This window comes from Crocodylus siamensis, chromosome 3 (assembly GCF_052110815.1).
Source record: "Crocodylus siamensis isolate JL-2025a chromosome 3, ASM5211081v1, whole genome shotgun sequence".
In the NCBI taxonomy this organism is placed as follows: Eukaryota; Metazoa; Chordata; order Crocodylia; family Crocodylidae; genus Crocodylus; species Crocodylus siamensis.
In genome coordinates, this window is record NC_143397.1 from 9,914,448 (window position 1) to 9,986,536 (window position 72,089).

Here is a 72,089-nt window from a genome sequence, read left to right on the forward strand (position 1 = left end):
TATCTTCCATTAACATCTCTGCAAAGCCAACACAATATTAGGCTGTACCTAATGTATTCAGCAGATGTGTCCCTCCTGCCTGCAGCTGAAACATGCAGTAGCAGCCCAGCAGCCACGGTAATACAGCATGGCCTGCATAACACAGACAAGGCCAAAGTTTGCTACCCCATAGTTGTGCCTGGGAGCAGGAGTTTCTTAATAATCTTGCACTCCAGATTTCCCTCTCTAGGAAGTCTGCTTGAAAAAAAAATCATCCATTAAGGGGCTCAGAAAAGGATTTAACTCAGATTTTTTTTCAGAAATCAGTCTATATTCACCTGTGACTGCACGTGAAGATGTAGGATGTATATTTGTATTATAGGATGAGGGAAACCATCCAACTTCCTCACCATTTTCTCCTCCTTCCTGCCATTTGTCCTGGCTATTTATCCTTGTCCTACCAGGACAGTGGTTCCCAATCTTTTGAAGCAACGGGCCACTTTCAACTTTCAAAATTTCTCATAGACTACCAAGGACCCCTCTTATTCAATGTTATTGTAACAGCTCTATACAGGGAAGAGATGTCAATTGTGATTAGAAGAACACTTAATAAGACCTTATCCACCACCAGGGCTAGATATAGACATTCAAAAAGCTTGAGGCAGAATCTATCTAAGTTACGTGGTTTTCTGTAAGCAGCATAATTTAGATCAGTAGAGAGCAGAGCACACGTTTGCCATGTAAGGGAGGTGAGGAGCAAATCTTAGACCAGGTGCCACCATTTTTAAACTGATCTACATGTGCCGAGCTTCTGTCCTGTTATGGGTACTGTTATGGGTTTCTTATCACTTATACCAGTAAAAGTGTAATGTCTGTACCTGGCTCAGGGTGCTGTGGATGACAGTTTGGGAAGCACTGTCATAGCCACATTTTGCAACCGCTTCGCCCTACCTCTCCTTCATGCCATAACCATAATCTCTTATATAACCCCTTCCCTAGTTCCAGTCTCCTTATCTTAATACTCATTCCAGCTTCATAAGAAATGACACCAAGATCCAATAGATGCACACGTAGGCTGCATCCGTCCACACGAGTGTGGAGTTTTCGTTTCCCGCACACCTTGTACTGCAGCTAGTTGTCCCCAAGAAACACCTGCAGGTGCAGCAAGTAACCGTGGGTGGGGTAGGGGGGGCTGGGGTCAGCACTGGGACGGCCCCAGCAGCCTTGCCCGGGGTCCTGGGAGCCTTTCCAGGGCAGTGGCAATCCTGCTGTGCAGACTCTGGTTGAAAACTAGTTAGGGTCCAGATGGCCTGGCTCCAGTTTTGAGCTGCGCATGCTGCCCCTATATGTGCCACTCCACTTTTTTTATCTTGGGTTTTTTGACCCCTGGATATCTAGGGGTAAAAAAAACCCCAAAACCCATGCTGCTCCCTTGCAGCATGGAGAACACCTGAACATGTTGTATGTGGCAGTGCAGACATGTCTGCCGCGCCACATACCACACAGTTGCACTCATCTAGACATGGCCATAAGGAACTTAAATAGTCACCCCAAGTTATAATTGTAGCCTCCTCACCTTTCCCTTATTTTAACATTGGGAATATAGTTGCTGGAGAATGTGCCATTCAGAACATTTCAGGTTCAATCTTTTGATTAAGGGTTCCCTGGAGAACTGTCTCAGGGACAGCTACCCTGTATTTTGAAAGTCAGCATCCAGGTGGGCCTGTGTCACAGCCAGGTTTTGCAAGCCCCTAGGTAGGTCTTCCTTGGAACCAGAGATCTTGCAAGCAAGGAGACCCCTTCCCTGGATCAGCAGACCTAGCTTATCTGCATTGGAGCTAGAGACCTTGGACTACCTAACCCTCTGAGTGCTCATCTGGTGGATCTGTCCTGTACCTTGAACTCCTGGGCTGTGTTCACATGAGCATGGACATGTGTTGATCCAGGGACACCTTGTCCCACTGCTACTTGCCCCTAGACAATGCCCATGCCAAGCACCCTCTGGGTGGGGTGAGGGAGGCTGGGGCCAGCAACTGTGCTAGCCTCAGTAGCCTTACCTGGGGTTTGGGGGGCTCAGGGAGCTGCAGCTGTGGTGCTCCTGCAGCAGGGATCCTGGACAGCAGCTGGAGCATGGCTCTAGCCAGCCAGGCTCTGGTTGTGGATGGTGCGCACTTCTACCACATGTGCCTCCCAACTTTTTTTTGGCATGGGTTTTTTTGACCCCAGGATTTACCATGGTCAACTGCCCCCCATGTTGCAAAGTTGCAGTGCAGGGAAACCCTACATGTGTGGTATGTGGTGCTACAAAAGGGTCTGCAGTGCCAGATACCACAAATCTGCACTCGTCTGGACTCAGCGCTGGAGTCCCCATTCAGATTTAATGATTGGCCTTTCCTGAAATTGAAGTCTTAGAAACATGGTGTCTCTACCTTGCAGCAATTCAATAGAAAATTCTGGATTCCCAAATCCAGGGACAGCCTGTTTGGTGGGACACCAGGGTCTGAAGTTCAGTTCAGGCAAAAATCAAATACTCAGGGAAATAAATTACCCTTCAAAGCAGAAACCCTGCTTTTTGGGGTTTACATATTGGTAATCTCATTCAGACACAATATTGCTACAAGGCTGGAGCCTTTTAATGCATCCAGTGAAATGTTATTTCACTCTAATTTGTTTTTACTCTGACATGGTTAATGGTGCTGAGTGTCACTGCAACATGGTACTAAAGGGCAATACTCACAAAACTCAGCATCCAAATATTACCCTAAGTAGTTGTCAGAATTTCCATGGTAGGCACAAAATACTTATTGTATCCGCATGGCTCATGTATTCTGTTCACAACAGCAGCTGTGAGGTAAGGACTCGTGTAGATTGTGGGCTTCATCAAAATCATAGTGAAATGAGTAGAAAGACTCTAGTACTCCAGGGTTTTTCTGTTCTTTTTTTTTTTTTTGGTAGCAGGCTGTAATTCAACCATGCCTGGTTTTGTAATATGTCATCATTTTAGCCTTAAGACGAAATCATTGGTAGCAGTGAGCAAGCGGAGAACCCACCAACCTGTCATTTGCAGTTTTGTAGGGACTGGAGCAGAGTGGAATAATATCACACTTAAGTCTCTAAGCTGACTTGGGCATCTAATGCGTGAAATAGAATCTGGTCCTTTATGCTCTCACAGTGCTCTGTCTCTCAAAAAGCATGCCCTTGTTGCCGAGAAGGCTATCGGCATACTGGGCTGCATTGGTAGGAGTGTTGCCAGTAGGTCAAGGGCAGTGATTCTTCCCATCTACTCAGCACTGGTGAGGCCACATCTGGAATACTGTGTCCAGTTTTGGGCCCCCACTACAGAAAAGATTCATAGATGCATAGGTTCATAGAGTCAGAAGGGACCTCAGTGGGCCATCTAGTCCAACCCCCTGCCCTTGGCAGGCAAGAAAAGAGTCACCATCTCTGGGGTCATGTGATCCCAGCCAGGTGCCCATCCAGTCTCCTCTTGAAGACTCCCAAGGACGTGGCGAGCACCACCTCCCTTGGGAGCCCATTCCAAATTCTAGCAACCCTTTCCATGAAGAACTTTCTCTTAATGTCCAGCCTAAACCTTCTCTCCAGTAGCTTATGGCCATTGTTCCTTGTTGTTCCAGGAGGTGCCCTGGTGAACAGATTGTCACCTACTTCGTGTTGCTCTCCCCTTATGAATTTGTACACCACCACAAGGTCTCCTCTCAGCCTTCTCTTGGAGAGGCTGAAGAGGTTAAGGTCCCTTAGCCTTTCCTCGTAGGGCTTTCCCTGCAGGCCTCCAATCATACGAGTGGATCTTCTTTGGATCCTCTCCATGTTGTACACATCCTGCTTGAACTACGGCATCCAGAACTGGACACAGTTCTCCAGCAGCAGTCTGACTACTGCCACATAGAGGGAGAAAATCACCTCTATGGATGCACGAAAGGTGCGATTGGCTCTGCCAACTGCTTCATCACATTGGTGGCTCATGTTCATCCTGGAGTCAACACTGACTCCAAGATCTTTTTCGGCCTTAGTGGGTCTGAGAAGGTTGCCCCCCAGCCTGTAGGTATTATGGAAGTTCTTCCTCCCTAGATGCAGCACCTTTCACTTGTCCTTATTGAATTGCATCCTGTTGCTCTCTGCCCACTTCCCCAACCTGTTTAGGTTGGCCTGGATCTGGTTCCTCCTCTCCAGAGTGTTAGCTGTACCCCATACTTTTGTGTCATCTGCAAATTTGGACAGGGTGCTTCCCACCTCCTCATCCAGATCTCTGGTGAAGATGTTCAATGGTACCAGTCCCAGAACCGAGCCCTGGGACACTCCATTGCCCACATCTTTCCAGGATGTGGACACAGTGGAGAGAGTCCAGCAAAGGGCAACAAAAATGGTTCAGGGGCTGGGAGGCATGACTTCTGAGGACAGGCCATGGGAACTGGGCTTATTTAGTTGAAAGAAGAGAAGACTGAGAGGAGACATAATAGCAGCCTTCAATTACCTGCAGGGAGGTTACAAAGAGGATGGAGCAGTGTTGGCAGATGACAGGACAAGGAGCAATGGGCTCAAGTTGCAGCAAGGGGAAGTTTAGGTTTCATGTTAAGAAAAACTTTCTCACTAGGAGTGTAGTAAAGCACTGGAACAGGTTACCCAGAGAAGCGGTGCAATATCCACCGTGGGGGACATTTTGAGACTGGGGTAGACAAAGCCTTGGCTGGGATGGTCCTGTTTTGAGCGAGGGGTCGGACTAGATGTGACCTCCTGAGGTCCCTTCCAACCCTCATTTTCTATGATTCCTTCCAACCTTGATAAAAAGGGCCTTGTATAGAGAAGTTCATTTACAGAATCCTGAGGTGTTCAGAGACTAGGAAAAGGATAACAGGAAATATATTTGAAATTAAACATTTGGTCCTCAACTTTTTTAGAAGATGTGGTCCTGGGCATTCAGTTTTCAGCACCAATACCTAGATGCAATCAAATGTTATTCCTTTAATGGACAATACATTGTTATCTACAAGATTCTGCAAAAAGAAAAAAAAAATAGTCCTGTGCATCGAGTCAACAGTCTTGACCCAATGGATGAAAATTAAGACTAAATGATGCTGGTATTAAAAACCCCCACCTTTCTGATATAGCTGAGTTTCATGAGAAATCTAAGCAGAGAGGAGACTCAAGTAATATATTTCTCAGTATTAATAAATGCTTCCTCTGCTTACACTTAACAAAAGAGATTTTAATCACTAGGGTAATCTCTCACTTGGAAATGAATATCTCATATTAATCTTTGGACAAAATTGAAGTAAATGGGGGTAAAATCTAGAATATAAAAGTGCCATCTGGATCCTTATAGAAAACAATAACCCTGACACTGAAATCATTATATTAAAGTTTCCAGTTGTTTATTTATTTCTGCAGGAACCCCTTATTTTATGTCTTGAATAGCATTTCCCTAAATAAAATTGCATGGTATAAAGTGCCATTATGATTTCTAACATTCATTTCCAGTGAAGCTCTTGCTACTCTGTAGCTATAACTATGATGAAAAGGAGCAGCGGACAGCACGTTGCAATAATACCATGCCCTCATCTATCAAGCCAGCAGATTATATGAGAAGCATCTCCTTAGAATAGAAACTCAGAGATATAAAAACCAATGAGGTTTGGCATAAAAAGGGGTGCCCAAAGGAATCTGTCAAGTCCATGGGGTATGTGCAGCATACAGGAAGCCACCAAAAATTGTCATTGCTGTGGTGTAAAATATACAGCTTTATAAAGTTATAGCCAGTGGTACCGCAGTCCATGGTGCACTTTGTCACAGATTCATGGATCCTTTCAGTGACTTCATGGTTGGAGCTCTGCAGATCATTTTGGCCTATGAACAGTACCTTTCCATATGCAACATGCACAGGCTTTGTTCAGTGTTAAGCAAAAAGGAGAGCAAGATCTGCTTTGCCCTTCAGTGTTTTTTTTTCAAAAGGACCCAAGGGAGTTAGGCACCTGGATACTGAAAAAGACATGGGGAGAGATCTAGATTTGTAAAGTAGGCACTGAAAAGCAATCCACAATATCCCTTCTCCAGTGGCCCCAAAACTCAGTAAGCAAGCACCTAAATTCATTCAGCAGCTAGACTTTAAATTGTAAAAGTTGCGGGGTATCTAAAGGTAAGCTGTTGTGGGTGGGCAGAAGAACCCCAGGGTGAGCAGCACAGCTCCGTTGCAATGCAGATCAGAGTCTGAAAGCTGTCTCAACATCGACGTCTCAGAACACATCTAACTGCTGTCAACGACTTTGAATTCAGGGGAAAGCACGGCGGTCATGGTCACTTTTTGCTGAAAACTGTTGTGGGAGTTGGTGGGTCTTGAGGGCACCTTCCTTGGAATACTGCAATCAACAGTTCACTTGCCCAGAAAATGTGTGACCTTGATACGGTTCACCTGTCCTCAAGGAGCATAAGCTATATATGTCAAATATGGACAGTCATGGCCAGTAACCTCCATGGTGCTCTCTGGAAACAGTTCATGCCAGAAAAACGATTTGCTGAAATCAACCTACAGTCCTGCCATGCAGGGGCGTAACCAAACAGCCGACTGTCTGGGGCAGAGAGATGCATGGGGGCAGTGGTGGCTTCTGGGTGCCACTCTGCCACTAGTGTGATTGCAAGGCTGCAGCAGGACCAAATATTTTTTCGATCCTCCCAGCTGCTCTCTGACCAACTTGGCAGGTGAGGCAGCTGACCTGGTCCCTCTGCCCTAGTTTTGCTACCGCCATCCTGTGTTTGTGGTTTTTCTCTGTTTCTGCAGCTCCGCATCAAGAGTCTAACACCAATCAAACTTGATGGTGTTTGTCATATTTCTGTGGAAAATGACAGATTAGTCATTCTCTTCCAGGAAACACATACACAGTCACAACTAGACAGCAGTGCTCTCTCGTGCCTTATTTAAATATTTAATTAGCTCATGTTAAAATGAATCATCTTCATCAGGTGGGACTGAAAGTATGCTACCCTACAGTCCTGTGGCTAGAACCAATCCCTGGGGTGCACGATGTGTGTTTCAGTTCTGTTAGAGGCGGGGACTGAATCTGGGTATTCACGTCCTGGGTGAACGATCTAATAAATTAACTATTATATATAATGGGCCCACCACTTTCTCCTCTAGCTGTATTTTGGGATAAACAGATAAAGGAGGCAACCAAATATGGGAGAAGGTTGTAAAGCTTCATTAGTGACAGCAGTCTCCAAGCAAACCAGAGTAAGGTGTCTAAGCATCTGAGCAAGCTGAAGTTTAAGACGCATCTCAGGTTTTCCTCTTGGCTATCTGGTGACTTCCCAACCAGCGCATTGACTTATGTTGTTCCCATTCTTGGGGCATTTGTAGGCGACACGAAATTTCCCATTTACTCTGACACAATTGCGTTTGTGTTTTCATGATCGGGATTTCCTGTCGCTCTAAAAGTCTTTTCAGAGCGTTAAACTAACACAGCTGGGACATGTTTTCCCAAACTCTCTTCATACACTTATTCCGATAAAATAGCCGGCACCTATGGTAGCACAGGGAATAGCACTGGCGATGCATGCACATCGGTGCACGTGCATCCCCTGAGATTGGCTGTGCACCCCCTGGAAATGCCAGCCAGAAAACCTGAAGTACCAGTGGAAGTGCACTCTTGATTTTGCCACTGGTGATTTCGGGCTCGGCGATCGGCTGCTGGGGGACCCCCATGCCCCGGTCGGTGATCTGGTGCCCCCCAGACTTGGAAGGCACCAGTCACCCATGGGGAATAGGGTGTAGGTTTTCTGCTCCTAAAACACAATCCCCTGAGGATCAGCTTGAAGGAAATGACCATTTGTTGTCAGGAGCAGTACTGAATCTTTCACTAGCTCTTGAAACTTGGCAGCAGGGGGCAATGCAATCACAACCAGTGGAACAAGGCTAACTTCACATCCAGAGAAAACAGTGCCTTCTACTCGCTGATATGTGTACATGCTCACAGTCAGTAGCTGCAGAAAGTGTCAGGCTCTGTTGCCTGGTAAAAAACAAAAAAAAAGCACTCCACTTCTCTTCACATGCACTCACTTATAAGGGTTTCTCTAGCTCTGCTGCTATGTTTTTCAGTGTAAATGGTAAATCAGGGCCTGAGCGTACATTCCCTCAACACCCGCACACCTGCACCTACCCGTGGTTTTTAGGAGACTGCAGGACAGATTCACAACCTTCAGTTTACAAAGTCAAATCGACAGATTTAAGATTGCGCTTCCTAAATGCATCACACAATTTTGTGGCTCCTGCTTTTGATCCACATATAGTTGAGCAGTAACGATTTGCTCCAGGACAAACCATGTTGGCTTTGTGCTAACTGCTAAATTGAGCAGTACAGTTTTAGGGCACGTGGCCTCACCCGCTCCTTATCCCAGTCATAGGATCATAGGAAAATAGGGCTGGAGAGTTATCTAGTCCACCCCCCTGCCTGAGGCAGGATCATCCTTATCTAAACCATCCTGCACAAATCTGTTGTCTGACCTATTTGCAAAACCACACAGTCAACCCTGAAAGGAACCTCCATAAATAGCACCCGAAAGCAGGGGGCCCAAGGCAGCCAATGCCCTGCTATAGCAAAGTTGTTAAAATATGCTTGAGAGGTCCGGGAAGAGGGCCACACTCTCTGCTGCCAAAGAAGGCAAACCCCACCCCACAGTTTGTAGCATGGGGTAAAATTCCTTCCTGACCACAAACATGGCAAAAGGTCTGATACTGAGCAGAGGAACAAGGACTTCTAGGCAGGTACCTCCAGGTTTAGGTTCCAGCAAAAGTTCTGGCACACCCCAGCCAAAACCCCAAGCACCGGCTGCATCCAACACACTTGAAAGGCAAAAAAACCCTGATGCCCAGTCATCTCAGCTCCCTACAGAAATCTGCAGTGACAGACAGTGCCTGCTAATTTCAGAGTTTAGATAAACTATGCAGAGAAATTCCTGTTCCCTTGCATGCCCATCTAGTCCCAGTCGCCATTTAGCTTTTGGACATCAGCTACAATAAAATGTGAAGAGGAGGCCCCCATCTCTGGGTTTGCATTTGAATGCTGCCAGACAACATTAAAATAATAATAAAAAAACCCCATTTGAATAAAAATTGCAGAATTATGCAGCCAAATTTCAATGAACTGGGTAATAACTTTTTATGATAAGGTAAAAACTCATGAAATCTAAAATGATCCTACATGCTGAATTTATCATAGATACAGTCAATGAAAGTGTATTAATATGGTCTTAAAAAGACAATGGCAAGTCTAACCAACATTCAGCTTTCTAAATCAAAGGCTTAAGTAGTAATAGAGGATCCTATGAAATTCTGTAGGGTTACTTTGAATAAGCTTTCAAAGCTTATTAGGAGTCTATTTTACTGTATCCTAACCAATGGTCCTACTGGTATGAAGATGGAAATCTTTGTGGTCCTTTTCCTTTCCACCTTGCAAACTGGCCTGTTTTATCTCTCTTGCCTCCAACTAAACTTTCCCAATCCTATCACTATTTGGCCCATGGTTCTTTCTTGCTAACTCTCAACAAGGCCCATGTTTTTGGTGGGTAAATCCAAGCTTCACATTTATTTATGAACATTGACAGATTGCTCCACCTATATGGCATTTCTTCTGTGTTTTTGCAAATACCCAGAATGAATTACGTCCACCCTCCATTTCTGGGAAATCCCAAAGACACAACAAATTTGAAAAAACTAGCAGCTCATGCAAAGTTAGCTAGGCTCGGTGAGATCCCATACCATACCTTGAAAATTGTAACAGCTTTTGACAAAATATGAGGATTTGGGGAAAAGTTAGTAAGTGAATGGGAATGAAATTATTTGAATGTTTGGAAATTGCACTGAATTTGTGGACTCCTTTTCACATGAATGTCAATATTTTTTTCTCTGAATGGACTGGACTATGCCCAGTTAGCAGCAAGAAATCCACATATGAAGTCAATCTGAAGTAAAGAGAAACAAAAGTGTATATAATATAGCATGTGCAAGAAAAAAAAAAGGAGCACTTTAATGGTGAAGTATTTGTAGACATCTCAAGACTAAAACACCAGGAAGACTGGAATGCATGGCATGTTGGGGGTGGGAATAGATTGCACAGTGGACGAGGCTGTAGGCACGTGTGTATGTGTGTGAAACATGAGAAAGAGTGAAATGAAAGCACAGAATGGACAGGAGATATAGAAGAGATGCTAGAAGAATGGGAAACACTAAGGTGCTCACAGAGGAATAATTAGTATTTCTTCTTGTATTTACTGCCATGTAAATCAGGTTTTTATATTGTAAATGAAAGCTGTTGGAAGACAGGATCACTTTTTCCTACCACTTCCCCATCAATATCAATACCTGGCCTGTGCAGGGACCCAATGCTCCCCTCCACAGCTGCAGTGCCCACTGGGGCTGCCCGAGCTGGGTGCCTGCTGGCGGGTGGTGCCGGGGCAGGGAGGGGCACCAGCCTCCCTCCCCGCCCCAGCTCAGGGACCTCCTGGCCTGCTAGCAGCTCGCTCTCCCCTCCCTGCCACTGGAGAGACAGGTAAGGACATGGATGTACATAACACAGGGATTTGCTTCACCCTAAATTGAAGTGGTGTTTTACAAAAAAAAAAAAAATGTCAATTTAGGGAGAATTATCCCCCTGTGTCATCTACAAGTGCCCATAGAAAGATAGGTATGGAAGGGACCTCAAGGCAGGATCCTACCTGTTTAAACCTTTCCTGACAAGTGTTTGTCTAAACTGCTCTTAAAAAATGTCAAAGGATGGAGATTACAGGAAGTCTCTAAGTAATCAGCTCCAATGCCGAAGCATCCTTAGAGTTAGAAAGTTCTTCCAATATCCAGCCTATGTTAACCTTAAATTTAAGACCACTAACTCTAGTCTTGTGCCCTGCAACCTCAGAGAACAGCCTATCACCAACCTCTCTGCAACCACCCTTCAGGTATACGAAGACTGTCATCAAATGCCCTGAACTCTTCTCTTGTCCAGACTAAGTGATTCTAGCTCTTCCAAAATGTTCTTGTAAATCATGTTCTTTAGACCTCTAATAATCTTTGTTGCTCTCCACTGGACTTGGTCCAACTTCTCTGTATTGTTCTTGAAATGAGATAAAAAGCAGAGCTTGGTCTAACATTGCCAGGAGCAGCCTTTTTTTTTGTCTGGTCTGGTCTTGATCAAGAAACCTTTGTGTGAGAAGTGAACATGAGAACTGCTATTCTACAGAGCCACAATCTTCAAGTGAAAGAATAGTCACAAGGTTGAAAGCCAGATCCCCTGACATGCAAAATGGGCATGCCACCGTGGATGCCACTCTCAGGGGTCCCATCCAGGATGCCTACAGAAGGATGCCATAGCAACTTTGGACATCTTTTCCCCCATTCACATCATCTTTATTCATATCCCAAGATCTTTTGCTATTAGGATGATACATAGTTTTCATGTCAAGTATCTATTTCTAAAGCCTTTTCCTCTTAAAAAGAGAGGAAAAGAGAGGTGCTTGTGCTTCAGAGATGAAGCACAAGCACCAGTGGAACAAGTAATAACCAAAAACAATCAAACAAAAAACTAGATAGTGTTTTAACTGCAAAAAAAAAAGAAAAAAAGGCAGATCCTCTGATTCTCTTGATTGCCCCCACCTATAATCAAGGTAGGGCAATTTGCAAAATCTGGATTAATGTTTGGGTTTAGATTTCATATGTACCCATAGTCCACTACTGTTGTATCCAAAGTATAGTTTTGGAGTCTGCAATCAACACACATCCAAAGCATTTTTTCCTTAATTCTCCTGAATGGCCCCCTTTTATGCCAGCAGAGCAGAATACGGTCTACAGGAAATACAATTATTTTCACTTTCTGCTTATATAGCATAATTAAGGGAGACACTAATTGCCACTCATCTTTGTGCATATCATTTCCATCCGTTTAAAAAAAAGTAAAACAGAGTGCACTGCATATGTTGCGGAATACACTGCAGTGATTGCAGTGATTGCATATTAATTGCAATGATTGTAGTGATTGCCTATTAATGCACTGATCTGGACTTGGCATAGCTATCAGTTTGAGTGGAGTTATAGTGATTTATCCCAACCAAGGACCTTATGCCTCCAGGATTTATCACAGAGGAAACATTGGACCACTGTAAGCATGAGTTGTAGGGCATTAATTAAGTCCTAAATACCCAAAAATGTTACAGTACTCCTCCCACAGTTTGGTTCAAGAACATTTTCCATAGGAAATTCCAGCAATTTGGAGGGTGTATATCTCGTTATTGAAATATACCTCGTTGATAAAACCAAGGGCGAAGTAAATTCCAATGCCAAGAACCAGAGCATAGAATAAATGCCACTTTCAGTTCTTAATCAGATCTTACTCCATTAAAACTTCCACTGAGATAATTTGCTGGAGAAAGAACTTTTGGACGTGGCCCTCGGGCTGAGAGATACTAGAAAATTGTCACAACTTTTTGACGACTCATATTAGTCACCACAATCAAGTATGCAAATCTGAAAAGCAAGTTATTTTCTGTAAATGGTTTTGATAGTGCTGGCTCATGCAGCGACCTGCATCACCCTCTCCAAAGTTGCTCTGTTGTGGAAGGCCTTTCAGCCCTGGATTTACAGTCCAATGCAAGAAAAACTATTTAAAATGCCTAGGAAAGCCTTTGTCCAGATTCTGAGGCTGGGTTTTGAAATCTTTGCAAACTCTATCTCCAGGGAGGCTGCGTACAGAGAGTCATCCTTTCAGCTCACCCTTGAATGCACTTTGAACAAGCAGCTGCTTTTACTGGAAGCATGTTATTAATGGTCTTTTTTCAAAAGCAGAGATAGTACCCTGGAAATTGTTCTATTGATTTTTTTTTTTCCTTCCCTGCCCCTGTTTCAATCATTGCTAGTTTGAATGGCTTTCATTTTTAGCAACAACAAGAGATTCTTCGAAGAAAAGTGACGTATAGGTTCGGCCTTAAATAAAATCACTGCTCAATTTAAGCTCTGAAAAATACTATTGATATTTTAATAGAAGATTGGAGAACCTAGTGCTAGCTCAATAATAGCTACAAAGAGTTTATACATAGGAATCATACTCAAGGATCATTTTATTTTGTCTACTGTACACATTAACAGCAAACAACTGCTTTAATCTTGACTCACTCAACTACCTTACATTGAGGGTCCTGGGAGGAGGAAAACAGTTAACTCTAATTTGCTGAAGAGGAAATACGTGTAGAAATACACTGGCATACAGGCCAAATTTGCTACTGCAATTGGTTTCCCAAGGTGTGTGTGTGTATATATATATGCAGACATGTTAGGATATAAGAAGCTGCACATGCCTTAATATACAAGGCCCTCTTCAGATGTAAGACTATTGCTTAATATTTGCATTCATTTAGTAGCTGGGGCTGCAACCAAAGATTGAATTAACTCAAGGCCAGAATTTCTCCAACTGGGGTACATGTACCCCTAGGGACACGTGACAAACTTCTAGAGTTATGTGAAAGAAAAGCATGGGAGAGCAGAAGAAGGGAAGGGAACTTTAAATGGAGTGAAAGGAAGAAAAAGAAAAAACCAATAAGAACAATATTGCCATGTCTTTTAGGTTACTGGAGAGCTTACCATTTGTTGTAGCGATATGAAGTGCCACTTTTTTTCTTAACCATAACACAGCATTGGACAGGTAAGCATCAGTATAACAGACTTCAAAAGGGGTACGTAACCTCAAAATATTTGACAACCACCACACTAGATGCTGGGCAAACATAAAAGGAGAGAGGCCACATCCAAAAGAGTTTCACATTTAAAAGAGATGACAGACATAAGGCAGGATGCAAATCAGAGTCCCAGACAGGTGACACAAAATACACAGACCTGCACAACACACCCATGATAGAAGTATAAAGAAAATCCCCATCTTTCCTGATGCCTGCCCAGCACATTGCATTATTCTACCCACAGTGCTAAGCAGTCTCCTTGCTGCTCTTTCTTTGACTTGCTAGCTCCCCTCCAGCCCTGAAGACTGAATCATACTCTTGAACGATTTTTCACACTCAGAGGCCTGATGTCAGGCACCTGAATCCTGACCATGGCAAACTGTGAGTCTCCTACGGTTAGGTGATTTTCTTAAAGCCCCCCCTCTTGGATTCACGTGCTTAGGTGAGAATCTCAGCCTTGCTTTTTTTTTTTTTTTTCCAAATGGGAAATTTCAGTCTCTCAGAGATGTAAGGTGGGGTGGGTGAAAGTTTGAAAACATGACTCAAGGAAATTTGAAACAAAAAAGTAAGATCAAGGGACCCCCCCACATTGATATTTAAAGAAATGATAAAACTTGTGATGTTTCAGAAAGTCTTTATTATATCTTAGGTCTGACTCATGGCTTCTTCAGTGATTGGTTTAGGAACTGTAGGATTTTATGAGTAAATGGGTAACATGGTTTTCAGAGGTGCTGGACATCAGCAGCAAGCAATAAAGTAATTAAAAACTGTAGGGGGTAAGTGTAACACATCCATTGCTCAAGGGATGCAAAGCTTCATACAATGCTTACAAAGCTACTGTAATTTTCCAAACAGGCGTCGCTCTTCTAGTATCGCCTGGAACATCCCTGAAGATTAGGCCACTCATTTAAGTGCCTGAATATGGATTTAGACGCCTCATTTAAACACCCACTTGTGACAATTTCGGCCTGACTCTGCAAAATGGCATAACAGAGACATTTTGGCTTTTCTGTTTGCACGTCATTGACTGCAGAAACTTCTGAGCCAGTTAAAAAACTCCCAAAGTTGCACTCTATGTGTCTTGAACTCTCTGCCCATAAAGAGTAAGAACTTTATCTGCTGGTTGCATGCTCCCTTTAAGAGGCGATGGTTACTAGCATGCGCTTCAACAAGAGGATTGTTACAATTTTATTTCAACACTACGTCCTACATAAAAGTCGGCAATATGAGAAAGCACTACATAGGATACAGCTCTCCCATGGATTCTCCCCCCCACCCCATCTCATTGGCATTTTTTCTATTGACAACAAGACTGAAGTGAAAGAGTCATGCTGGGGGGAAAAGAGAAGAAAATCCTAGCCCATCTACTGTCCACTCACAAGAGGTGATCTGGACTCCTTCCATTCCTATGTTGTCAGGTATTTATGGTCAGCACTTAGGGAAATTAGTATGCAGTACATGAGGACAGGAGTATCTGAGTGGATCCTCTAATGAGGTGTCGCAATTATATTTCTTCTTTAGGTTTCCTGTTCCATGTATTTTTGCACACACAAGCTGTATGTCTGCTGACCTGTTTGTGTCCCCTGTCAGCCTGCATTCATTCCTGGCACACCACCCGCAGTGTCACCTGGCACGCCATACACAATACAACCCTACACAATATAGCCTTGCCCCACTTAGGATGGCAATTCGGGTGACCTACCGTACAAGGAGAGATGAAAAAAAGTTTGGATAACTAAGCAATCCAAATGACAAATGAAGAGGGGAGAATGAAAACTAGGAGGGGATATGATCGCTCTCTATAAATACATCAGGACTAAACACTGGAGAGGGAAAATAACTATTTAAGCTAAAGGTCAGTGTTGGCACAAAAACCCTGAATAAATGTAGGTTGGAAATGAGAAGAATGTTTCTAATCATCAAGAGGAAAGAGGTCCCAGAACAGCTTTCTGGCAGGAGAACTGGGGGCAAAAGCACCGGCTGCTTTTACAACGGAGCATGATCAATGCACGAAAGGGTTTATATGATGTGGTTTCCTGGACAGGGAGCATTGATCACAGTGGGTCCTTCCACTCCTGGATTTCAGTCCTATGCTTATTCTACACAGCACAAAAGATATACAAATCCAGGACAAATACAAAACAATAAATGCTGACCCCAACAGTGCCCTTCAGCTTGTCTGGGCCAGCAGTCAACAGGTTTCCTTTCCTTCCCAAAAATGTGTCTCTTTTGTTCCTCTCTCCCCTACTCTTTCTACCTTCCTCTCTTTTTTAAGACATGTACCCTCCCATCAGGGTTTTTTTTATTCCCCTTCTAGGAAAATTCCACTACTCTCTTCCATCTCGTTGCAGGCAAATGGTTTCAACAGGTTAAGCATGCTATGGTCTTAAGGTGCCATTTTGCTAAGGGTATCTTTGGAGGTTAAAGATGAGCTATTGTCCCTAGTTTGGGAGAGACATGGCAAAAGCTCAGATAGCAGATTAAAAAAAAAAAATTTTATAACAAGATCAACCCAAATTTGCAAGGTTTACATAGACAAGTTCCCTGAACCAAAGATAGATAGACAGATAGACAGACCAACAGAGAGTAACCGTATCTTGTGCTACCATTTACTGTAGCTCCAGTCACATAATGTTTCAGCTGAATATATTTTTCCCCTGCAGGCCAGATGTCAAAACATCTGCTTCCACTAGTTAGTACCTTACCCCACCAATGTTGTGTTGACTTCACCCATGTAATAGGTTACTATTAGGGTAAGGAGATCCAAAGATATCCCTAAAATTGGCCATTTAAATAGCCAATTGGCTATTTAATACTCAACAGTTCCTCCTTCTTTCCCTTTTTCTGTAGATATTCTTTTCTCTTTTATTATATTAACTCTTTTGTGCTTCCACTTTCCAGACATTTTACATTTTCTTAATTCCTCCTCCTAGTTCACAGACATAAGAAAGTGTAGGTCCCTAATGATGCAGAATTGTTTTCTGCAGTACTTACTGCAATGGTTTAGCCGTATTGTGTCCTCCCCTCTCCTTGGCAAGATATTAAACATTGCTTTGTCATGAATGTAATTACTGTATTTTTCTTCATGTGGTCCGTAAATTCCTCCAGGGAGGATTCATTTGCATTTTTATCTTAAATAAGAATGCCTTTTATCAGTTTAGTAGTTCCTGGAGATTTATTTTTTTCTTCTGGTCTTAAAAAAATAACCTTCAACAACTTTTAGGATTCTTACTACTAATAATTGCAGGCTCACATAAAACATTCTGCAACGGTTGCAGACATTAGTTGCAAGCTATGAAATTATGATGGCAACAGAAATGCAAAGAGATCCACTCTAGATCCTACTACAAATGTTCAGTAGGACATCTTTGTTGCAAGAATAGGAAATACCTAGAATACCTTTAAGTTCCTGTCATTAAAAATGCATCAAGCAATAAACAACCTTCATAAATCGGCTTCCTGGTAGGTGAATTTGCCATAGTCCTTGTGATCATAAATTCTGTGGCTTGCTTACAGTTTGTCCATAACTACATACACCAGTATGACATCTTCGCATGTCACCTACCATGAATGTATGCAATATTAGACATTACTACTGCACCTTTAAGAAGTATATAATTTATCTCAGTACTTAAAATGACTACAATCTAGAATCAAAATGCTTAAATTAAATCACAGTCTACAGACATCAATCCTTTTTTTTTTTTAAAAAAAACGAATCCAGCCATAAATCCATCTTATTCAAGAACTGGTACCTAAAATCTCAGCAAGATGAGATTAATACAATTATTCCTCCTCCCTCAAAGAGGTTTTGTGAGGATTACTTAGTTAATGTCTGCTTCGAACAGGTAAAGTACTATCATCATATCACTACAATAGAATTATAGAATCATAAAAAAATTAGGGTTGGAAGGGACCACAGGGATTCATCTAGTTCAACCCCCTACTCAAAGCAGGACGATCCCCAGCTAAATAATCCCAGCCAAGCCTTTGTCTACCCGGGTTTTAAAAACCTCCGAGGACGAAGCTTTCACCACCTCTCTGGGTAACTTGTTGCAGTGCTTTACCACACTCCTGAGAAAGTTTTTCCTAATATCTAACCTAAACTTCCCTTGCTTCAACTTGAGCCCATTGCTTCTTGTTCTGTCATCTGCCCTCACTGAGAACGGTCCAGCTCCATCCTCTTGGGAACCCCCTTCAGGTGGTTGAAGGCTGCTATTAAGTCCTCCTCAGTCTTATTTTCCCTCGATCTGCTGGCAACACTCCTACTAATGCATCTCGATATGACATTAACCTTCTTCACAACAAGGACACACTGTTGGCTCATATTCAGCTTATTGTCCATTGCAATCCCCCAAAAGACCTTTTCTGCAGAGCTGCTGTTTAGACGGTCAGGCCCCAGTCGGTCCCGGTGCACAGGATTGTTTCGCCCTAAATGCAGGACTTTGCACTTGTCCTTATTGATCCTCAGGGGATTTATTTTGGTCCAATCCTCCAATTTATTGAAGACTCTCTGAATGCTAGCCCTGGCCTCCAGGGTATCTATTGCTCCCCCCAGGTTGCTGTCATCCACAGTCTTGGTGATGGTGCTCTTCATCCCATCTTCCAGATCATCAGTGAAAATATTAAAACTAGCCTCAGTACTGACATGCATTGATCTGCAGGATGCATCTGCTCCTGTCCAGGCCCCTCTTCTTGACCAGAAGGATCAAAGAAAACTGGCATTACCATTGGTACCACCTGGATGAGCAGCATGGGGTAGTAGGCAGAGGGCCAGATGAGTCTCTCTAATTCTTCCATGGCATCTTATATCTGGGCTCCAGGCAAGCAGTGAACCTCCCAAATCTATAAGTCAGGATAGCATACGAATGCCTTCATCCCTCACAGAAGGGATTCTCCAACCATCACCACCCATCTCTTCCCAAGCAGGCAAATAAAGCAAGCATCATGTCCTTCTGAAAGGCCTCCGTTAACCTTTCATTCTTAGTAACTTATATAACACTTCTGCTCTGTGCAAGTCTACTGGAAACAACAATGGACAATCAGTCAGCCACGAACTACTGACCACATGTAGCTAGCAGGGAGATTTTTAAAAGGGCTTAAATCATGTCAGTCATAAGACTGGGATCCTAAGACTATTGGACACTTCTGAAAAGTTAGCCCCAAAGCTTTCTGGCAGCTGTTTGTAACACACACACACAACACCCTTTAAAGCAATTAGTCATGAGAAATTTAGGGAGAAAAGTGTCCTATCTCATGTGTTCTAACATGCCAGAGGCTGTTCACCTTGGAGACCTGTCCTATCTCCCTAAAACCCACTGGAGAGACTTGAAGGCATCAACATTTCTTGAAGGTTCAATGTGTCATCAAATGTTTCTGAACCTTACAATTACCAGTGACCCAAATACATTCGTTCAGAGCTTTGTACAAAAGGTCACCATTGATTTAAAGCTGCCTTGTGGCATTGAAACTGTACAAACTGCTACCTAGAAAACATTCAAAGGATTTCATTTGACTTATACTTCCAAATCTAATAGAGCAACTGAATCCAGAAACAATAAGATAACTATTTGGGCACCTGCCAGTACTGACATGAGAAGAGAATGGGAAGAGATACAGGAGCTGTGCTCAGGAAAGCTAGCCTTGTTTTTTCTCCTAGAAGAGGGATTTGGATAAATGATAAACCACCACTTGGGGCAATGGCTTCCTCGTGAGTTCTGCAAAGAACTGTGTACTGGAATCACAGAGGCATGCTCATATTGCATCACTAGCATGAACCAAAAAGCAAGAGGTCACCGGCAAGCTGCCAAGTAGATGTCATTACAAGGACTGTGTAAAAAGAAGATTGTTTTGACATTCAGAACTGGAAACCAAATACAAGATTGTTTTACTGGCTTCAGCTACCCCTTGTAAGATATTTTTCAGTTCAAAAGTAAACAATGTCAATCATGATTGATAATGTGATCTGTATCTGTTCCCTTTAAGTACCTTTAATTGATGAGAAAAAGTGTCAGATTTGCAGTCCAGAGGCCAAAATCTGCTCCTCGTTACACCCTTTTGGGTCTGGAGAAATTCCACTGAAGTCAGTGTAATTCCTCTAGGGCCTTGATAAATAGCTGGGACATAGGTTTGGCAGCTGAAAATGAGGACAAATTGTAAAACAGAAATACCATGTTTCCACATTTGTTTACATCCTGAACCAAGGATAAAAAGGGTCAAACTTTAGAGGATAAAACATTTCTGAACATTTCTGATTTGGACGTCTTGAAATATTTTGTTTCAGGCTGATATGAACCGGAGTCCACATGAACCAATGCAGTGCTTCAAGGGAGCTGTACTCCTTCATGCTCCCATTCTCTGCTGTGGACTAAAGGCCCCTTGAGGTAGTTCATTATACTTGCCTACCTGTTCATTATGTCTCAACCTTGATGTTAGACCGATACAGTTTCTGCATTACAGGCCATACCATTAAAACCAATTGGGGTCCATTGGACTTGCATGTTAATACCCATATTTACTCACATACCACATGCACTTCTCTCTCCAAATCTGGGGTGCATATTTTAACTGGGGAAGCCAATCGTCCATGCTGGAAGGTAGGAATGAAAGCATGGAGACACTGTAAAATACACACACGGACATATACACACAGACATTAGGGCTGGAAGAGACCTCAGAAGATCATCGAGTCCAGCCCCCTGCCCAAAGGGCAGGAAGTCAGCTGGGGTCATAGGATCCCAGCAAGATAAGCATCCAATTTACTCTTGAAGGTGTTCAGTGTAGGCGCTTGAACTACCTCCAGTGGCAGGCTGTTCCAGACCTTGGGGGCTCGGACAGTAAAGAAATTCTTCCTTATGTCCAGCCTGAAATGGTCTTGTAGTAGTTTATGACCACTCAACCTCATCACCCCTTGGGGCGCTCTGGTGAACAAATGTTCCCCCAGATCCTGGTGGTCACCCCTCATAAACTTATAGGTGGCCATCAGATCACCCCTGAGCCTGCCCTTTTCCAGGCTAATGAGCCCCACGGCTCTCAGCCTGTTGTCGTAAGATCTGTTTTCCTGACCTCTGATCATGTGCGTGGCTCTCCTCTGGACTCTCTCAAGCTTCTCCACATCCTTTTTGAATTGTGGAGCTCAAAACTGGACGCAGTACTCCAGCTGCAGCCTCACCAAGGCCGAGTACAAGGGCAGAAGGACATCATGGGATTTGCTTGAGAAGCATCTATGTATGCAAGCCAGCGTTTTGGTCGCTTTACTAGCCGCAGCATTGCATTGCAAGCTCATGTTCATCTTTTGGTCAATGATGGCCCCCAAGTCTCTTTCTTCTGTAGTGCTAGTCAGCGTAGTACTATAAGGAGCCTATAAAGATGCTGCAGGTTTTTCCTCCCAAGGTGGAGAACCTTGCATTTTTCAGCATTAAACACCATCAGGTTCTCATCCACCCATTTGCTGAGCCTGTCCAGGTCAGGCTGGATCACCCTCCTGTCTTCTGGTGTGAATGCTTTGCCTCATAGTTTGGTGTCATCGGCAAACTTGGCCAGTCCACTCCTGACTCCAATGTCCACATCATTAATGAAGATGTTGCACAATATAGGTCCAAGGACAGAGCCCTGGGGAACTCCACTGGTAACAGAGTACCATGATGATTGACTTCCATCAATTACCACTCTCTGGGTCTGACCACACAGCCAGTTCTCCAACCAGTGGATCGTGGTGGACCCAAGGCCACAATTGGCCAGTTTTGCCAAGAGGTGATCATGGGATACCAGATCGAAGGCTTTTTTGAAGTTAAGATATATGACATCAATCTCTTCTCCCTTGTCCAGGTGATAGGTCACCTGGCCATAGAAGGAAATGAGATTGGTCAAGCAAAACCTACCCGCAACAAACCCTTGCTGGTTATCCCTTAGGATGTTGGCATCAGCCAGTCCATTAATGATGGCCTCTTTAATAAACTTTTCTAAGACCTTCCCCAGGATAGAAGTCAGGCTGATGGACCTATAGTTAGCTGGTTCCACTTCCTTCCCTTTCTTGAAGATAGGCACCACATTGGCCTTCTTCCAATCATCGGACACTACACCAGAGCTCTAGGAGTTTTCAAAGATCCGTGACTGCTTCTTTCTCCACTTTCAGGATCACATGGTGTGATCACTTTCACAGCCACATTAGAATTTACCGATACCGTTTTGCTGACTAGCCAACAGCTGATGCCAGTTCACCAGTGAGAGGCTGCGAGAGGGCTGAAACTTTGGCTTTTGCTTAAGCAGCACCAGTCAGGATTTAACCATACAGTCAAGATCCCCTCCAGTCATAATCCAGCCATAACTGGAATAATCTTTTTGCCCCCTTCATTCTCCCTTCCCCAAACAGAGCATGTGCCTTATTTAGGGGCATGTGGTATACAAGAAAATACAGTATTGTTTTGCAGTAACTTACTTCATGCTTCAGTTGAAGGAACTTGCCAAAGTTGGTATTTGTCTAACGGCTGAACTTGCCTGAAAGAGTCACTGCACTGAAATAATTGGGATTCATTTCCCTCGTCCATCCAACCCTTAGACCCTTTGACATCCATCGATGTCTAAGCAGCTGGTGTCTAGAAATCAGAAATATCCATATGAGCTCCACTTGGGATGATGAAATTGAAGAGCCGTAATCTGGACCAATGACTCCTCAAAACTGCAAGGTCAGATGAGCACACCAGCTAATTAGAAAGACAGATTAATTTTAATTGGGTGTGTGAGAACAATCTCAAAGCCTTTAAATGTAATTCTCAATCAAGCCAAAACCCTTGATAACAGAACAGATCACACTTATTAGCTGAACATAGTGAAAAGAAAAAAGATACGTTAAACTCCCTGGAAATTCTCATGCCCAATTGTAAGAGGGGACCTGAGCCCTGTTATTCAGACACAAGAGAGAAGGAAGAAGGCTCAGTTACCACACATGGAGTCTGTGTTAACCAAGCTAATCTAATGTACAAACAGATAAATTTATACTTGAGATAGGTATTGATGGATGTGAGCTGGGGGGCTGGACCCGATGATCTGCAAGGTTCCTTCCACCCCTAACAATATATGAATCAATCAGAATCTATAATTAGGGACTTATAAAATTTGCAATGTCATGATTGTTGTGGAAATCATGAATTTGGTAGGGTCTGTGAAAAAGTGCAGGTCCTGCAAAAAAGTGGGAGAATGGCCAGGAAGGGGGGGCCAGAATGGAGCTGAAAGCAGAGGTGGGAAACCCAGGTTTCCTAAAGTATGGGTGGTAGGGAGAGGGAGGGGAAGATTTTGCAATAGACTGCAACATCACCCCTGTCATGACTCTGATTGGTCAAGGGGGGAATCACCTTCTGTCAATCTTGAGGGAAGGGAAGGACTTCTGATGCCCCTTGGTCAGTCAGAGGCATGGCAGGATGCCAAAAACTGCACCTCATGTCATGCTGGGACCACAAAATCCAGAGGCAGGTTCCCTGAATTAGGTAGTTCCCTATCTATAATTGCCAGTTGTATCCCTAAATAAAAACCCACTTTCACACAGCAAAGGGGGGAAGGGATATTTATTAAAAGGGACAACAAAAAAGAACAACAATACAAACAACAGTAACTATAACCACAATCAGTGTTGCTTTAATTACACTCACAGAACGAGCCAGCAGCCTCTCAGATCCTGCAGATCAATTTCTGCCTCTCAAGCTGTCTCCAAGGGAGCAAGGAAGGCTACCTTCTAGCTCCACTTACGAGACACTCAATCCTTGCATAAACCCTTCACACACCCTTACACACATCTTCAGGCATCCCAGACTTTCAAGGCACTCGCATCCAACATTGTGCACCCCCAGCTCTCAGATGTAAATGCTCCCATCCTCCGAAGGCCACTCACTACTAGGCCATGGGAAGTGCCATCCGTGGCTGCTTCCACCCTTACTGCTTGCAGGATATTGGCTCTCCCAGAAGACCTGGTACACAGGCACCAAAGATCCTTTAGCTCAGTGTTTCTTAACCTTTGGGTTGTGTTGCAAAAGTGGGTTGCAAGAAAATATGAAAGTGTTGTGAACAAACTTTAAAAATGGATTCTCCTTTAAAGAAGAAAACTGTGAGAAATTGTGGCTTTTCTCTTGCAGGCTGGCAGAGTTCCAGACTGCAAGGGGCTGCTTGGGGTTCCCCTGACCCAGACACCCAGCCCCTGACCCACACACTTGAGGTCTGGGAGGTAGGTCAGGAGTGAGGGGCACTCTGTTGGGACTGGCCAATTATGTTAACAAATGGGCCCTGATACAAAAACGGTTGAGAATCACTGCTTTAGTTGCCGAGGACCCCAGCAAGAAGGTGTCTAGTGAGCACTAGTGCTCTGGTGTGCTTGCTTACTTAAAATAGCATGTGCTAGGCACTCGCTCAGTCCAACACACTCTGCCCTCCTACTCTCAGTTGGGCTTTTCATGTGCTCATAGCCCAGCAGCAGTCAACCCCATGACTGTTCACATGCTAGCTTTCTACTGCACACAGCACCCTCTTTCTCAATCACTCTATCCCCTCAATTTTACCTCTGCAGGAGGATACATTCTTCCTACCAAAACCCACCCAACCACTACATGCATTCATACCCTGAAAACAGTTTAAATGGCTGCAGAAGTTCAAGAGTTCACAACATCAGGGGCTGGACTTGATGATCTTCCGAGGTCCCTTCTAGCCCTAATGTCTAATGTCTATGAAATCTCTGAACGGTACACCCCACTGCACGTGCTTAACTACCCAGAGAGGAAAAGCCATACAAAAACTGGGCCCTATGCCTGTACCCAAGCAGTCCCCAGGAAAGTGGAAGCTCTGGCAAATGGCATCTAGGAGAGGATAGTGAGAAAATATTTTGTGAGAAAAGTGGAGATTGAAGCAGCCAGTCCAGGCAGAAGGTACCCACACCAGGGAGCCAAGGACTAGGGGGAAGGCATGTGATTGAAGGAGGTATGACTTCCAAACACATAAACCCAGTCCCTGAGCTTATGCAGGCAGCCAGGCCCTGCAGGCTGGAGGGAGAGGAGCTTCTTCAGGGAAGCAGACTGCAGGAAGCAGGGCCCAGGGAAACAGAGGCTAAACAGGGAATTATAATTTATGGGAGGCAAACTTTAGGAAAGTGGCATGTGCCTATATTTGAATTGTAATAATATATGTTTCTTCTCCTTGTATGGCCAGAAGATTGGATGTGCCTGTAAAAGGGTGATGAGGAGATTGCAGGGGTGCCTGAGGGGCATGAAATGTTTTGAGCCTTCCAGCAGGAGGGGTGCAGGGCATAGACAAATGGAGCCCAAAAAAGCCAAGGACTGAGCTTCAGTGCTCAGAGGGGACAGCACAGTCATCCTGAAGCTGAGAGGGCATAGGACTGTGCCCAGAGAGGGGCAGCACAGGTGGCTAGGGGTTGAGAGCCCAGAGCTGGAGTCCAGAGTGGTCAGCACAGTTGGCCAGAGCCCAAGAGGGGCAGCAAACGTGGCCAGATGTCAGTTCAAGAGCGGTCGAGGGCTCAAACATACCATGATGGGCCTGGAGCCAGAGAAGGCTGAGACTGAAAAGCCAAGCCAAAGCCAGTGCACTTAGGCTACCAGTCTGCAGCCAGAGTAACCTTTAAACAACAAAGTATGGCAGGTGAGGAAGCAGGGTTCGACCCTGGGAGGTGGGAGCATGAACCAGGCACGATCGAGTCAGACACTAGAGGGAATGACAACAGCACTTCAGTGCCAATCTTGTTGCACCTATCTTAAAACAGTTTTGGTCTCATGGTTATAACTCATTAATGCTGGACTGAACTTAAGTCCTAGCAGAGCTTCCAGGTATATGTGGTTCTTTATGAGCCACCTTTGGAAGGACTTTTCAAGCCAGTCATACAATTTTAAAGGAGCCCTGGACAGCTATAAACTAAAGAGGTGAAATTCTCCACCCGCTGAAGTAACTCAAAAAGTTCCCATTGATTTCCACAGAGCCACCATGGAGCCCAGTAGCGTTTGAATCTACAGGTATCAAGAACATTCTATTGCCTACAACCATCAACCTGATGTAAAGCTATGAACTGGGCAAGCAAGGGAAGTGATCATTTGCCCCAAGACAAGGTTGGTGGATCTCCTCTGGCAGGCTTTAAACTAGGCGCATTGGGGGAAAGGGAAGATGAGGGCGGAGGAAACCTTGGATGTCCAAACCAAACAACACCCACAACTACAGCCCAGCTTAGACCAACGAGTGGAACATATACACAGGTAAGCAACAGGGACCAGGGTAATGCTGAAAGTAGGGGGGCAATGCACACATCCACAGGAGGCCTCAAATGCCTCTACACAAGCGCTCGTAGTATGGGTAACAAGCAGGAGGAACTTACCCTCCTGCTAACTGACACCAACCCAGACATAGTGGGGCTCACTGAAACGTGATGGGACCCAATGCATGACTGGGCAGTGAATATCAAGGGCAATAGGCTGTACAGGAGGGTAGGAGACTGAGGGAAGGTGGGGGCGTGGCACTCTACATTAAGGAGGAATACCCATCCTCGTCGATTACCAAAGAATCAGGGGAGGGGCACTCTGAAGTGCTCTGGGTTAGAATACAAGGCAGTTGAGGGGAAAGAGATTTAACGGTGGGGGTCTACTACAGACCACCCAACCAAGGGGAGGAGCTAGATCAGGAATTCTTAAGTCAGCTCATGGAGGTAGTTAGGTCAAAGGACGTGGTCATCATGGGTGACCTGAACTTTTCAGACATCTGCTAGGAAGAGCAGTCAGCCAGGTCTGACGGCTCACGTATGTTACTAGCCAGAATGCAGGACCCCCAGCTAACCCAGGAGGTGCACAGCCCCATCAGGGGAGACGTCTTATTGGACCTGGTGCTGGCCACGGGTGATGACCTGGTGAGGGGGCTGCGGGTGCTCGACCACCTGGGCAACAGAGATCACCGCCTGGTGGGATTCACCATCCAGCACAAGGTGGCAAAGGCCTACAGCAAGACAGCAGCCCTAGATTTCAGGAGGGCGGACTTCAATGAGCTAAGGAGAATAGTTCGGGAAGCGCTGAGGTCCTGGAACGGAGGGGAGCCAGGCGTCCAAGAAGAGTGGTCTCTCCTTAAGGAGGCGATCCTCCAAGCCCAAAGGGAGGTAATCACAACTCAGATCAAAGGGGGTAGGAGGGCGGAAAAGCCCCCATGGCTCACCAAAAGCATCCAGGAATGTCTCCTAGCTAAAAGGGAGGCGTACACCCAATGGAAGGGAAGGGCCATCACTAGGGAGGATTATACTGCAGTTGCTTGGGGATGCAGGGGGGCAGTCAGGAAGGCCAAAGCGGAGATGGGACTGGGACTAGCTTCCCAGATCAAGGACAACAAGAAGTCCTTTATTAAATACATAGGGGGCAAAAAGAAGGTTCCGGGTAACGTGGGACCCCTGCACAAAATTTGGTCATCGCACCAGACAACAAAGCTAACATATTTAACAATTTCTTGGCCTCCATTTTCTTTAACAGGGACCGGAACAGCCACCCCCACCAGGCTCCCCTTAAATCCCAGGGGAGGTGCACCTAGGCCAAGGGTTAGTGAGGAACTAGTTAGGGAACTTCTGGAGGGACTGGATGTATTCAAATCACCTGATCCAGATGATCTTCACCCTCGAGTACTGAGGAAATTGGCTGAGGTCATTGTGGGACCCCGGCATGGATTTACGAGCACTCATGGTGCTCTGGTGTGGTGCCAGAGGATTGGAAAGGATCAATGTGGTTCCCATCTTCAAAAGGGGGACGGAAGACCTGGGAAACTATAGGCCGGTTAGTCTTACTTCAATCCTGGGCAAGCTTTTTGAGAGAATTATCCTGCCGCATGTCCACAAGGGGCCAGCGGGGGAGATTATGCTTAGGGGCAACCAACATGGGTTCATTAGCGGCAGGTCCTGTCAGACCAACCTGGTGGCCTTCTACGACCAGGTCACCAAATCCTTAGATGCAGGGGTAGCAGTGGACATAGTCTTCCTGGATTTTCAGAAGGCCTTCGACACTTTCTCTCATCCCGTCCTTATCAAGAAACTGGGGGACTGTGATGTCGACACCCACACAGTCAAATGGGTTGCCCACTGGCTGGAGGGCCGCACCCAGAGGGTGGTGGTGGACAGGTCATTTTTGACCTGGAGGGATGTGGATAGTGGAATCCCCCAGGGCTTGGTCCTCGGGTCCACACTGTTGAACATCTTCATCAGTGACTTGGACGAGGAGGTAAAAAGCACCCTGTTCAAATTTGCTGATGACACTAAGATGTGCGGGGTGTGGGCATGCTAGAAGGAAGGAATAGGCTGCAATCAGACCTAGACAGGTTACAGGGTTGGGCAGATGAGAATAGGATGGGATTCAACACTGACAAGTTCAAGGTGATGCACCTGGGGAGGAACAACCAGCACCATCCCTACAGGCTGGGCAACTCCCTTCTCATCAGTACAGAGGCAGAAAAGGATCTTGGAGTCATTATTGACTCCAAGATGAACATGGGCCGGCAGTGTGGGGAGGCAGTCAAGAAGGCCAACCGTACCTTGTCATGCATCCACAGATGCATCTTGAGCAGGTCCAAGGAAGTGATCCTCCCACTCCATGTGGCACTGGTCAGGCCGCAGCTGGAGTACTGCGTCCAGTTCTGGGCGCCACACTTCAAGAGGGATGTGGACAGCATGGAGAGGGTCCAGAGGAGGCCACTCGCGTGATCAGGGGGCAGCAGGGCAGACCCTACGAGGAGAGGCTATGGGACCTGACCCTGTTCAGCCTCCACAAGAGAAGGCTGAGGGGGATCTAGTGGCCTGTTACAAACTAGTCAGAGGGACCAGCAGGCATTGGGGAAGTCCCTGTTACCCTGAGCACAACCAGGAGTGACCAGGAATAACGGTCTCAAGCTGGCAGAGGGAAGGTTTAGTCTAGATATCAGGAAGCACTACTTCACGGTCAGGGCGGCTAGGAACCGGAACCAACTTCCAAGAGAAGTGGTGCTGGATCCTACCCTGGGGGTCTTTAAGACGAGGCTAGATGTACACCTTGCTGGTACATCTTGCTGGTACATCTTGCTGGTACTGGTGACCCCAGTACTCTTTCCTGCCATGGCAGGGGGTCGGACTCGATGATCTGCTCAGGTCCCTTCCCACCCTAGAAACCATGAAACTTGTTGGTTGTTTAAAGCAACAAAATCTGCCTTATATTTTTGCCTACCCCACCCCCACCCATTTTGTTGAGCAGATTGCTTCTTTTAATCTAGGCATTTTTGTATGTATTTGTTGTAATGCTTTCATCATCCTAGGTACGTTTGCTACGAAGCACTGTTATGATTTCATCCTTTTTATTTATTTATTTTTCTGTTTGAATGGTCTCTTTTCTAAAGTCACTCCATTTTCTCAATGCCGCTCCAAGTACAACACTCCTTGCCTGTGATCATGGCATTACTGCTTCCATTGCTGAAATGAACCAGAATCACACACAGTTGCTTAGTCTGTCAAGAAGCTTTTGGAAATGTGCTTCTCCCATGAATTAACTCAAATATCTGAACCTGCACTCCTCTGATTGAAAATTCATTGATATCAGTCTCTTCCCTTGATTGTAATGGGTTTGGGATGAAAATTTTAGAAAGTACGTCGGCTCATGTTCCTGAAACGTTACAGCAGAGCTCGGTGAGAAGGTATGCCGTGGTGTTGGGAACAGGCTGGAGCATAGATGTCAGTAACTTGGGCAATAACACAAGTAAAAAAGTTGCAATAATGAGGATCAAAATGATAAATATATGAATGCTGGTTTCAACAGAGTGAGCAAATTCTTGGCAGCCCTGGGATACCTTGCAGAGCTAAAAGACGTAAGCTTAACCTTAGCTGTGTTGACTGCTGAACTCTTAATTAAGCAAATGAGGGTGTTACTCCTCTCAGAATTCAGCACAAGGAAAGGATGTTTAAGGTGGCGGGCGACTAAGTAGGGTGTTCGCTTGCAGCCTAACACTACCCCCCTGCAATTGTTAGTACAAATGGACAGCCCCCTCAATGAACTGAAAACCACAAGAACGTGTTAATATTAACAGACAACAACAATAATTATGTACAGGAGATACGTCCCAATAACGTACAGAGGGAGAACAAATAAGAAAGCGAGAGAACAGAATGCAGATCCTCAGTCTGAGAGCTACAAACAATGTTGGGTATTCAGGTTGTAGCCGTATTGGCGTAGAGGCAAAAGGAATCAGCTTGTGGTAGAGGGGATATCTTTTATTAGATCAACTAGATTTTTGCAAATATATATATTCAACTTATTCACCCATACACAGAGAGCTTAACTGCTACAGGCTCTCAGGCTCTGTGCTTACAGTGAGAACTGCAGATTCCCAACCTTCCTGGGAGATTTTCCCCTCTCCAGGGTGCTCTTTCTCCTTTTGTCAAGGGAAGAAGTGATACGTTACCACAAGAGTGTTGGTCCACTGGCACCAGTCCTAGTCTGTGGTCGAATCATCAGGGAGCCTTGCTCTACCCACGATACGCACACAACTCCAATCTCTCCACAGACACTACACACTCACGGCGCATCTTTAATCTCACACAGCCTCAGACTCACTAGTTCTCCTCCTCGACTCGCATACAAGACACACCAGACTCCTCAAGTCACATACACACACCGGCTTACACACACAAACCAGATGCACGATGCACATGCACAAAACCCACTCGAACTCACCAGAGCAGACCTCAGGTCCTTTCAAACCTCAAAATCACCCCGTATTCACAGTCCAATCATAGCTCATGGGCACGTATCACTCAACTCGTCATCCAACTTGTGCTTGTGTCAATCATCACGTTGAAACAAACTTACCGCTCTTCACACTTCAGGCCAATCTCATCCACTTCATTTCAGGCAGTGGTCACCTTTTTGGTGCCAAAATTCCTGTCACCAGGTCTTCACTGCTCGTGCTTAATATATGCAACTAGGTCAGTACCTCCCTGGAGACAGAAAGTTCACCGTTTCTGAAACCTTGATCTACTGAGCATGTGCAAGACTCAAACTCCTAGCAATACACGACCTTTGGATAGGCCAGGGGATGTAGCAGCACCACATACCCTACAGCTGATGTACATCACTGTGTCTCTTTTGATTGAAATACCAACATATGTTCACGGTCTGAGTATATTGATGTGATTCCACTGAAGCCCTTCTTGAGACTTCCTCTCAAAGCTGGCCTTCCGGACAGTCACAAAAAGAAGATACATGAGTCCACGAAAAAGAAAATAAGGTAGAGGGTATGTGATTCAGGCAGATTACTACTGCCCTAGAAGGAAAGGGCCATGGTTTCTAGCCCGGATATTTTCTCTTAAGAGGGCAGAAACTTTCACACTTTTCTCCATCCACTAAATAGTAAAAGTGAGGCGCAACAGCTCAACTGCAAGAGGAGAGCTGGAGAGACATGCAGACAATGCTTGCACTGTCATGGGGGTTAGCATTGTGGGCTAGAAAGTAGCAAAGATGTAGGTTCAAATATTCTCTGGGTAAAGGGCCTAGAACCTGAGTCCATCGCGCCCTGGATAATCACTAGGATGAGCTGTGGTCTGGACACGCAGGCAGACCTGCACCTGGCAGCAATAACCTCCAGAGCTCATGTAGACGTGCCCACTGAAACAGAGCCTGGTATACTTTTAAGTACATCCTGCTGAGTACGTACACCTGAAGTAAGTATATCTTGGGGGACAATGCTCCTCAGCCTATAGCAATGAAGGATGGGCCATTCACAAGGAACCAAGCAGCAGAGATTTACCCAGAGGCCAGGTAGAAAACAAACGTCTCTGTCCCAGAAGTTGCTCTGTGTATAAATCCCTCTGAGATAAGCTCTGCGGAGTACTGTTCTGTGTGTTTTTTCATGGTAGTGTTCACTAAACCAAATCAGAAACAGGGCAGTCTAGACAGCCTATTTCTGCAGTGACAAGTGTGCAGTGGGAGAACATCAAGACGAGCATTATTTACCAAGCTGGGTGAATGGCAGTCTCCTCCGAGGGGATTTCACCCACCCGAATTTTGGGGAGTAACCACCATCCATTGGTAAGCATCAATAAAGCTTATTGCAGAAGATACCTAAGAGCCTCAATGGAAGGACTTCGCAGCCGATTGCTGCACTCACCGCAAACCCTGCCCAAGACTCAACCTGGGTGTCTGGAGCAAGCAGTTCTGGGTATTTGTTAGTTTTGTCTTTATTTACTGCCTCATTTATTTCCCTTCTGTGAACTGTTCATCTGGAAGTCGCATACTTTCTTGCTTACTCTGTCAGCTTTTTTTCCCCCCCACCCCATTACAGGGTCACCTATGAAAAGCTTTGAAGGTTTGACTCACAGGCATGGAACAAAATTTGTTTCAGGTGATAATGTTTCCCAGTAGGGGAGTGTTTGGACTGTTGGAAAAGTAGTTTGTTATGAGAATATAAAATCAGTTTGAAGGATGAACATGGGAGTTGTTTTCTTTCTCAGCTGTGCTGAGTTAGTGAGCAATAGCCTGGGGGAGGGGTCAAGTGGAAATCAAGCTGGATACAGTTTTTGCTTTCGCTTCTATCTCCTGCTATCCCAGCTCTAATATATATATATTACATATTTGTTACATTGATTATATGTATCTATAGTTAGATAAATAGAATTAGTGACATCCTTATAGACTATGGCAAGCTAAGCTTAGCGTTTAAAGCACATGGCTTAAAGACGGGAAATCAGAGCTGCTACATGGTTTTGTAGATGAATATTGCACAAAAGATTTGGTAGAAGTGGTGGCTGGATAATATCCAAAAGTCCATGAGCCACATTTTCAGCTGGTAGAGGACAACATATCACTCCTGAGGGATGTAAAGCAAAGCTCACACACGTGCCATCTAAAGATGTGAGCCCAGATATTTATCTAAACATTTTAAAAACTATTTGAATTCTTCAGGCCAGCAAAGGTGGGATGGGAATCTCATGGATTTCTGATGTGGAAGTGCCTTCTTCTTGTTGGATGACCTTAGACAAGCCATTAAAACAGCTACCACTGAGTGTTTTCTAATGCATTGGTAAATATGGGAGCACTGCTGCCTTCCCCAGATAAAAAGCGGACCTGCTCAGGCACAGGTGGCAAGTACTTTTGAGTGCCAAGTCTGCAGAAGTTATTATGAGCCTTCTGTTTCTGAAGACTGCAGAAATAACAGGGTACTCCAGCTTAATCCAGAGGCCTAAACCCACTAAATCTACAGCTTAGTCTGTGCGATCAAACAGTAAAAAAGAGACCAAGCCTCAAGCAACAACTTATGTTCAGTATGGAAAGGAAGAGGAAGCCAATGGAGGGCCTAAAAGAGGTGACATGAATAAAACAATATGCCAGAGGGATCCTAGCAGCAGCACTGCTCCCAACACTGCGCCAACAGCACCAGCCCCATGGGATCTCTCTCTCCTGGTCCATGGTTTTATCTATGCTGACCCTTATGCCTGCCAAATACCTGGTCACCAAAGCCCTTCCCTTTCTCCCTCCCTGCATTCAACTTTATCTAGCAGTGTGCTTCTGTTCTGTCCCACCTACAATTACATAGTTTTTTTACTCCAGCTGAGTCCTTCCTCCAGCTCCTACACTGCATTGTGTGTTCTGGTCCTGAACAGACAACAAATCCCATAGGAGTCACTTTGATAAACCAGGCCGTCGGATTGTCTTTGGATCAGGATTGTCTTCAAGTGTATTTTATGCATCATTGGACCCAGGAACAATGGTCAGCAAAAGATATATGATAATAGTTATTGATACAAATACCTGCTGGAGGCGAGGTATGTTTCAGAGATGATTCTTCATCCAGTCAAAGTAGGAAATGTCTAAGATGTTGCTTGCTCTTTCTCCCGTTCTCCCTCGGAGAGGATGAACTTTGCATCTGTGGATTCCTGTAACCCTTTTTTTTTTATCTAAAGATGCACACAAAAGAGGATTTTTTTAGCTGAGACAGTGATTCTGTACTTGTCAATCCAATTGGCGGGAATGGAAAGGAAAAGGGAAGATCAGGAGGTTAAATAATGTTGTTAACCAAGTAGTGGATTTTCATTTTCAGGATCCATAGAGGTTCTTTTGTGACAATTGCTTAAACTGTAGCCCAAATTGCTTTCGCTATTCTCAGCCAGGTAAGGCAGAGACTGTATGAAAGACATCTCTTTGTTTAGGACATAGCTGGTATTGACTCTGAATTATGTTCCTCTTGCAAAAGTGTGCTTCGAGTGGCTAATGCCAACATAGAAGCAGAGTCCTTTCATGCGCCTTGGTTTTGCCAAAGGATCCTTTTATTTCCCATATAATGTCTGTGCTCTGTTTTGCTTTTTTTAGTGTAAACATTGTGAAAGGACAGCTGCTTTTCTTTCTTTTTTAAAGCCGTGGGAAATGATCTATGCCACTTGCTGATTCACTGGGCCAGATGTATTAAGTGGGTTCAACTATGTCCAAAGTCTCTGAGCCAAATTCAGAAGTGACATAAGTGGCTTAGATTATAGGTTGGCGAGAAAACAGAGGTCAGTGGGTTGATAGAAGAATGAATACTGAATTGTCATGTGGTTGGGTGGGCCTGTATGGCCTTGTCTCCATTGGGAAGTGTCTTTATATGGGGAGATTAGCTAGATTCACAGGACATAGGACACTTTGAAACTATCTGCTTTCAAGGTGGGGCAAAAGATGGAGAGAGTATCAACTAAAAGGGTTCACACAGCAAGTTAATGGTCAGCAAGTAAGGATGTGAATGTATTGTTTGCTATACTTAGATAAATCCAAAGGCCAAGTCCAGACTAGCACGGCTGTGCGATATGGTCACTTGTTCCCCATGCTGCAAGGAAGAAGCACAGGGTTTCTTTTTTAACCCCCGGATATCCAGGGGGTCAAAAAAACCCATGGGGAAAAAAAAAAGCAGGGTGGTGCATGCGGGGGCAGCATGCGCCGCTCAAAACCGGAGCGCAGCCAGCCGAAGCCACAGTGCAGCTGCTGGTCAGGCTCTGCACAGCAGGATCGCCACTGCTGCAGCCCTGGGATGCTCCCAGGACCCCACTGCAACGCTGCTAGTTGTCCCTGGGGAACTAAACATGCACACATGTGTAGACATGGCCAACTGTGCTGGAAGGCTTCTGAAAAGCAGGTGGAGGAAAAGCCACTAGCAAAAGGTTTGGTGACGAAAAAGCCCTCTCCTAATTTTGTATCCAGTACATATACATCACCCCGGCTCTGGTTAAATGACGACCAGGTTGTCTGATTAGCATCCACCTCATAAAGGAAGGAGGGGCAGAGTAACACCACCACTGACAAGAAATGGGAGAGATTATTTCCTGAGAAATAACTTTTCCCTAACACACACAGCGGTCCATATCCTGCGTTTTCCAACTAGCCTTTCATCGGGAACTCTTACAGACTGGGGCTAAACTTGGACATCTGACTTTCCTGCCAAGTGACTTACTCTTCTGGGAGGTTATGGAGGGTAGGATATAGTGGCTATGGTAAGGGGATGGAGATACTATTATCAAATGCCTAAATTACTTTGTACACAAGTATGCCTATTACAGACCCACCCTGGATTGGTTCACCTGCTGGGGAGATACACAGATATAACATCTTTAGTGTGAATTCTTTGGATGCTAATGTAATAACTGAAGAACATGATCCATTTATAACTTCTTTGGCTTTGTTCATCATTTTAAGGGGAGGGAAATGCTAATTAAATCTGACAACTTTTGCATATATAAAGTCTTGTAATTAGATGAAAGATCTCCCTGTAATTCTAGAGGGCAATAGCAGAAATTATTAAAGAAACTTGAGCGTTACCTGGAGTAAGCAGTCAGTAAGCTACCCAGAAACCTTAATGCTCAATCCTTTAATTTGCATACATAAATAGCTGTAAAATAAACTGGAGATCCAAAATCGAAAGTCCTCACTCACAGCTGGATCAAAAGTCCATTGAAGACAACAGCAGTTTTGCTTTTTTTTCCCCCCACAGGCTTTTAATGAGTTGCTAAGAGCCATAATTTGTTGTTTCAGGCCATAATTTAAAATTTCTTTAGTAGGAAATGAGATTGTGATTGAATAGGAGCTGAGTACATTTTAAAAGTACCTCATATTATGGTTTATAGAAATAACCTACACTATGAGGTTGTCTGCCCATCTCTAATGACACACTCGTGACACACCCATCCCTACTGCACACTCAAAGTCCACATCGCATTTCCCTGCTGAGATGCCTGAGGACCTTTTATACCACATTTAGGCTTCAAAGTCACTAAGCACAATCTTATTTCACACCACAAAGGTGTCTACATTTCTTATGAGTCTCCATCTTAGCTTAAAAAGCTTCTTGCATGACTAGACTTGGCCTCCCACCCATAGGCAGAAGTGATCCAGGGTGGTTACCTAGGAAATAATTGCAGTTGCAATCCAGATGCATAATTTTTGCAGAGGCCCACAAAACCTTTGGGAAGGGAAAACCACCGTGTATCAACGGCTTGATGATATGCGAGTAGAGCCCACTTTTTTCCCCCAAATATCCTAGTGTTTAAACACTTGCTTTGGGTAGAGGAGACGGGGTTCTAGGTCCCTCTCTGCTTCTGAAGAGTTGAATCCACCTTGCTAAAGCCCAGGAGTGCCCCAAGCACCAAGCCACAGGCTGGACAGGGATGATGTGTCCACCACCTTTCCTCCTCAAGCTCTCGCTTCAAGTTCTGCCAGACAACCCATGCAGCCACAAGCCCTGCCCCCCCCCCACATGGGGGGAGCCTGCCAGCTGTGCCCATGGGGCTCACAGGATGGGGGTGGGGTGAGCACCTGCAGGGTGGCACGAGGGGAGTGGGCAATGCCCATTGGGTATAGCACATGGCCAGAGGGTGGGGTTCGCCCCCCACCCCTGCTCCCTGTGCAGCACCCTGCAGCTGCACGCCACACTCCCCATGTGCCGTGCCTTCCGCGTGCCTTCCACTACACCCCAGGGCCATGCCATGTGGCCGCAGCTGGTGGGTGCTCCCCATGTCATGGCCGCTCCCCGTGCCATGCACCTCCCCTACCCAGCCACATGCCGTGCTCCTCCTGCATGCTCTGTGCCAGGCCCCAGGGCCAGCGCTATGCTGCTTGGCTGCAGCCAGCAGGTGCTCCCCACACTGTGGCTGCTCCCCACGCCACACCCCATGGGCATGCACCACCCCCTGCGTGCCACCCCTCTGCACACTCTGAGCCACACCCGGGGGCCGCTCTTCGTGCTGTGGCCACTCCCGGTGCCATACCTCATGGCCACACAACACCCCCACAGCACAGCTGAATGTCACCCCTGCCACATGTCCTATGCCACACCCCAGGGCTGCTCCCCACACCACACAGCTGGCAGGTGCTCCCCTTGCCATGGCCACTCCCTGTGCCATGCCCCGTAGCTATGTCTCCACCATGCAGCCACAGACCTCCATGCACCCTGGGGCCACTCCACATACCACGTGGCTGCAGCTGGTGGCACTCCCCATGCTGTGGTGGCTCCCCATGCTACACCCTGCCCTGCCCCATGGCTGCACACTATACCCTCATGCGTGCCCTGAACTACACCAGGGCCACATCCCGTGCCATGCAGCCATCAAGTGCTCCCCAGGCCATGGCCATTCCCCTCACCGTGCGCCATGGCTGTGTACTACCCCACTCCTGTGCAGCTGTGTGCCATGCTCCCTCATGTGCTAAGCGGCAGAGAGGGGGTTGGAGTGGGGCTGGACCCAGCGTGGCAGGGGGAGCGAGGCACGATCCAGAGTGGCAGCAGGAATGGGGAGGAGCAAGGCAGGACCTGGAGCAGCAACAGGGGGGAGGAGTAGGGCAGGACCCAGAGTGGTGGGAGCAAGGGGATGAGGAACAGGACCTGAACCGGGCGGGGGAAGGTGCAGGGCTGGATGATGGTCTCTGTCCCCGACCCACCCTCCCCCTATGTCATTCATGACAGGTATTTTGCCAGTTTAATTATATTGGCCGAGATCTTATTTCACCTTCAAGACATCCAAGTCTTTGCTACCTTTAGTGGAAAAAAAAAAAATCCATGTGTCATCTTGGGCAAAGTAAACCTATTCTTTCCAGGGAGATACATAGATTACCTACTTTCTTTATGAGAAGTCTAGTGAACCCCAGGGAGTAAGACCCTGGAAAGACACATCATTCCTGTTCTTTCAATAAGAATCCTTATTCCATCCATCATACTGTGCTCCATTGCACTGAGGAGAGAGATCTATCCACAGCAGTGTGTCTAACTGATGGACATAGGCAAACAAGGTTCTCTGGGTAAATCTGCTATCTTTTATTAGACCAACTAAAATAGTTGGAAAAAAATCTTCTTTGCAAGCTTTTGGGTACAAACACTCTTTGTCAGGCTGAGGAAGCATCCACAACTGATCTGTGCTCTTCCTGAATGGAATAGAATAGAAACCAGAGGCCACTATGCCTATGAAAATACAGCTTGAGGCAGTCAATGGGTGAGAGATGGGGTGGAGGGAGATGTAGACCTGGTGATAAGAATATAGCTGGTAAATGGTAGAGAGGTACCTGGGTTATCAGATGTTAGGCAGGTTATAATGTGTCATAAATCCAATGTCTATATTTAGGCCATGAGTTTTTGTATCTAGTAGATTGATGAAGTGAGGTTCATAGGCTTGTGGCTCTTTCAAAAGTGTGATCTCTCTCTCTGGAGGAGTGTCCTTGTTGAGTGAAAGCCCTTTTGGGGCTTGTGAGGTGGCGATCACGGGTGTTCTTGTCATTACAAATTTGGTGGTTTCAGAGAGCTTGGCTGTGTATTGCAGCTTTCTTGGTGTGTTGAGGGTCATTGCTGGTTCTGTGCAGATACGTATGGTGGTCTGTGGACCAATATACATATCTGATGGACACTAGCATTGGCTTCAGTGTAAAGTAAAGGTTGTCGTTTGTTGAACAGCCTAGCAATTAAGGCATGTGTCCAGTAAATAGGTCACCTGGGTTTGAGACCTAACTCAGGCCCATCTCCACCCGTGCAGGAAAGTGGCCTAACCACAAAGTTGCAGGCTAATCCTCTGTCTTGTTTAAACCAGGCCAGAAGGAGGCATAAGAAAACGTTGCTCATATCCTACTGAGGAGAGAATTCCTCTAGTAGTGCCCTGGTTTCTGGCCTCATAGCCTCCTCCTTTCCCAATGCTTCTTGAATTCTTGTCCGACCATTGCATTGTTTTCAACAAAAAGAAGAATGGTAGGCTGGTGGTCTGACCACTTTCCTGGGAAGTAAGAGTCAGCAGTTCAAATCCCTCTTGTTGAGGGGTGCCTAGAACATAGATTTCCCATTTACTGGAAAAGCACCCTAACCCCTAGGCTAGCGTTGACAAGTGGGTGACCCTTTTCTGCTTTACAGGCATGATCTCATATTCAAACCGTTGCTCAGAATAGCTTTTCTGCATCCAAGGGATGGTGTGGTTTACACATTTCCCGAAACAAATTTTATAACAAGAGGGAAATGTCTAAGTAGCCATTCTGAATTGCTTCTGAACATATGTAGTACCCTGAGTCTACTTGCTTAGGGACCTGTTAAGGCCTAAATGGAGACACAGAAGGAATTCAAATGTCTTAATAGTTTTGTGGCTACTGAGTGGCATGGGAGAAATTTACCTTTAGTGGCTTATAATGTCTAAAATGCATGTCAGTGCCATGTAGATATCTTAACAGGTAGAACAGGACCTGTGCTGCAGTTCTTGTCCTTTTCTCTTTTTTCAACTGGTTGTGTTGCCTGCTTCTCAGTATCGTTCTTTGTTTATGAATAGACCCTGTATTCATGAGTGTGGAAGAATTCCCTCATATGAGTGTCCAGGGAAGACATATAGCTTTTACTGGGTTCCTGGTGGATACTTGATCCAGGAACATTTGTTAGTTTTAATACAATCTCAAGACATCTGAACCTGATCCATGTGGCTGCCATTAGTTTCTGGCAGAAGAGTTTCACTAGTAAACTTGTAAGCAAGGCAAGCAGGGTTGCTCTGAGAAATGATGCTCAATGAAAGGGAATGAGCACTAGAGGATAAAAAATGAAGTCTGATATTGCTCTATACAATTGGTTCATAGTTTTGGATCAGTGGTCAACCATATCGGGAAACTACTAGAAGGGAAAGACCCTGGAGCCAGGAGCTGTGTGAATTGTCTGGCATGCCTCCCTCTAGAGAGTCACATAAGTTAGATATGGAAAACGATCCATTAGGTCATGGAGTCCATCTGCCAGACCAGTGCAAAATTATTCCCTACAGTGTATTTCCCAGGTCTTTATGAAGCATCTCTAGAGCCAACTGCTCTGGCCAAGATCCTGATCTCATTTGCATTGATATATATCTAGAGTCACTCTGGCTGGGAGTTCAAAGGGGCTGTGCTTTCCATGGGAGCTCACTAACTCCTATATGCTCCTTTGAACATGCTAGCTTCTGCCATTTAATCTGGCTTTACATCTTAGTAACTGAGATCAGAACCCGGTTCCTTGTCTGTATGTGCCACATCCATTTGTTAAGCTGCACAGAAGAAAAAAACATAAAGGGTTAAAATTGTGCTGTAGATAGCTGTCAGAACAACAACGAAAAATGACAGCCAAGTGTAAAGAGTCCTAGATTTTGTTTCACGGGCACATGCACGCACGCATGCACACATGCACCATTCCTCCTATACACATGCACACATGCACCATTTCTCCTATACACACGCACACATGCACCATTCCTCCTACATCTGTAGAACTATAAATATGTTACTACTACAGGCACAATGTGAGTTTTCTGTTAGATATTAAGGTTTAAATTCTGTGATAAACACCTAGCAAGTTACATTTCATTACTCTCTTTTTTGAATTTCACAAAAAGGACACTAATTACTCTAATAAAAAAAATAGATCCTGCTTTTATTCTGCTGCTGGGTTCATTTATAAAGAATCCTTAGCTAATAGATACTGCGCTCTGGCAACTCAGAATAAAAACTCCAGCTATTTCTAGAGTTTTGCAATTTTGGCCTTTGTTAAATTAGTTGCAATATCTTAAACCATTAGGGTGATTATAGCCAACTGTTATAGTCTGTGCATGGCAGTAAAACTCCTGAGATTGTTCAGTTATGTGCCAAATGACAGTACCTTGAAATAATTAAGGCAATCAGTGCTCTGGGGTAACTCCAGTAGCAGTTGCATGGGCATTCCCCTCCCACCCCCAATACATCCAGGAGAAATGCCTTATCAAGTAGCACCTGTTTTTATTGGTGGCCATAACCCAACCAATAACCTCCTGTTTAACTGCAGTCAACAATAGAGTCCTAAATTGCTTCCTTGGTCTTCAGGAGAGGGATGGGAAAACCAGCTCAGACGTGACAAGAATCACCTTGAACATTTGCCTACATTTGAAACTGGACCTGAAACATCCATTTCTAAAACACCGGTGTTATAGGTTTTCAGTTTTTACTTTGTACGTGCTGCTTTGGGAGAGAACTTAGGTGCTGACGTATACTAAAGTGCCTGGAGAAGTTTTATTAATTTTATTTTATTTCGCTGTTTGTGTCTGAGTGGAAATCAGGACATCAATCGAATCTGGCACGACAACACTGTCTCTCACGAGAACTTCGAAGTGCCCAAAGTAACAGCCCCTGCAAGGCCGGAGTCCATTTCCTCTTCACCCATTTAAGTGGTGGTTACCTAGCTGTGCAACTGCAGTTTGGGATTCAACATAGTCCGTGATAGCCAGCTGAGAGTGCTTATTGAACTGCCCTCTGGCCAGGAAGCCGGTTGGAAGACACAGAACCATCCAAATGCAAGTCTAATGAAAGGTAATTTCCAAAACTATAGTCTGACAAAACACAGAACTTTTTAGCTGGGTTGGTGTAGTATTGACCGGGAGACCAGGAAGCTACAACTCCAGGCCCCATACGTGTAGAAAGAGTTAAAACCTGCATTGCCCATGTTCCTTCAGACTGCAGACCAGGCATTGCCCAGCACAATGTCTACCCCTCCACTTAAAGCTGGGATAAAAGGTAGAAGAGCCCTCCTCCATTTTACATATTGGAGTTAAATGCACAGGAAAATCCCATTTAAACATAGGGGGAAATCTAATCCCAACTGTGTATAAGTGCCAAAAACAGCAGTTGTGTGGTTTCATACCTGTCACTTAGGTACATAAAAGTTAAATAGGAGAAGGTGCTTGGTAGATAAACATCCAAATGTTGTGAGGCTTATCTGAGAAGCAAGGATTTCTTTGGGTGATATCATTTATTGGCCGGCTGCATGGTTGGGATAAAGTTAGAGAAGTTTTTGGCGGCAAGGCATTCTTCCTCCGGTCTAAGGGAAGCTTATCCTAACTCAGCTAATACTTTGAAGTTCAGCCAGCACTAATCCACATATAAAGTTCACTCTACTTATTTCTTACCAACAAACTGTGGGCAAGAGTATGTTGAGCAATAACTAGTGGAAAACAAGGAGGAGTTCTAGGAAATAACCACAATGCATCTAGCTATGTTGCAATGCAAATACTACTATTGTTAGCCAAACTTTCAGACTTGAATGATTTCCAGGTACTTTTTGGTTGGGACTAGTCAGAAAAGGAACCACTACCAAAAAAAAAAATAAACCCAACTAACAAGCAAGCAAAAACCCAGCAGAGCTGAGTGTGTCGCCCCCATCTCAGCTCTTATTCCTCTCTTCCCTGCCCCCAATCTCTTCCAGTTCAACTTTCCCTTCAGCCTTCGCCAGGCTACCCCATGTCCCAAGAACTCTTTTCTTACTCCAGCTTACCAACCAACGTGCCCTTTCTCTTTCTAATTGCTTCTCCTGTGTCACCAAAAACAACACCTCCATCTACTCTTTTCCCTCGGTCCCTCCACCAAAGAACCCAGCTGGTCTAAATTAGGAATCCTAATGAATTCCCTATCCATTTGGACTGCAAGCTCTGTAAGGGGACTTTGTAAGCAATTCAACCCACTTCTGCCTTGCAGAGAGCAGACCACGCTGCCTGAGTTTCTCAAATAATATCTAAAGGAGCATTAGCAAAAGAAGGCTCTTCTGTTAATGATGATCTTCAACAGCTTTCTGTATATTAAGAAGCATATCAGTTCCTCTGTAAGGAAATGCAGTGCTTCTGTTAAGTGCCAGCTTGACTTAAATAGGTTTAATTGCTCATTGGCCAAATTGTCAGCATGTAGCTTATGATGACGTGGCTTCACACAGCGTGACAAACAATAACATATATAAAAACCAAAGTAATAAGTCAGGGTGGGCCAAATGAAACCCTTGTGTAACTCTGATGGCTGCCACAGAGTTACACCAGGACTTTACCTGCCCCCAACATCCTGTGAACTCATGGGTCCTTAAGGAATCAACAACGCTTTTTGTTTCCCTTTTATATGCAAATCAATTACACTAAACTGTTCCCTTCTTCCCACTTCATGATTAAAATGTTCCTTGTCCATTTTCATCCTACTCTGTTTCTTATTTCCCTCTCATTGCATCTCACAAGTACCCATTTTGTTTAATAACTTGAACCACGCATACCCTTGAATGTACAGAGCCAATTATCCTTTCAGAAATCACCCTTGCATAGAGTAAAAAGAAAAATACGTAATTTCAGTTATTTTTAAACCAATTATTTTCAACAATTTGTCCTTATTCTCAATCCTCCTTTGAAAATTTGCCAGGACACTGAGCAATATATATACACTATGCCCTACAAAACACACTTCTAAATATTCAGCTCTCCTGATTGCTTATTATTTCATAGACATCAGGGCTGGAAGGGACCTTGAGAGATCATCGAGTCCAGCCCCCTGCCCAAAGGGCAGGAAGTCAGCTGGGGTCAGAGGATCCCAGCAAGATAAGCATCCAATTTACTGGCTACTTTCTCTTTTCTGCATCAGTAGGGACTTTTGTTTATGGCATGTATTTTTATAGGGCCTAAAAGTGGAGTGGGCACATAAGGTACATGGCAGGATCTTGATGGATAAGGATGGGCAAAAAGAAGACCCATGATGTTCTTGAAACTGTCTTGATATCATATATACCAAGGTACTATAGTGGGGTAAGGTGGTGGCCCTGCAGGTCAGATGAATGGCATGGGGCCTCTGGCCGACCCAACATGCTGGAATCAGGCTACACCATTTCTGCCAGCCCAGTATGCAGGGATTGGGCCTTGCCTCCTCTGCCTGGCCCAGTGCTCCAGGATCAAGCCCAGTGCCGTCTCCAGTGTGCCCTGAGTGCCCACTAGTATGCGGGGCCCTGGTATCTAGTCTGTGGATCAATTGTTGCCACCACTCCCCACTACCAAGTTTTCAGACTACTGCTGGACCTAGTCTCAGGCTGGGGTTGAGCACCCCAATGTCGGTAGGACACTGGGCTGAGAATCAGGAAACCTGCGTGCTATGCTTCCCACTACCGCTGATTACTGTCACCTGCCTTTCTGGGTCTCTGTTTTCCTTCCCTCTTCTTGTCCATTGAGACAAGTACTTGGGACTCTTTGGGCAGGTGCGGTCTTTCACAGTGTGTTTCTACAGCACCAAGAAAAATGGGGCTTCTCTGCACCGCCCATAATGTAATGAATAGTACAAAAAGACGATGCCATTATCAGAGAAGGGAGATTATTTCAAAATCTATTATGAACTCTTCATTATACTGATTTTTTGTTGTATGCTGAATCATGGGCCTCCTCTTGGGGTTTCTTAATTAGCCGAGCTGGTAGGAAATCAGAATTGCCATTCTGTGGGAAATTTGAAGATTGACATTTGTTTTCATCCTGATTAAGGATGAAGACTCAAAATAGTGAAATTCTCATTGAAGGACTGGTACTGAAAATTAGGATTTGGAAATGTCAAAACATTCTGTTTCAGTGCTGTTTGACATTTAACGGTGTTGGCAGGTGCTAGCACAGTGCTTCATAGGACCTGTTGTTTTGGTATATCATGCCCTCATTGTCGTCCGTGATTAGACTGCAATTCCCGTGATTCATTATGGTGTTGAGACTCTCACAGTGCGTGACAGCAGGTGGGAGATACAGGTGACCTGGAGACCCAGCCCAGAAGTGGTAATGGCAGCATAACGGTATGTGAACAGCCAGGATAGGTCAAGCAGGTGCCATTTGAACTAATCTGGAAACAAACATTTTGATTCAGGTGAATGCAACTGGAAACCAAAAGCTTTGTATCCATGCTACAAAGAGGGACATTATGAAACTTCAGGAAAATCAGTTTTCTTATTACATTTTAAGTTGGCAGAAACTGCATTTTCCATGAAAAAAATTACATTTTCAACCAGGGCTGTTTATTAACACTACACAGAAAATTCATCAGCATCAGTACAACAGCTGCTCAGCTCCTACACAGCCATCTTAAACTCCAAGAGACATAAAGGTTTCAAAAATCTGGTTAAAATGGTAGTGTTTGTTTTCTCATAGGTACTTCTAGGTAATAAGAAGCACAGGCTGTTGCCAGACAGATGTCAGATATTCAGTGTTAGGGTGACAAGAAGGAGGTATGCACATGTTCATACCATTTATCATGCTACCAAAATGGTAGAGCCATCACAAAAATGGTGGATCCATAACAAAAAAAAAAGTTTTAAACAGCAGCTTCTTGGTCTCGTGAAACTTTTTAATGCCAAATTTAACATGTGTACAGGTCTCTCAAGCCCCCCAATATCCCACAGTGCTCTGCTTTCCTTCCCCCGCCCCCCTCCAAGGGGGAGGGTTGTTGGGAGAGCAGCTGACTCCCTCCTAACCTGCACATCCGGCAAGCTGTCAGGATAATTTGGAAGTCTCTGCCACTCAATCTGCCCCTGGGTGTGCCTTTGCAGGCATCCCCATTGACTGTGGCCAGCCAGCAGCACTGGCTGATGAAGCTACAGCAAGAACAACAACTGTTCAGGCCATGTTCGACTGTGGGCGGCTTATGGCAAGCCTGGATTAGCTATTGCTTGGTGGCAACAGCTGATCAAGAAACTTGTCAGTGAGCCTGTCTGGTTAACTGGTTAATCACATTAAGTAGGGACCTAGCCATAAGCTCATTCACTTAATGGCATGATAAAATGAAGACTAAGCCCCAAAGTTATTACGCAAAATATGTGTAACAACTTTGGGGTTGGTTTCTATCAGGCCATTAATAGAACGAGTGGTCAGTGCTCCTCACCTCCGGAGCCCTTCAAGATTCCTACGTGCTCCAGAGTCTGGGAAAGTTTGTCAGTGACCTGGGGGGGTCCCACCTGGGGGGCGCATGGAGCCCTGGACTCTGATATGCTGGGACCGCCTTGACTGCCTGGGAGCACTGGTCAACCAATGCAGGGTTCCCAGCTAAGGGAATGCATGGGTCTTTTGGCTCCAATGTGGTCCCCTAGCTGGGAGCAGTCACCAGCTGCTCCAGGCTCCCAGACATGGGAGTGCATCAGACCCAACGGCTCTCTTGTGTTCCACCATCAGTCAGCTGATTAGAGCTCCCGGTTGAGTGAATGCAAGGACCCAAACTTGCTATTTGCTTGTGCAGGGGGAGCTGTGATATGTGACATGTCAAGAAGCATGATTGTTGGGCTCATGCACCAGATCCCATCACACCATGAATGTAACATCTGTCAGAGGCCTGAAACACTTCTTTGGCATATAGTTTCATAGTTTCTCGCGTCGGAAGGGACCTGAGCAGATCATTTAGTCTGACCCCCCGCCATGGGAGGAAACAATATTGGGGTCAAACGACCCCAGCAAGATGTTCATCTAACCTCCTCTTAAAAAACCCCAGGGTAGCAGCCAGGACCACCTCTCTTGGAAGTTGGTTCCAGATCCTAGCCGCCCTGACCATGAAGTAGTGCTTCCTAATATCTAGCCTAAACCTTCCCTCTGCCAGCTTGTGACCGTTATTCCTGGTCACTCCTGGCAGTGCTCAGGGGAACAGTGACTCCCCCAATGCCTGCTGGTCCCCCCTGACTAGTTTATAACAGGCCTCTAAATCCCCCCTCAGCCTTCTCTTGTGAAGGCTGAACAGGTTCAGGTCCCGTAGCCTCTCTTCATAGGGCCTGCCCTGCTGCCCATGACCATGCGAGTGGCCTCCTCTGGACCCTCTCCATGCTGTCCACATCCCTCTTGAACTGCGGCGCCCAGAACTGGACGCAGTACTCCAGTTGCGGCCTGACCAGTGCTGCATAGAGGGGGAGGATCACCTCTTTGGAACTGCTCAAGATGCATCTGTGGATGCATGACAAGGTGCGGGTGGCCTTCTTGACTGCCTCCCCACACTGCCAGCCCATGTTCATCTTGGAATCAATGATGATTCCAAGATCCTTTTCCACCTCCCTGCTGACAAGAGGGGAGTTCCCCAACCTGTAGGTATGGTGCCGGTTGTTCCTCCCCAGGTGCATCACCTTGCACTTGCTTGTGTTGAATCCCATCCTATTCACATCCGCCCACCCCTGTAACCTGTCTAGGTCTGATTGAAGCCTGATGCTACCTTCCAGCGTGCCCACATCCCCCCACATTTTAGTGTCATCAGCAAATTTGAACAGGGTGCTTTTTGCCCCCTCATCCAAATCGCTGATGAAGATGTTGAACAGCGCGGGCCCGAGGAACGAGCCCTGCGGAACCCCACTGCCCACGTCCTTCCAGGTTGAGAAGGACCCATCCACTACCACTCTCTGGGTGCGGCCCTCCAGCCAGTTGGTGACCCAACTGACTGTGTGGGTGTCGACACAACAGTCCCCCAGTTTCTTAATGAGAACGGGGTGAGAGACAGTGTCAAAAGCCTTCCGGAAATCCAGGAAGACTATATCCACTGCTACCCCTGCATCTAATGATCTGGTAACCTGATCATAGAAGGCCACCGGGTTGGTCTGACAGGACCTGCCACTGATGAACCCATGTTGGTTGCCCCTAAGCATGCTGTCCCCTGCTGGCCCCTCATGGATGTGTGCCAGCATAATTTTCTCAAACAGTTTGCCTAGGATCGAGGTAAGACTGACTGGCCTATAGTTTCCTGGGTCCTCCTTCCTCCCCTTTTTGAAGATTGGAACCATGTTGGCCCTCTTCCAGCCCTCTGGGACCACACCAGAGCACCATGAGTGCTCATAGAGCCGTGCCAGGGGTCCTGCAATGACCTCGGCCATTCCTTAAGGACTCTAGGGTGGAGATCATCCGGGCTGACTGACTTAAACACATCCAGCCCCTCCAGAACCCCCTAACTAGTTCCACGCTAACCTTTGGCCCAGGTGTGCCTCCCCTGGGCCCGAGGGGGGCCCAGCAGGGAGGTGGCTGTTCTGGTCCCTACTTAGGAAGACAGAGGCAAAGAAATCGTTAAACTTGTTAGCTTTGTCGTCTGGTGTGACAACCAAATTCCCCAGCACATCCTGCAAGGGCCCCACGTTACCCGGGACCTTCTTTTTGCCCCCAGTGTATTTAAAAAAGGACTTCTTATTGTCCTTAATCTGAGAAGCTAGTCCTAATTCCATCTTTGCCTTGGCCTTCCTAACTGCCCCTACAACCCCGAGCAACTGCTTATATGATAAGCTAAGAAATAGTCCTGTTTTCCCTTGGCTGAAGAGCACCCCTTTGTGGTGCTTTTGTTGCGCTTCATCCAGGGGCTGGGCACCTATGTACACCCCGTATCCCCTTAGACACATTGTAGCATTTCCAAATAACATGCGTCAACAGCCATGGCAATGATGCCCTAATTTCTATGTTCTGTTTCTCCATATGTTGTTATTTATTCCTCTATATAATCTAATATTAACAACCCTACGTGTTCAAAATTATGAGTGGGGCTTAAAACTCAGGACGACTTGGGTTTATTTTCTTATTTATTTTGGCTCTTCCTATTTGTTTCCTGGTGTCGTAGCCTTTGTGAGTGATGTTTTATTGCTTTTCTCCATAACCTCAGGCATTAAAGACTTACTTTTTCTTTAGCCAAGATTCTCATAAAGTCACTCACTCAAGGAATTGGGGATTTCAGCAAAGAACACCAGGTTTTGTAAAACCTGTATAAGCTAAAAATGTTACTACCATATGAATGGAAGTTTTTCAGCATCTCCTCATCCTTTCTGTATACTTTTTATGTATATAAATGACTACATGAAGCATCAAATAATCAGGGAATTCTAAGTCCAAAAGAAGATTATTTTGGAAAGTTCTGAATAAATAAGTAAAATGGGGTTATATTTGAAACTCTATAGCAACCTTTGTTGCAATGCACATAGTGCATGGATTGAATGCCACAGTAAATATTTATTCAGAGAGCTAAGGTACTATAGTCTATCTAATCTCTGCAATTTTCCTTTAAAAACATGATTACTGTGTTTTATAGTAATTGTGAGTATTTTAGAAGCATAGATATTTCACTAGCTCCTCATCTCTCTAATCATTCATACACATTGGGATGCCTGTCATGAAAATTTGAGTAATACATTTCAACAACAATAACCTTTGAAACAAGCACTACTTGCTATAGAAAATGCAATAAAACCCAACATCCTAAGTACCAAAATCAACGTCTGTTAAAGAGTTGTGGTGAAGCGTCATGAAACATTTCAGAACGAAAAATCAATTTGGCAGCCATTCTTGCTCTGTATCTTTATGTAATAATAAAATAATGGCTGCACATCATCATTTAATGAGAAAAATATTATAATTCGTCTTAAATATCAGAAATGTGTATAGAACCTTTCATTCTGAGGGATCACATCGGAAATGGAGGATATCCTGTTACCACCGAAAATGTATCCATCTTCAAGGTGGAATGTCACAACGTATTGCAACGTTCTGCAGCAGGTAAGGGCAGGAAATGATAAACAGTACAAAATAATAGATCGAAGGAGAAGGACTTTTAACCAAAAAAAAAAAAAAATAGCTCACTGATCTTGCTTTCATTGAAGCATCCTGAATTAAATGGGGGGGGGGGGGAGGGGGATAACCCAGAAAAAAAGGAAGCATGTATCCAATGGCCACAAACCAGTGTCCAAGTTAGCCTTCCCAATCAATGGACAGGTATTAAATACAAGCTGCTTTTAAAAGGAAGCTATGTAGGTCTCACTTCTTCACCATGATGATGACTATAACAAAGGCATACACTCAAAGTCCCTCTGTCCCAGTCTCCTGTCTCAGCACCAGAAGGTTGGAGAAAGGTGCAAGATCGTCCACATGGCAGCTGGACACATTCGATTATCTCATAAGACTGTTTCTGCATCTCAGAAGATGGGGGGCGGGGTGTTTTAACTTGTCTGTATTGTGTATTGAGGTTAGTATATGAACGCATGAACTCCCCTTTCCCTTGCCGAAGTGCACGCTACAAGGGTACCTTGCATGTAACATCAACCACTTTCCATGCAACAGTGGTGCAAGTATGTTTACAAGAAATCAAGTTCATCACCTGTGTGCAGATAATGAACCACACGTGGGGCTGAGTGAAGGTCTGTTAAAAGAGTCTCATGCCCTGTGACACTCCCTCTTTCAACTAGTCATGAGATCATATACTTTTATCAAGGCCTCTATTATCGGGCTTTTTCTTAAGATAAAACCTATGGATCTGATTCAGCACTTCAGTTCAGAATATAAGCATCTAGCTAAGTTTGGATAGATAAGCGGTGTTTGCTTCTGTGCTTTGTTTAAATGAAACCCACAGGCTCAACTTGTAGTTTCCAGCTCCTATGCTTTATAGAAATCCTGTTTTGAAAATGTTGGCTTATTTGTTTTGAAGAAATGAATACTACATTTTCTGTCTGAAAAAAGTTCCCTGGCATGTACATCCCCCATGCATTTGCCTTTTTTGCATACTTAGTAATCCCCCTTTCCCATTTCTGTAATTCCATCCATGCAAAGCTTTGCTCCTTTGTGGATCCTCATTGTCACAGATTAGGAATCTGGAGGCATAGATCCAGTTCCAGGACTGGGGCTATATTAATAAGAATGTAGAAAGAGAAGAGAGCAGTGACAAGCAGAGACAGATGGGGACTCTGGAAGCAGTCTATAAAAAAGTTGTGGGTTTTTTTTAAATCTTTTTTGCAAACTCTAAACCTACATTCTACCATCAATTCTCTTTTATATTGTGTTTATTATTTTCCTGGAAGCACCAGAAAATAAAATCCTATATGTACTTCCTAAAATAGGGTTAGAGTTGTTGTTTTTTAAAGAATGTTTTATACCTTCCAACACTAGTCAAGTGAGAGCCATGCTTCCCCATGATTCATGGTTAATAGCGTACTATCTGTAGACAGCTTTATTTATCCTACAATAACATACAAAATATGCCCCAACTGGCTTTATTTTTAGCCAGTTTTATGTTGGCATTTCTTTAACGGCACAGAGAGGGAGAGGGGAGACGGGGGGAGTCAATAAAGAAGAATGTGAAAATGTGTCCTTCTATAAAAACTGAGATTGAAGTAGCAGTTGGACTTTGGCACATGTGTGGTCTGTTATTGCTTTCTGTCGTAATCAGCCTTCTGGCACAGCAATAACATCAAGGTGTTGTTTATACACTATAAAATGATAAAATGGCATTGTAAAGATTAGCTGGAAGGTGAGGGTTGTGGGTGTGGTTTTTTTTTTCCTTTCCTCTCCTATTTTTGCAAGAAAGAAATAACATGCTTTAAATGCTTTTCCTCAGCTATTGCAATGACTGTTGACTGTTAAACTTCTAGCCAGGCAGAGGCAGTGAGACTCAGCGATTAGTGGCCTAGAAGGTGAAACAGCTTGGCTGTCTGACCATCAGCAAGTCACTTCACCTTACTGTGCCTGTGTACCCTGCTAGTCCTGTCTAGTAAAGGGCTGATTCTAGACCTTTGATATCAGTGTTATCTTAAATTAGACTATGATAGAGCTCTTGCATTGTAAATAATTCCAAGTAAGGTATTGTGTGCACATAGGACCTTCTGCAATGGGCCCCTTCTCTTTAATGGTTAATGTTTACCACTTTAATAATCCTGTAAATGGCATATCCAAATTACTGGTCAGGTTAGACACATTGAGTTTGCAGGCTGTCAACTGATTACCGAACTGCACCCCTGCCACAGCTTTCCAGTAATCTAGTTTTCTGGATTGCCTATATGTTCACAATCTTTTTCCACTGAAATTAGTGACAAAAACCTCATGTTATCCTCTGAGAGTAAGAATTAGACCCATCTTTTTAAATAAGCGAGTGAAATAGATAATTAAGTCTGCCTAATATTAATGCTTATTAAATTGCATTATTTAAACCCAAATATAGTCCAGCTATTTGAGTTGGTCTAATAAAAGATATCAGATTTACCCAAGGAACCTAGCCTGCCTATGTCCTTAGACTGACACGGCTACAACCTATATCCAAATATGTGCTAGGCACTTGGAAGATGCACAAAGGTCTTTACTCCAAATGACAGACAATTTAAGGGATGACTAGTCTAACCCTGATTCATGTAAGTCAGCTTTACGCACAGTAAGAACATCCTATTGCATAATTAAAAAAAAAAATCTTAACAGAAGGGGGGAAAAAGTTCCTCTATTTTCAATTCTTTTGATACATTCTACTTAATCCAGGTTCTTCAATGGGATTTCTTGCCTGCCTTATAGCAATTCAAGTAAAGAAGTATCTGCAGGACTGGGTCATAATAAAGAGAAGAATGATGGAGCCTAAATCACATAAGACTCAATTTTACCACCACCAGAATCAAAGGGCATCCAAAAAAAATTTCAAAATTCCACGCTGCAGAGGGCAAGTTATGTTTCTGTGCTTAAATATACTCCAAGCTGCAAGCACCAAGAGAGATGGCAGCATTTTAATTAAAACTGATAAACCCTCTCTGAAAATTAGTCTGGGGGAAAACGCACCTTGTAGAATGCAGAGCCGCCAGGTCTCGGCTGGTATGTGGAGGGAGCCGTTCAATGTGCGGGAGGGTGTCTGTACAGGGCGAAAGGGAAATTGGGAACTGCACATCATTAGCACGATAACTTCTGCAGAATTCATGTTTAATGCAAGACAAAAAGCATACGTCATTTCTTAAAACTATCGTGCACAAACACAAAAGTGTTCGCTGTTAAAGAACCCGTGTCTCCTGCAAGGTTGGGACAATGTATAACATCGCCTTCTCAAATTGTGTGCGATTTATGCTAATAGGTAGTATTGTCTGCAGCCCCTTTCTTCTTTTCAGTCCTGGTTAAATATCACTCACAGTATTCTTTTAAAACCCTCACTATTTTAAATCAAATTTTCAGTGGACCAGGGACAGGAACCAAGATCTCTGTTATTGCTAATGAGTACACTCGCCATTAGGCAGCAGAATCATGCTCTTTCTCCCCATGAATAATTAAGTATGCCATGCAAAGTGAGATGGCTTCAAACATACCCACACTCTACCAGACTGCCCTGCTCGTTAGACCCGTCCCCAGGAATGTGGAAGATATCAGTTTGATTCCCTTGAGCCAGAGGAGGGAATTGAACTAAGTGTTCAACATCATTGCCTGGGTGAGTGTCCCAAGTGCTGACCTAGTGGATAAAGGGCACAGAGGAGATTGCCATGGCCCTCTTCTGTGGTTGTATTTTGTAAAGACCCTCATCCACCAGCTGTACCCTGAGCACATCTACTAGATCACCCTTCTCAGGTGACATGGATCCCAAGGGGACTTAGGTATGAGCTATGTGTTTAGCCACTCTGCACTACAAAGATTGAGGTGCTTCTGAATATACCTTGGTCATTGCAGTGATGGAGAATTCAGATATTCTTGAGCTCTTCAGCTTTGAGAGTGAGGAAGCAGGTGGGCAGGATTTTTTTGGACTTAGGTGGCTGAAGTGGGAGTCAGGTGCTTATATCTTTTTGTGGCTCTTGGTTTCCATTTTTCTGGCTCTTGCTTTCCTGTAGATGGCAGTAGCGGAAAAATGATTCTTAGGATAACAAGAGATGAAAAAGAAGAGTAATTTATGAGGAATGGAAGATTTGGGGGGAGCAGCTGAGATCTTGGCACTGTTTTTGGTTACAAGGAAAGAAGAGGGCCAAAGATGAAAATAGCAACTGAGGTACTTTCATGCTGGATAAAGGAGTAGGAAATCAAGGGCTTGTGGAATAGGAAAGGTTGAGCCTGGTGCGGGAATGGAAATGGGCTACCATCCAGCTACTGCAAATTCAAATGGAAGAGGGTCCAAAGCATGTGGTGGTCCTGTCCCATTCTCATGGCTATGAATAGCCTTCAACCTTCAGACCATCATCACAGTACCCGTCTCTTCACAGCTTCTTCTGAGACTACCAAAGGATTCAACCAGATGGATTCAGCTGGTCTGACTTAACAAAATGGATTCATTTGGTCTTTTCTCTATCCTTCCAGCTCTTTCCAATGAAAAGCCAAAGGAAGGACTAGGATCTACTGCTAGTACCACCCTTGGGAGGAATGGCTGTTCAAGAGCAAGGCTGGTACAACTGCTATGAAAACGAGCAGGGTACCCAGTGCCCAGTGGGAGATTTGCTCTATATTCCACTTTTGTAGCTTAACTAATGACAAATATCCCACTGGCATAAGTTCAGATTTGATGTACAGGAGGGCAATGAAGAGAAAAGCAGTTCAGGCAAGGGCTTGGCAGGCCCATAGAGTCAGCTGCATTGTAAAGGTGATGCTAACTCCCTAATATTGAGCTTATTTGGAAATAACATCCAGGCATGATGGAAGCTTGATTCACTCATGCATCATTAAACAACACTGGATTTTTGGACGGCTTTCCCCACCTCAAACATACCCTTTTGCTTGGGCAGCTTTTCAGTCCGAGTGAAAGCTGAGTATGAGAGACAGGCTTTTGATGTTGGCAGCCCCCGCATGGCAAAAATAAATTGCCGCATCCCATTAAAACCTCTCACCTACACTGTTGGCTTTTCAAAAACTTTCAGCTCCCCAGGAAAAGAAACAGTAACAGCTGCTGGGGGCTGGAGATTGGGCCTTGCCTTGCTTTGTCTGTGTGGCAGTGAAGTTTTCTGAGAGAATCACTGCTTCTTCTAGCCTGAAGTGAGTGGCATGTCTGGAGAAGTTTTCCTAGCAAGCAAAAATTGGACACAAAGACGTGTTACAAGGAAATTGCATTTTATCTCATGCTTCCCCCTCTGCACAAAGAATTATTTATGAGGCTGCACGTGCTCTTTATTGCACACGTGTATGTGAGTTCAGACCAGTGCTGCTTTCACACAAAATTCAAGGGAGAGACAAAGAGGCAAAATTAAAAAAAAAAAAAGCTGCCTTTTGTCATTGCATATGCAATAATTCTGCTGGGAGAATGGCCCATTATTCGCTGACATCCAAAGAGACATTATTTTGTTCGACACCCCTGGAGCTGCACAAATGAGAGTCAGCAGGCATCAAGCCGTCCTCTTGGAAAAAGAGCTGGCATCTCCCTCCCTGGCACATCTGGTGAGTTTGAATGGCGTTCGTTGGCATGGGTTTACAAAATTAATTACATTGCAAAGCCTTGTCACAAACAATAAACCCTTGTGCCAAACACTGATCTTTTGCTTTCTGCCAGATGTAATGCATCTGCTTCTCTTTATCAGGTTTAATCCTATTTGGCATCGGTAGCACAGTAAACAATGCGGCTGGAAGTTGGAGATGAAAAGTGGAAGGGCGCAGAAAGGCACCAAACAGAAGTAAAGGGAGATATGTCAGATTGCTAAGGCACTTAGCGGTAAAACAGATGATGCATGACAATGCGGGTATCCGCCTTGCTGTGGGATGCCTCGGCTACATTATATCAGTCAGTAATACCAGAAGAGCCAATTAAGTCACTTCCCTATACGGGAGAATTTTAGTGACTAAGGCAGAAGACCGGGACTCAAAACTTCTGGGTTCAAAGCACAGCTTTGCCCTCACTCAACATGTAATCTTTAGCTAGTCATGGTCTCTGGGCTCAGATCCACAGGGACACCAGAACAGCACACAACCCAGCTGGGGAGAGATGATAAAAGTGATCTTATTGCCTCTTTAGTCTTTCTGCTCTTTCCCTGCTCTTGCTGGCTTCCAGATGCTAAATCAGCTTCATGGGCACATTAGAGTAACCCAGATAGTAGCGAGGCTGCTCTAACTTGTGAGAGGATGGGTAGCCAGATAGCCAGAGGGTATCTATCATCCCTTAGTCCATGCCATACCACAGGGCCAAGGGCCCTGAATGAGTCATGCCCAATAGACATGCCTGTAGCACTAGAGGGAGGCACTCTCAGGAATGGAAAATTACCAGGTTCTTGGAAAGGCAGACCTTGTCACTGCTTACGCTAGTTATGAGTAGTTGTTCTGTGTTAAAGAGTTACTAAAATTAATGTTGGTAGGCAGAGAGCTCAATTATGGTAGCCAAGGATATGCCCTTCTGTAAGCAGTTATAAAACAACCAGTGCTGGTTACATAAAAGAGACAATGTTAGGGTGAGTTTGAGGAGTCGGAAGAACAACTGATAGGACAAACTTGCTTGGTATCTGTGTGCCAGACCGCCCAGTGGATTCTGAGACAAACTCATTGTATACTATGCTGTCCTAAAAACACTGAACAATATCCTACCTTTAATGTTTGTCCCCTCAATAAAGGTATTGTATCATAATTACTCTGAAAATTCTTGACTAATGAATGGGGGAAGGTGGACTCGTAACACCCAACACGACTTTGAACTTTGTCATCTCTTTCCGTGCCATCTCAGAGCTCCCCAGCACAAGGGGAATCCAGAGTTTCAGTCTTAACGTAGATTAAACTCCAACCTGTGACACCAAAGAATTACAAAAGAGATGAAGGAATGAGGATCTAGCTCAGTCTTTTTTAATTTAGCTATCTCATTACTGTTGTTCCAGCAAAAGATGTTAGGAGACTCAGTGACCTGACGCATAAAAAGTGCTTCGAGATGCTCAGAGGAAAGGTACCGCAGACCTGCAAAGAGCTGATCTCATTGCTGATTCAACTCAACTATAAAGTGGTGCATTTTTATTTTTTATATGGAAGCAAGTTTCCCTTCACATAGACACTGGCTGCAGACTGAAGCCAAGCTGTTTGTTCCAGATGGGGCTGCTCGAGTTATCTGCTTTCCCCTCTGGCAGCTTAAGTGATTGGTCTCCGTGAAACCTCTAACATGTTCTTCACTTGCTGCTGCAGGCCAGTTCAAACCTAGCCCACCCAAGGAATAAAACTGTCCAGTTTGGGGCTCCGACTGTGGGAAGGATGTGGGCAAATAGGAGATAGCCCACCAGAGGGCAATGGAAATGGTCAGGGAGCTAGCAGGGGGACATCACTTGTGAAGAGAGGCCGAGGCAGCTGGACTTATTTAGTTCTCTCCAGAGAAGAGAAAACCGAGAGGGGGTTTAATAGTAGCCTTCAACTCCCTGAAGGGTTGTTCAAAAGAAGATGGAGCTGGACTGTTCTCAGTCGTGCAGATGACAGAACAAGGAGCAATGGGCTCAAGTTCCAACATGGGACGTTTAGGTTAGGTATTAGGAAGAATTTTCTGACTAAGAGAGAAGTAAAACACTGGAACAGGTTACCCAGGATGGTTGTGGACTCTCCATCCTTGGAGGCTTTCAAGACCTGGGTAGACAAAGCCTTGGCTGGGATGATATAGTTGGGGCTGGTTCTGCTTGGAGCGGGGAGTTGGACTAGATGTGACCTCCTGAGGTCCCTTCAACGCCCATTTTCTAGGAGTCTGTGATCTCACTTACTGATGGTAACCTATTCATTTGGCTTTCCCAAATTTATATTGTACTCTCCTTTCTCCTTCTTTATAAAGTCCTGTTTATTTTGAACCTTTAGACTCAGTCCTTGCAAGGGGTGAAATATTGCCTCATCGTGAGTATACAGGCAATATAATTTAGGTTCCCAGATTGCTGAATGAGAGCCAAAGCTGGCTTTGTTTCAGTCATCTGAGAGAACCCCTAAGTAATAGGGCTCAGCCTTTTTAGCCATGTCTGCAGTATTAATATTACTTCCAGCACCCCTCTGCAGAGCTGCACGCATTGTCATGGGCCTGATAGCCTATTTGATGGCATCACTTGGGTATGGCAAGACCTTACTGAAACTATTAACCTTGATGCTGAGTAGGTTAAAAGGGACAGGAACTCTGCTGCATAGCTGTGGGACTAATTTAATGGTCAAGGCACGTATGAATTTCTCAAGCTTTGCCATACCTCGGATTCCCTGATCGCATTGGGTTTTCACTTTAGGAGCAGGCAGCACACAAGCTCTTAAAGTCAAGGGCTTTTGGTTTGGTACAGCACCTAGAACAATAGGATTTTGAGCTAGGACTAGTGCTTCTGGATGTCACCAGAATACAAACAATAATATTATAAGATTGTGGTTGCAGTAGGGAAGTCCTACTCTTCAGTAGCCCAGCTCCAATAATTACATTATTTCAAAGTTAAGTTAGCATCTTGAAAAAGCACCTTGCAGGTTTCTTACTGGACAGATACCACCCTAGAGGACAGTATTCTCATCAAATGGGTCATCCTAGAAGCTTACATTCAGATTACAGTGGCAAATAGAGATTTTCTTATTCTGCCTAAGTCAGGGAAGAATAAAACCTGCTCTGCAAATTCTGAGCTTCTAGCACCCGCTCTGCTAGATTCATTTTTTTTCCTCGCCTTACAACAAAATCTCAAAGTACATTAAAAAAAACCAGACAGATGCATTGTCAATCCAGTTATCTTTCCTAGTCATTTGCTGGTCTCTAACTGTCCAGATCAGATGGTACAGGAACTCCAGAGAGGACAATTAAAGAATAACTCTCTCACTGGCAATTTTTTTTTTCCTACACCTCTCTCAGTGCTTCACCATCCTTCATAAAACCATTGCCTCATCTAAGTAAATTGAATTATGGAGGTTTTTATTATCCATACAAATAGTTAATCCTATAGCAATGAGTGTTACAGGTTAATTATATGTTGCATTAAATATATATATATTTCCTTTATCCAAATGTGTTGCTTACTTTCATCAAATGTCTCCTTGCTCTTATACTAAGCAAAGAACCTCTTTGTTCATCTCCTCCATAGCATTAGCTACATGTGCACTCTTGTCCAACACCCCTTTCCTAGAGCAAGACTCCCATTTTTCTCTGATGTTCACCCTACCTTTTCCTTTGTTCCATGTCCGTGTTATACCTCCTGCAGAGTTATTTCTTATTGACATCTCTGTAATGACCAAACTGTATTTGTTGACTTCTGTGTTTGTGTGTTGAACTATCCTTCACCTGCCATCTCAGGTCACTAACAGTTACATCTCACATAACCTGTGAACTAGGAAAGTGTTGATCACTGGACCGAAACTTGATATACATGGGTCCTATTCCTGGTTCTCCAATGGCTAACGCTCATGCCACTGGTCTGACTGGAGTACCCAGGATTAATGACTACAAATTCTTTGCTGTAGTCATAAGATCACCTTAATTAAAAGAAAGAGAGAGGGTTGAGACAGAGATATGTAATAGGAATATATTTTGTGAAATAATGGGAAAAAACAGCCTGAATTTGGTGGTGTTAAAAATAATCAGACATAGGATAGACATTTTCAAAGGCATAAGAAGCAAGTAGGCACCCAAATTCCTTTGCAACTCAATGGAATTTGGCATCTACCTCTGATAAGTCCCTTTGAAAAGCTTCCCCAAAGCTCCCATTTAACCCAACATGGGTTAATTTACCACACATAGTGGCAAGGTGGGTAAGGTGTCTTGCTACTCTAGAGGCAAGTGTTCAAGCCCTAGTCAGGGATGTAGTTGGTAGCCATGTTGGTCTGAGACGAAAGGATATGCAAAAATCTCTTGGTTCAGAGAAAATGCCTTTTCTTAGACCAACTGAGAAATAGCAACAACAACAAAAATAGCCCATGGACTCATGTGAAAAGGTATTTTCAAGCAGCCTAGGGATAAATGGGTATCTGGTTGCCAAAGCTGGCCTGCTCCCTGCTCCCTTGCATGTCTTGACTGTGTAAGCCTGATGGCTCTCTCAGGCTTGGATGAACCTTTCTTCCTATGTCAGATCATATGGAGAAGCCTGATTCTCTGCAGCTATCATGGTATAACCAGAAGTGATCACACTCCTGTCAGTAACGTTACAACAATGTAAAATTGGGGTGAGAAAAGAGACCTTCTGCATTCAAGCAGGGATTTAATATCCACATGAAGGTTGTGTTCCCCTGAACAAATCAAAGTTCCTCCTTTCAAAAACCAAACAAAAAACCATAAGGCTAAAGGTATTTGACAGGGCTTTCTTGAAGGGAAAAACAGGAGTGAGGGTTACTCAGGTTTTCAGAAATCCTTGGGTATACACAAAGCTTGAGATGACCAGACAGACCAGTGTCCAGAAAGTGGCAGACCATATAATTACCAAATTACAGAGTACAATAACCATGGAGTGCTTCCAATTATAATGCTAAAGGGCAGCTTCACAGTTGTGCTACTTAGCAGCATTGGGGAAAGGCAAAGGAAAATGTGTTAAAGGCCTAATGAGGTGTGTGGGAGGAAGTTACTGCTGCAGTTTACAGCTTTTTCACATTGTTAGTTCCTACGTTGTGTCACTATTCCAGAGAGGGAGGCTGGGGTAAGAATCATTTTCTCATCGGTCCAACAGAGATGAGCAGAAGCAAAGGTTTTCTCCACCGTGACTAACTTCTCCTTGCACAGATCTGATGATTTATTTAAAGGAGCCATTTAAGATTCCCATCTGAAAAAAAAAAACACAACAAAACAAACCCCACAAAGCTGAGAGAGAGTTGCAGTAACTGGCTGCCTGGATAAAAGTGGTGTCAGGAATTTCTTAAAGACCCTCAGAAAGGTAATTGAGAGGTGGGGAGGCAAGATATTTAAGCTACTTGGACCCAAAGCCAATTCGTCTTTCGGGGGGGGGAAGTGTGAAATGTCGCCATTTGGGTCACTTTGGTGAGTTGCAGATCCTGTTGCCCCTTGCACAAATCAGGCTCAGGAAGGATCTCCTCCAGCCACTTACTCTCTGTAGTTACCTTGCTCTCTTGGCAAAATGCGTCACACTATGGAAGGAAGAACAAGCAATGAAGGAGCCCAGGGATAAGAAGCCCTGCCCAGGGAGTGGGTGATCTGCATCCTAACCCTGCTTTTTTATCATACCCGCAGCCCCCACAACCCCTTTACCAGAGGGGGCACAATCTCCCTTTCTTACTTTCTAGCCTATTGACTTAGGTAAGGCCAAGAGCACCCTCCCACTCCTTGTGGAGGTTGTCACTGGGATGCCAAGGGAGCAAAATGTGCAGAAATAGGCAAATAAGCCAGGAAAAGTATGTACATGCAGCCACCGAGTCATGAGCAGCAGGTTGTGCAATCCTGAGTGCGCAGTAGTGTCCCCACATGGTTTTTTCCAGATGCTACTGCTTACTAGCTTGTTACTACTGCGCTGTAGTGTCTCGTGTAGACGCAACCAGTGAGATCGATGCTGCCTTGGAAGAGAGGGGAGTCTTGTTTCTGCCCACAGCCATATTGGGATCTCATCGCTGCCAAGTTTTGATTATGACGCGTAGAAACATGATTAGAGCCAGGACTCCATGGCCTCATCCCTCTCTTACTAAGACACTACAGCCCTCTTGGTTGTCCAATGGGCCAGCTTTAAAAAGAGGAATGGAGACTGCTTTTGGTCTTGCCTACCTCATAGCCTAGTAATGCTCTTCAGGATCCAACTTATAGGCATTTAATTTCCCCTATGAGAAGCCAAAGTTGATTGATGATTCTGGATTCCTCTCGGGGAGCCAAATATCTAAAGCTTAGATGTTGTAACACCTAAGTAAGTCCTTCCTAGGTCTAGTCCTTAGCGTACAAATTAGAGGAGCAGCTGTTTCCTATGTGCCTCTGTTAGCCTAGAATATTTTACCCAGGATATTGAAACCAGCTGTTCCTCTAATTACTATGCAAAGTGCTTATCTCCTTCTCTTGTTCAAAGTGTCAAACTGGTTCAGTATGATAGAAGCAAAATATTCTTTGATTTAGAAAATAAGATGTTTCAATCAGTACTAAGTAGCAGCTGTCCTTAAATGAGCTAAGCAATAACATAATATAAAATGGACTATTTCAGATATCCTATTATATAATAATATGATACAATATATGTATGGTTGCTATTGATGCCACGTGCCAATATATAATATCACCAATATTACAATGTATTACGTATATTAGGCACTGACAGACATGCTGTGAAATACTATTTTAAAAAATAACTGATAAAAATGAAAACAAACAACAAAAATAAAATCAAAGCCAGAATGCTCTAAAATCATTCCTTTTTTCATTCTGGGAAAATCTGTTTTCCTAGGGAATTCCTTTGAATGTGTGACCGTTTTGATTCTATTGAAACTGCATTTCCCAACAAAACTGTTTTGATGAAAATTGTCTGACCAATGCTACTCATCAGGAGCCTATTTCCAAAAGGCCTATGGCTCTTTTCAGAGAGAATTAAGAATTAATGTGCAGGAACCAAAAGCAGCTGGAGTTCATTAGCCTCCCAGGAAACCAGCCTAAAGTATATAAAAAGCAAAAGAAGAGGGCATCATGAGTTTGGAGTATCTGGAAAGTCAAATAAGTCAAGGAAAGTGCTTGACTGCTACAAGTAAAGTCTCTGACATGGCGATGTTTTGTGTGCTTGTGGAATAGAGTCTACTGCTTCTGTTTGCTTTGACCCAAGTGACCAAGGGAGCTCAGTTTTCTCTGCTGACCCTGAAACCTGTGGATCAGGGAACTGGACTGCGGTGCTTGGGGGCTGGGTTTCTGGAAGGCCCTTAAAAGCGTAGTTTTGGTTTGGTTTCCTTCCTTTGTTTGATTGTAAACCGAACAAACAATCGCTTACACCTCTGTAGAGTTGGATTAAACTGTACTGCACATCCTACTCTTGAGATATTCTAGTTTTGGCCATGGTGGTCTCCTCCCTTTCTTATGAGAGACCAGTGCATCTTACTGGTACTTAATTCCTTGTTTTCTGTCTCCTAAGGTGCTCAGGGTACTTAAAAAAAAATTCAAATAGAGAGCTATATGAATAAGATTCATTACTCATGCAACCAAATGGCCTTTGATAAGGCTAAATGAATCATCTGAGAAACACGGTATGATATGTCACCCTCTGCTCTCCCTTCCGCCTCTTCCATTGCCAGTGTAATGCCTAAACATCGATGCTTCAGTGCACCATGGCACTTCAGTTTTGCTGGCAGCAGAAAGAAGCTTTGGACAAGGAAGCATCCATTGTACCAGTCGCTTGAACCCAAGCAAACCAGTTGCAATTGTTCCAGCAGGAAGATTTGTATTAATACCCTCCTTCCTTTGCAGTGCCTGGAGTTTCTGGAGGAATCTTGCTCATTACTGCAGGAACACAAAGATGCATGTGAAGACAGTCTTACATGTTGCATTTGAGCTGCTTAGTTGTTGATGGGTTTTCATGCTACCTCAAGGTTGGAGCAGCCGCACATGCAGTTCATCAGGGAATTTGAGGATGGAAAGGTAAGAATCCTTCCTCCCCTCCTATTTTAGGCTTCTCCAGCCCCACAGGGCTCCCTCCCACTTCCCGGTCCATGTGGCTCACTCTAACCCCCCGTGTCTTGGCTTACTTGTAGCCACCTGCTCAGCCCGGAGAGCAGCAGTAGCACCGGGCAGGCAGGCAGACTCCCCTAGTCGCTAACACAGCACTGGGGCCAACAAGCAAGCTGCAACTGGAAAGGAGGGATGGCGTGAAAGGGGATCTGGGGTGGGGAATTGCTGGCCCAATCCAGGGAGTTGAAGTTAGTAGGCTGATCCAGGCTGGCTCTCCCCCGCCTCTCCGCCCCTGGATCTCTACCCCTCCCTTTCCCCAGCTTATTTTGGCTGCTGGGAGCTGTCCCAGGGGAGCGGGCAGGTAAGGAGAGACCACCTGCCCAGCCCCCACTGCTACAGGTGCCAGCCTGCTCCCCTTTGGGGATGAGGGGGAGAGAGGGATGTTTCCACCAACGTGGGACCTGGATCAGCCACATGCTAGAGCGACCTGAGCTGGATGACACAAAGCAGAGAGAAACCTCACCTGGAGTGGTATCCTTTCAAGCCTCCTAAAGGGTGCTTAGAATTCGTTTCAGGTATTAACATGAGGACAATCCAGGGGCTAAGACCTCCAGAAGGCATCTACAATTTAATGTGCAACAAGGTCCTCCTCCTTCATCTTGATCCTTCATCGTGTTTCTTTAGGCAACTCAGTATAACACCAGTTGAAATAGTTGTGTTTTCAAAAAATCACCATTTTTATATAGCTGTTTTGTTAAAACCTCAGTCATCTTGAAACCAAGACTTCATAAGAAGGCCATAGCAGAACTAGATAGAGAAAAATCAGGTGCTTCCAGTGCAGCGTCAGACCTAGAACAAAATCTAGGGATTCAGATCCAAAGTTGGGTCTGAAATTCACTTGGCTCCACTTTTTGAGTTCTCTGCTCTTTTTAAATTAAATGAAAACAGCACTTTTGTAACCCTGCTTATTTTCCTGTTGCAGGCTGAGGTGTTACGTGTGTTTTCTAGGAAGGCTCTTCATCTCTTGCTTTTAGCAGATACGTAACACACTCATTAAGTCTCTTCTTCTCCAAAGAGTTTGGAGTGAAACCTTGTTGCTTCAAGTGTACTGCAAGACATGTCCTCACCTCTTGGCTGCAGTACATGAAAAATAGGAGTACATTGAGCATTATTGAATATAATTCAAAAGAATCAGGTCTCAAACTGGCCATGCTCCAACATTGTGCCAAGTGCTGCACAAATCCTAGAGAATTAGGGCTGGAAGGGGCCCCCAGAAATCATCTCATCCAACCCTCTTGCTTAAAGGTGGGGTCTTCCCTAACAAAACCATACCATACAAGTCCTGGCCTAACCTATTTGTCAAACTATACAAACAATCCTGTTGTGGGGCGGTGTGCCTGGTAGCTCTACAACAGCAAGAGCATGTTAATCGACCACAGATACAGCAGCAGGACGAGGGCACTCGCAATGTCTTGCCATTGTAAGTTGTTAAAATATACTCAAGAGAAAAGAGACTTAAGTGCAGCATTTCCATGTGTTATTTTTGCTGCACCATATAGTTCAGAGGTGGCCAAGCTGCACGTTGCTTGCTGGCACAGTACTTGTGGCTCTCAGGCACTGGGATGCCAGGGTGGAGGCTGCAGCCGTGCTCCTTATCCTGGGGCGTGCTTCCCACGGGGAAAGCCAGAGCGGCTCAGTGCTGTGGCGGTGGGGTATTTGGGGTGGTCACCTCCACTCCAGGTAGTTCAGAGCCTCCCTTTCCCCTCCTCCAGCTCTTGAACTTCCATGAGGACCAGATGTGGCTTCCTGGCCACCCCAAATAGCTGAAAGAATTAGTAGTTACACTTCTTGGCAGGGGAGACATGACTCTCCTTTCACGTTTGACACAAGTAGCAGATACTAGAACTGGAAAAGTCTTGTTGAGTCATTCACCTACCACTTATTCAAAAAAAAGAAAGAAACGAGGGGGGGAGAAGTGTACCAAAACACACCTACGTGAAAGTACCACAGGAAGCAAAGAACAATCCCAAATACAGTCATCCAGCCAGAAAACCTCAAAACATTTGATGACACAAAATAAAAAGTGACTGTTCTTGTTTGTTTGGGGGTTTTTTTAAGCGTTTAACCCTGCTGTGGACCAGCCAAGTTCAAAACTAAATATCTTTCTGGAACTTGATTCGGTTCAAAGAAAGTTCCAGCCTCATGGCATTGCCCTATAAATGGGCTTCAGGAAAAGACATGACAGCCACAGCCACTTAAAGGGACTAAAAATCTTTCCAACCCAAAACAGCCAGGTCCCAGCAGTTATGTGGCTGTCAGACTTAAAGGAGAGGGGGAAAGGGGGGAAGCAGACAAGGATTTGAAAAAAACTGGCTGCAGTGGTCAGCAGCCATCGATACCTGTAAGGCCTTGGAAAAAATAATGTAATATTTCAAAGTCTTAGTTGCCCATTTGTTAAAAGGGCATAATCCTTTTCTCAACTATCTTATTTTTTTTAATGATGTGGCTGCATGTTCTTCAGAGCAGAGACCGTCTGTGTCTGTGTCTGTGTCCACACACAGCACTTGGCACAATAAAACCCTGGTGCTTCTACACCTTACCAAATAAAACCATTTACTCCATTCATGTCTTCTCAATGCCCCAGATCTGAGAATCAAGGACAAAAACACCCCACAGAAAAAACAAAACCAAAAAACCTGTGATGTATTAAATATAATATTTTTTCCCCACAACTGGGAACTCTCTTCCTTCAAACGCTGACTCCCGGGCAATATTGGCATAAAAACCTACTGAAATAAACGATTTTTTCTACATTAAAAAGAAAAACTTTTTAGCAATTCCTACCCCCACCCAAAACCCCCCCAAAATAAACCAGAACAAGGCTACAAAAATATCAGGACTGTTATCAACATATATGAAATATTATACATTTTGATAACAGTCCTGATATTTTTCTATATAAGTATTATACAGTATATGTGTATATACGTGTGTGGGGGTATGTATATACTAGCCAAGTGGCTTTCAAGAATGATGGCGAGCAGCGGGGATGGAGCACCGCCACCTACCGCCCCACGCTGGCCCCACTTCACGTCTGGCCATGCACAACCCCCACCCCCTGCTCTATGTCCAGCCCCATGCACCCCTCCACACCTCAGACATCCACCCACCCACACCCGGCCAGCCACATGCCCACACCCACACCCACCCATGCAGCCACACGCCCACACCCATGCAGCCACACACACATCCAGCCATATGCCACACACCACATAGACCCAGCCACACACCACATGCCACATATACACCCAGCCACACACCCCACACACAGCCCCATGCCACACACAGCCCCATGCCACACATGTGCCTTGCGTCCCAGTCAGCCCGACAGCAGGACTCACGTGGCACCGCACTGCTGGCAAAGCAGCCGCAGTGTGGTGGGGAGTAGAGGCAGAGCTGAGGCTGCAGCTGTTGCCGCCTCTACCCCGTGCACAGACCAGGGGCCACATGCGTGTGGGTGTATATATATTATATGCATATATTATATCTATGTCTTACTTAAGGTTTCTATAATGAAAGCAAAAACTAAATGGTGAGAAACAGTAACACGCTGTTTTAGAGCCATAAAAACTAACGTCAGTATTGCAATTGGATCAGTTTTGACCAGTTCAAGGATACAGCTCTTCAAAGAAATCCTCAGTTCTCCAGAATTGTGACTTTTGAGAGCTTATGCAGAAATGACATTTTCCATTCCCCTTACTAATATAAGTTAAACTTCAACACTTCAATCATGCAAATATTACTCCTTAGATAGTACAGTCCAGTTGCATTTTTTTCCAGGCAGAAGTCCTTCTCCAAATATTAACCTCTTTCTGAAGATACAGTTCCTTGGAGTGCTTCCTTGATAAGCCACATGTTGCTGGGATCCTTTGACCATAACTGACTTTCTGCCCGTTGTGCAGGGGGCTGAACCTGACGATCTTATGAGGTCCCTTCCAGCCCTGAAGTCTATGAAGTTTATGAAGTCTGTGTTCTCCTCTGCTTCAAGACCATTACAGAGATAAAGACCCAAAAAGGCACAGCCAAGGAATCGGCAAATCACAACCCCTCCAAGAGGCATTTAAAAATTTATTTAAAAAATGAAACCAAATCAATCTTAGTCCCATGGACTTCAATAGAGAACTTCTATACACCAGTAGATGATCTGAGTTAAGCTTTCTAAAGTCCCTGTCTGTCTAAAGTGCCAGACCATTAAAGGTGAGTTTGTCTGGAGTTAAGGGTCTCCTGAGGATCTAGATTTGAGGAGCCAACAGCTAGAGTCAATAAAGCATATAGGTGCAATTGGAAAGTGTAATTTGAAAGCTTAAAGCCAAAAAATCCTGCTCAGTTGCCACCTAACTCTCTAAACTCACCAATTACTGTTCCCTACATCTCCCACCTCCTTGGAAGGTGGAAACGTTCCCCGTCCCTTCTGCTGAAGTTGTATCTATGAGCCACAATGAATGCAAGATTCATTTACTGGAGGAAGAGAGCAAGAGTTAGCATAATTGACCTAGGGTTAGCCTGGTGGTTAGGGCACTTATTTGGGAGGAAAGGGAAAGCTGCATCTGGGCCCTGTCCCAATGCATGTTAAAATCCTTTGGGGCAAAGACTGATGGCTAGACCTTCCTTTAGCAAGTGCTCTAATCACCAGTATAGTCTTACCCCTCTCTTACCCACTGGACCTGGAATGGATTGATACTCTTTGAAACAGGTTCACCAGGAATGATGGGGACAGCCCATCACCCCAGTCCAAACCAGTAGTTGGGGTAATCTCCTAGCAGGATGAAGATAAGGGATTTTAATTCCCTCAGGGTGAGGGGGATGTTAAATCTAAGTCTTACCCTTTCTGGGCAACAGGTCTAACCACTAGGCTATCTCATAAAGGTGAATGGCAACACAGCCATGGTTGGGCATGTTTTATAAAGCAAGCAGAGGGGCTCTGTTCAGAAGTCCCCTACTTGCAAGAGAAGATGTCAGGCTGTGGAACCTGAGCCCTTGCAGCCCCAGCTCGAACACCTAGGCTCTGTTCAGGGGTGGGATTTCAGCATTTCCTGTTGGCTAGCTCTAAGCGGTTTTCTGCTCTGGTTTGGTGGGGTTTAGTGTTGGCACATCTAACTTTCTCTCTGCACTGTGCAATGCTGAGGTTGGGCTTCTGCTCTGGTGATCAGGTAGCCAGAAGCATAGCTACCGAGTTCTGCATCCTGGGCAAAACCCTGCTGGCAAGCAAGGGTAGGATGTGGTCTGGGTGGTTTGTCTTATCTACCCCGGAGATTCAAAAACCCCAAAGACCTCTGGCACACTGCTGTTTGCTCACTGCCAGCAGCTGCTGCTGCTAGAGACTCTTTGTGCCCCTCTACCTGCTTGCTGCCACCATGCCGGACTCCCTGGGGGCACCCTTCCAGTATCCACTTGTAAGTTGGTGTCCTGGGGCTGGTGCCTTCCTTGCCCATTTCCAGTTATGCTGCCATAGGCAGCTACAATTTAGGCACTCTAATGTTCAGGTTTTTCATTGGCTGTCATTGCCATTGATTAAGTAATTTTGTTAAAAACTAAGCTGAGGTAACTTTGGAACTTGACTGCTTTTGAAACGGTTTCCCTTGGTCTGTGGTTTCTAAATGAAGTCTCTAGTTGCAAAATGCAGGCAGGGTATTCATTCATTTATTACATATGAATTGTGGCATTCTACTATCTGGGGGGTGTGTTTTTAATCTGGTTTATTGAAATGAAGATAACAGCATAGAGCATTAAATGGGAAGGAAAGCTCTAAAGGTGCTTAACAGTGATCTATTGCTAATGGTATGAGGTGTGTAAACTTTTATAGAAATGCCATTGCTCAGTCATGAATTATTGATACATGCTCTGTGCAGGGTGAAAACCAGATGTGATAAACAGTGCAACAAATGTGACAACGAGGCATTTTATTGTTTGTTGTTTTACTGCACATTATTTCCCCATTTGCAAAGATGCCAAATGCAGAGCAGGCCCAGTCCCTGAGCTCTGGAATAAATCAGAACCGAGAAAATAATTAATTAAAAGGATGTTTATCCCTTGAAACAGTTTCTGAGACAGCCTTTTGCAATCTGAACTAGAGCTGGGTTTCTGCCACCCGCAAATATCTTCACTCCCTCGCATCTTCATTATACCTCTTGCATACACAGCTGCAATAACTTCATGTGCATCTCGAACCTGATGGTGGATGCTGCTAATTCCTAAAAACTCAGTATCGATAACAGTTCCTCTCCATTTTTCAAAAATGGGATCATTATTAGCACACTTTTCTTTCTTTTGGGTTTACAGCCAATGAAGACCCATGTGTTTATATTTCTCTTGTTAGGTGTTTAAATGGATTTAGGCACCTAAGTGCAATACTATTCTGCTCTGTCTGGCTTCTTTAAAAAATATTAGCATACAGACTTTTGTAACATGGCATCAACCTAGTCTTAATGCTAAGTCAACAAAACCAGTGAGGATGAGGAGGGGCCCATCCAACTTTTGTTAAGTGTTTCTTTGGGCCATGAGCAGAGTAGAATAGGATAATACCAGAATATATATGTCTCCTTAGGTACCTAATAGGTGGGATGGGATCTGGGCATTACGTGCCTAAAAGTTAGGCACCTGGCCATGGAGTGGAATCTAGAACCGGGTCGGGTCCTTGGTTCTCTATGGAGAGAGTTGGGCATTTTAGAGACACAGTCATACAAAACCTTCACACCAGCTGCTTGAGTGAACCCATTGGAAACCTTAAAGCTGCAGGTGTATTTTCAATCCTGCTGTTTTCCAAACCTGAGTTGCCTGAGTCAGGCTTTCGGAGGCAGGTGCTTTCATCCATGAGAGATCCAGAGCCTGGAATTATCAACTGCGCCAACAACCATCGTTTGAAGGAACTTAGCAAGGCTTTGTGCCATTTCAGAAAATGAGTTGGTGACCAGGAAGTTGCTTTTTTCCACTTTACTGAAGCGCTCCATGGTGCAAGCCTCTCAGGTTGTGAGCTTGCCTTATGTACCCCAAGTACTTTATAAAAAAACACGGGATACCTAGCAAGCTTAATCAGCTTCTGAACAGGGTTTGAGGTTTTAGCGTTGGACTTGAATACCTCTTTTCTATCTAGGTCTTATCAGATCAATTTTTTATTGTATTGCTCTGAATACGTGCAGATATGTACTTTATAGATGACCAAAATCAAATATGCATCAGCTTTTGCGAGGCTGGGTTCACTTGATCAGGTACTATAGGCTCTAAGAACCTTAATAGCATTTTTGATGAATACAAGGAAGTAAAATCAAATGCTTAATACTATGTAGCATTATTTCCTCTGCTGTTACACTTTTTTACTTATCTAAATAAGTATACAATCCTGGCATATCTTTGGCCTCAGTGATATGGTCACTCTACAGCAATGCCAGAGCAGCCAGCTCTCAAGAGCACGTTCTGATTTCTCACTGACGCTCTCTGGTGAATGTGGCTCTCCACAAGAATGTCTCTTCTGCCTCAAGCACAGCTTTCTAAGGCCTGGGCCTTTAAATTTGGCTGCAAAGAATACCTAAAGGTGTTCAGGCTGCAGCCTGTGGGCCAGATGTGGTCCACAGAGCTGTCACCTGGCCTGCAGGGCTCCGCACAGATCCAGAAATTTGGCAGCAGGGAGTGAAGGCTATTAATACTTCTCCCACCAAAACCCCACTGCAAAATTTCCAAGTCCTGTGGCCAGATTATATGGCTCCATGAGGCAAATGGGAAGGCCAATCCAACACATGCGGCTGGGACCATGGACCAACAGCATACCACTCATCTAGCCCATAGCCCAGAAAGGTTGGGCACCACTGATTTATAGCGATCATTTTGCATGTAGCTCCTTGCTACCTGCACCTTCCGCTCCTTTAGTGGTTAAGCGTGTTGTTCATTTTCCTGGATTTCTTCCACTTGTTCCTAGGCGCTGGTGTGTTCTTGCAAGAGGAAGCAGTGGCCCCTAGTGGCTAGAGACCTGACAAGGTCGGTGACACATTCTCTGCGGCACTGGGTAACGCTCTCAGCCTCTGTGAGCCATGTCGCTACTCTGTGCCTCGCTTTCCCTGCCTGTAAAATGAGAAAATGATACTAATGTGCTTTGAGATCTCTTGATGAAAAGCACTGCTGAAAATAATGTATTATTATTGCATCATAATCGTTTCTCATTTTATAGCCCTCACTGCTGCAAGGTGCAGGTTGACTGTGCATTTTGTTTCTTTTCATTGGTGTCTTTTTCCTTTCATTGTGAAAATGAATAAATAAAAGCATGTGATTAATCTTCTCTATGTTCTTTGTGTTTAATGCTTCCAGTGTCCCTCTCCTTTTTACTGTACTGAAGGGTCCTACTAGCTGTAGCTTCTCTTCTTAAGAAAGGTGTTTCTGTGTCTTTAAGCATTTTCATTTCTCTTTTATTAATATGGGTCAAGGGCCATTGAAGATCATGGAAAGGCTCCAAATGACTTCAGTGGGATTTGAACTGGCTCGCTCTTTTGAGCTGGGGTGATCAAAATACAACGATCACAACACAGATATTGCACATTAAGGGCAGCTGTTACATGCATGTTGAGTGCGTGTCAGCTCTATTTGGATGCCAGGCTACATTTTGGCTACCCTGTTTTATGGGTTTATCATTCTGAAAGAAGCTCAAAAGGACAGTGCAGTTTCTTCTTTAGTTTACTAGGTATTGGGGTGTTGAACAGAGAAAGGGCAATATTTCTATAGATTTGTGTGATATAAATAATGCTGTGCCAGTGAATATCACTTCTAGATCTGACCTTGTAGATAAACTGTTTTCTGTGATTTCAGGCAACAGGACTAGAAGTAATGCCCTCAAATGGCAGCAGAGGAAATTTTGGTTGGAGGTGAGGAAGACATTTCTGACTATGAGGGTGGCCAAGCTTTGGAACAGGCAGGCGG